This window comes from Saccostrea echinata, unplaced genomic scaffold (assembly GCF_033153115.1).
Source record: "Saccostrea echinata isolate AGI-Se365-2 ecotype Australia unplaced genomic scaffold, CSIRO_AGI_Sech_v1 ptg000030l, whole genome shotgun sequence".
NCBI lineage: Eukaryota > Metazoa > Mollusca > Bivalvia > Ostreida > Ostreidae > Saccostrea > Saccostrea echinata.
Window position 1 is genome coordinate 8218145 of NW_026889779.1, and position 72089 is coordinate 8290233.

Below are 72089 nucleotides of genomic sequence, written 5' to 3' on the forward strand. Positions count from 1 at the left end.
ATAGTCAAATCTCATTATCTTGAACTCGATGGGACTGAGAAATAACCTCAAGATATCAAAGGATTCCAGATATCAAGGGTAAAATACTTAAAGAATAAGTGGTTGGGACTTCCAAATCACTTTGACTTATCCATGGTATTTGAGATATCAGTGTTCAAGATACCGAAGTTCAACTGTATACAGCCACTTTCATTTCAAATTTAACAAATTACTCCAATGAGCTCATTTTATATTATGATGCAATAGAAAAACATGTAAAGTGAGACAATATATCCTATCATCTGAATAAACAATTGAAAAAATTGTATTTTAAAATGAATCAGACATGAACATTTATAAATGCTCAATATGTAAAACTGTGGAAGATATATGTAACAGAACAGTAATGAAATGAAAAAAATAAATTATACAATGCGTAAAAATCCTTATTAGAAACTACATGTAGATTGAATTTATCATTCATGAAAAATTGGACAGTTGAAAGTCCAGAATTTCTTTGCTGCATTTTCTTCATTTATACATCTATATCTGACCTAAATTTGGACAGAAAAAATTTATTACACATTTTCACTGAAAAAGTACAAATCAGTTTTTGAATGACCTTGGTCATTCATCAAATTCATTGAGCTGTGATGGAATTAACAGGTCATTTTATTTCACTTTTTAAAATACCTTATTGCACATTAGATGACTTTACCTGTCCCTAATGACCACTCTTGCTGAGCTGCCAACAGGTATGTTCTCATTGTAATCCCCGGGATCTCTATGTCCAGATTCCACATATTCTCTATCTCCTGATATGTCCTCCACTAAAACAGAAACAGGTCAACATCAGACTTATGCATTACTTAAGAAATGTAACAGGAAAAAACTAAAATTTGAACATCAAATGATTTCCAATGAGCATTTAAAAAAAAACTTGAACCCATGTCCAGGATCTCCAGTAAACTGGGCACTTGAACAAAATTTAACCTTAACCTAGGACCTCCAGTAAATTGAGCACCATAACAAAAACTTGAAACGATCTCCAGTAAACTGAAACACATAACAAAACCATGAACTTAGAATCTCGAGAAAACTGAACACTGAAACACATTGAACCCAGGATCTCCAATAAAATGGGACATAATAAAATCTCCAGTATACTGACAAATATAAAAAAAAACCTTGAACCCAAGATCTCAAGAAAACTGAGCCCATAAACACAACCTTGAACCCAGGATCTCCAGTAAACTGAGCAACTTACTACAACCTTGAAACTAAACATCAAAACCTTGAACCCAGGATCTCTAGTAAATTATACAGGTGCTCTTAGGTGAGCTATTCAAGCTAACGGAATCCCTGTAAATCAAGCTGAAGCTCCATTTTTTTTCGCTGGTAAAAAAGTAAACTCTTTCCATGAATTTCAGTGTCACTGACTGGTGTGTAATAAATCAATTACCTGAATTTCTCCTGGTTCTCTTCTTCTTTCTTTTCTTCAATTTCTTCACAGGGGTGGTCACAATATATTCCCTTGATCTGAATAAAATATAAAATGAATATAAACAAGAACTGTTTGAAGTCTTAAGAATCAGACAATTTAAACTTTGCAGATTTAAATACTCACTCATAATCCCTGTCATATGCCCTGTTGTCAGAGCCTCCATCCTGGTATTCATAATACGTGACCTCCCGTGGTCTCTCTATGATGATGTCTGTAGCTGTAGTAGCAGAGGGGGGAGACCTGATACACAAGTAAATAAATTATAATGAAGCATGTTGTAAAGAATATCCTTCTTGTGCTTAAATGAAAGCAAAGCAGTTATATAAAACCTGATAATGCCACAGACAGCCAAAAAATAATGTGTATGTGAAATACGGTGCTCTTAGACTCAAAGCAGACCAAGGGAAAATGCCTTATGTGCGGCTGGGTACTAATATATGTCTATATAGCTACATGCCCAAACAAGATTACAAATCACAGACTCTCATATGAATTAAAAAAAAAACTAACATGTTTATATGCAGTAAAACTTGGTTATAAAGAATTTGCTTATAAGGAAATCTCAGTTATAAGGAATCCCACAGAAGACTTTTCATTACTGGTATATTATTTATACAGATATAAAGTATCTCTGTTATGAAGAAAGCAAGGTTTAAGGTCCTAGTGAATTCCTTGTAAACCAGTTTAACTGCATCTATCTTGATATTGAATTGATCCAGACATGTCTGTGTGATCTAGACTGAACTGTAAGTGACACCTGTATGATCTATACTGACCTGTACATGACACCTGTATTATCTAGACTGACCTGTGACATGTCTGTGTGATCTAGACTGACCTGTAAGTGACACATCAGTGTGATCTAGACTGACCTGTAAGTGACATGTCTGTATGATCTAGATTAAATTGTAAGTTACACATCTGTATGATCTAGTCTGACCTGAAAGTGACATCTGTGTGATCTAGACTGACCTGTAGGTGACATATCTGTGTGATCTAGACTGAACTGTAAGTAGTACCTCTGTGTGATCTAGACTGACCTGTAGGTGACATATCTGTGTGATCTAGACTGACCTGTAAGTAGTACCTCTGTGTGATCTAGACTGACCTGTAAGTAGTACCTCTGTGTGATCTAGACTGACCTGTAAGTAGTACCTCTGTGTGATCTAGACTGACCTGTAAGTTACACATCTATGTAATCTAGACTAAACTGTAAGTTACACATCTGTATGATCTAGTCTGACCTGTAAGTGACACCTGTGTGATCTAGTAAGTGACATGTCTGGGTGATCTAGATTGACCTGTAAGTGACACATCAGTGTGATCTAGACTGGCCTGTAAGTGACACGTCTGTGTGATCTAGACTTACCTATAAGTGACACGTCTGTGTGGTTCTTGTTTTGGTACATCTCCCCAGTCCTGATCTGCATACACAACATCTCTATGATTTTCTTCCTCTAGTGATCTATCATGTTATAAGGTCAAAATACACATAAAAGTATACAGAAATCAGTCATGTATTTACTACCATGAATCATCCTCGCAAGCCAGGGGTCCTGCGTCAACACACTGCCGTTAGACCCCTGGCATATTTCATTCAATAATCGTGGGCTTGCTTCTCTCATTGAGAAGCACCAATCAAATTAAAGCTTTCATAAATAGTTAGATAAGGATTCAGTTGACACCTCAAATGCACGTGTTACAAGTTGTTTATCATAGAATGGCTTAATGTGATTGGTTGAGAGATAAGAAAAACAATCAAGATTTGTAATTTTTCCAAAAGACGTCGCTACAGTCACCCCACAAACATTGAATGAAATATGCCAACGTGTTGACTCAGGACCCCTGGCTTGCGAGGATGACCATGAATATACAGTTAATATTTTTTATCTGACTTACCTTTGCAAATTGTCAAGAGCCTCTTCCATTTTATACCTTTTCTGCAAAACATGAAGCAAAATGTAAAGAAGCAAGCATTTGCATACTGTGAGAAACAATACAAGAAAAAAAATACCTGGAAATATCTCTTCAAAATCTCTAGGATTTGAGCATAGGGTATTATCTTACAGTATTTGGGTTAATACTGGAATTTTTTTAATCTGTTTAGGGGTCAATACACTGACAGCATTTGCATGTACTCCTATGCAAGAAAAAAATATTCTATGTACCACAAAACCCATTTTAATCAAATTCAATTTTTTAAAATGTTTCCATATAACTATGCCCTAATGCCTCATAAGTATGAAAGTATAACCACATTTGCAACATTTTTTTCATAGATGAACCTACTGAAGAGCAAAAATGTTCATTTCTGTATAAACTTTCTAATAGAAGAGGTCATGACATGATGTAGGTCACAGCTTGACTCAGTGTACAGATTACAGTTCAACTTTATATTTCAATTTTTGCCTCAAATGTAAAAATAAGTAATCAATAACGATGTTAAAAAGTTCACTGGCAAATGGACTTAGATGGCAATCGAATCTACCGAGAAGCCCTTTGAGATTCACAGGACTTGAACAAATATTCCTAAACAAGTTCATTTCCCTGTGAACTTTTTAACATTGTTATTCATTTCTGAAATGTATTACATTCTTGAAAAGAAGTTTCAATATGCTTCAAAAAAAATGTGCGGCAATACAGGTACATGGAATTCAACTCCAGCAAAATCATTACAAAGTGATTCAGCAACACATTTATTAACTTCTGTAATGTGAGTATGTGTGATAGAAATATCACTGTACATGTGTGATTAATGACATTTGTTTATGTGCATGCAGGTTTCTCTGGAAAAGTTGTGGGTTCCAGAACTTTCCAAAAGTATGTATCCAAAAATAAATTATATATACATGTATCGGTGCAAAGTAATGGTGATAGTTGTCTGGGAAATGTAGCTCATTACTCGTGCATAACTTGGTTCTAGAAAAGATTAAGTATAAGCTGTGAATGATACCTTACATTAGAAACAATTTATTGGAATCTTTGGCCCAGGTGAGCTAATGAAAGTGAAGGGAAAGACACAGACTGACATCTCTTGTCATGGCATAAAATGAAATGTTTAAGCTTAGAAAGTTAGACATTACATGTCACATGCGTAAATCTTTTCATAAACTGCAGTGAAGGTGGAATTTTGTAAAATATGAACTGCATAATTGAACATGCATCATCAATTTGTTTCATATAACATCAACTTTTTGCCATAGTTACCATTTTCATTTTCCCAAGAAAGCATTAAAGCAGGCAAAATGGCAATATTATAGCTCTACTGTTTAGTAGAAATATTTCTACTAAGATTTATATGCTTAATTATGATTTTCAAATATCAAATGGAATAGCACATTTAGAAGAGCTCAGTATTTTAGCAAATGCATGACTAAAACTGAAAAACTTAACATTTAAAAGAATCTCACTAGATAACATCTGATATAATGAATATCATATCAAAAAGCACATTGAGAGAAATTAAATCCCCTTTCTTCCATTAAAGCTTTCATCAGCAAGCCTTGTGTTTTAATTAACAGTTAGATTGAGAAACCTGAGTCTGAGAAAATGGAACTTGTACATATATCATTACTGGTGATCACTTTGTATATTCATTCAATGCACACAATATATCATTTGTAATTAATTATTATATTCACTTATTCTACTGAACAGAGGAATAAAAAAAAAATTCAAAAAAAAAAAAAATATCAAATAAAAAAAATAAGAATTCAATGTATACAGGGAACATTAATTCAGGAAATGAATTAAAGCTCCTGTACTTCCTGATGAATGAAAACTCATAATTATAACAATTAGTAATCATGCAAGGATACATCTCTATTCAATTTTTTTTTTAATTTAATTTTCTATACTAATATTAAATAAGAATTAGACATGGAAAAAAAAAATAAAAAGAATAAAAAAAAAAAAGAATAAAAAATTGAGAGAGAATGGAAACAGTATTCTCCAGAAATATTTTCCTGCAATAATGTGTGTGTTGGCAATGTAACTTTGACAGGCTTAGAGAGAGATGCATTTTACCTTAAAAACCAATGTAAAATATTTAAAGTTTATAACATCAATACACAAATAAATGATTCCACGTGTCAGGTTTTAAATCTATTGAAAATTATTGGTTTCCTGATAAATCATCTTGTAAGCACTTTAAATAAATTTACACATTGTTAGACGTGATGATTTTTAGGTGAAACAATGAAATACATGTACAGTATATCAAAATTACGATAGCCGACAGCGGCCACCACTTTCCGATTAACAGATTAAGGATATTGTCATTTTGTATAGCGCTTTGTCAATTTTCATTGACAGATTACAACTAAACCGCTAATGCTATATGTACATGTACAATTTTTACACTGACAATTTCCACCGGAGAAAATCATTAAAATTCCTTCAAGTGATATGAAATGTAGATACAATGTACATAAAACGGGTTACTCGAAAGTGGTAAGCTTAAGGTTCTAGCAGAATTGCAAAATCGGGATAATTCTAGATTAGTATTGTCTTCCAGATATGCTTTCTTGTCAGATTGTATTAATTAATTTTGGTGTACGTGCTGGTCACATCATAGGTTAGATCCAGGATGAAATTTTTTGGGTGTATTAGAAATTCGATTTTTGTATATAATCAGACGTGTCTTTGATGTATGAAGTTTGATTTTTAACAATGCGCACAAGATAAGTCATCATAGTAGTAACCTACATTTTCCTTTGTCGTGCCACATTGAAAAATAATTGGCCGACCAGGTGGAAATCTTGGGGCAGCGTTGGCCTTTCAAACGTGTTTCAAGTACTGATTATTAATTTTATATACATTGTATTTAGGGGAGCAAATATAGTCCCCATTAAGGCTGTCATTTTATTCTTGCTTAAAAAGTGTATATTTCCGTGTCTTGAGTTCGATCTGTTTTTTGATACATTCCAAAAACTTTAGAAAGGATGCTGTCATGTAGAGCTACTTATGATTTTGTTTTTCTACTTCTCGAGCAGTCTCAAGCACTCTTAGATAGTATATTGATGTTTATCCATTACAACAAACATGTACTTTTATCCGCCTTTTTAATTACAATCCCAAGAATATTTTTTTAATGATACAACAAGAAAGAAAGTTTCAAAATGACAATTTTAGTCTAGCATCTAGGGTTAACAGGGTTACGATATCTCATACAGGCAAATTAAGAGTGAAAATCATCAAAATGCCTCTTATCTCTTTCAAGTCACCTGTTTTATGTATCTCAATTTCATATCACACGGAAGAATTTTAATGTTTTTCGCTGGTGGAAATTGTCGGTGTAAAAATTGTACATGTACATATAGCATTAGCGGCTTAGTTGTAATTTGGCAACGAAAATTGACAAAGCGCTGTACAAAATGACAATATCCTTAATCGGAAAGTGGCGGCCGCTGTCAGCCATCGTACAAAATTTCTCCTTGGTCAAAATTAAGAAAAAGATCTTGAGGGTGCCATATGTGTTTTGTAGACTGCACAGAATTGAGCAGGGAAAATGGAATTTGAGTAAAAGTTTTTAAAAAGTATTACATTTATATACCCAATTATTTTCAACTTAAATATCAACACATGCATGTACATGTATTGCATGTATAATCTTATATATGCAGAAGTTTTATTGAAAAAAAAAAATCCCCCCATGCATGACATGCATTTTGTAGCACCAGTACACTATAGGCTGGTGATGATATTAGTCTGCAAATCTATGCTTGCATGTTTATCTCTCAGGCTGCCAAAATTACCATAAAATTGTATTATGTGCAAACACACAAAAAATAAATTTTTGCTTTGGCTAGGCACAATAATTTTCATGGAAACCCACAGTCATAAAGGCCAGGAATATGTCTGGTCGTGGTTTTACAATAAAGATTTAACACCAGGCTGTGCTGATTAGAAGAGCTGACATTAGTCACATGACCACAAGGATATATTCAAGACATACAGAAAATTTGTGGAGGAGTAAAGCAAGATATGAATTTGAAATAAAATAATATTAACATCTCTACTCTGTAGGTGCATTTTCTGAAATATAAATGAGAAACAGCTTTCAGGCACCTTTTCATATGAATGAAATATAATTTTTTTTTTAACTTGCCAACATATTTTTTTTTCAAAATAAGAAAATATGTGACATAATATGTGGGTTACCAGAAGAAAGCCTTTAAGCATCAAAATGCAGAGAGGTTTTATTTCTTACTTCAAATTGATAAGTTTAGCTGCCAGAGTTGAACAGCTGGAGGTCATTACCTTTCTCTTCTTTAATTCGATGTCTGCTGGAGTATCAGGTACAATATACGCAAATACAAACATGATAACCAAAGCGATGTGCTGGAAAAAAATTGTTACCCGGCCATTATATATCACATACAAGATCATTTAATTGTGAAGAAGACCTAAAAGAAAGGTTTTTTCCCCTTTTTTAACATCATATATTTCAATTTTGATGGTCAATGAAATGCTTCATTACTATTTCTTTTTCCATTTCCATCAAAAAGTTAACATATACAAGAGAAAATTATTGACTTTTTTAATATTGGGGAGTATAGACAAATCAAACTTTTTTCCTTTAAAAATGCCACAAATTTATTTTGCATGTGTTTCTTTTTCCTTCTTTACCTCAAACCCAATAACAATCCAGAGTTGTCCTGTCGTGGAGAAGGAATTCCCCCAAGTAGAAGTGAATGCCACAAGGAAACCATTAGAGACCACACCACAAAAGTTCATAAAACTCAGGATTGTGTACCAAGTACCTGCAACGTAAAAAATGTACCAGTAATGTGAGAGTGATGACATTTGAGTTGTCCTATGCTCTACTGATGTAACTTTGTTCATACTGACCATACTATTAAGACTTAAAACAAGCAAATTTGCAAATACATGAAAATTATATACATCCTTGCCTAACCATTGAGTTCAACAACATTTTTTATTTGGTTTTAATTCGATTTGAGCAATAAATTTTCAATGAATGTAGAATTTTTCCATTAGTTAAATAGCTAGTCATAAAATAAGTCAAAAAGCAAAACCTTCAATAGTAAGTGGCAAGGTCAAGATCAGATATGAGCAACTGGCACCATGATTGAAAGAGATTGCCCTTAATTCTCATGATGTACCTAGCTATGTCTACTTACTGAGGGCAAAATAGACATAATACAAACTAGAGATATGTCCATTTTAAATTTTATTCATAAACAGAACTGAATGAATTGCTCTTACAAATATGTATCCCAGTACATGTATATGAAGTTTGATTAACAATATTCAAAAGTGAAATTCAAGTTCATGGGAAGGTCAAAGTCATGAGTAAGGTCAAGGTCTAAACTGTGCTAAATGCAAAACAATTAATAGAAGGTCAAGGACATATGGAAAGTCAAGGCCAGAAAACTTTGATACAGTTGATTAGCTCTTATTAATTTGTATCTTTGTATTTAAGTTTGATGAAAATATCTTGAACATTTCTTTGATACTAAGATAAATGCAAACCAGGAAACGTTGGGTCAAGGTCATGGGAAGTGACAAGGTCAGAAAATTATAACATAGTTAAATAGCTCTTATAAATTTGTGTCTTTGTAAACACCCTCCTCAGTTTCTTTGGAACTAATATTATGCAAAATGAGGAATAATGGGATCAAGTTCATAAAGAAGTTAAGGGTCAGAAAATTATGACACATTTAATAGTTCCCACCAATATGTATCAGTGTGAGTTTTGATGAAAAGCATTATGAACAATTTCTTCTAAACTGTGCTAAATGCAGAATAATTAATAGTGAGATCAAAGTCAATGGGCAAGTTAAGGTAAAAAAATCTGACACAGCTGAATAGCTCTCATCAATTTCTATCGTTGCACGAACTGAGAAAAATATAATGAACTACTTCTTTGAAACCAAGTTAAATGCAAAATGAGGAAAAGTGGGGTCAAGGTCACTGAAAAGGTCAGGGTCAAAAAATTATGACACAGTTAAAAATAACCAAAAGAATGGGACTCTATACACAAACACTATACACCTACCCATATTCATGGCATCATAAAAAAAATAACCAAAAGAACGGAACTCTATACACAAACACTATACGCCTGCCCATATTCATGGCATCATAAAAAAATAATAAAAAAGGGACTCTGTACACAAGTTTTGTAATACCTAGCAACATTTTTTGTTTGCTTTCTCATGCCTCAGAAAGAAAAACCAAAATTCAGCAAGAAGAAAATAACATTTTCCATACCTATGTCTTGAGCCATGTAGGCTATGGGTCGTTTATAAATCCACAGTAATCTCCATGCATCTATCCTGATGTCTAAAGCTCCGGTAATGAGGGCCATCAAAGGAGCCAATGGGAAAGAGGCAGCAAATAACTGAAATTGTCAACCTAATGTTTTCAATATATCTAGGAGCATGCTATGTCACATGTAACTGAAGAAAAATTAAACTATGTTATCATAAAATAAGACATGTTTGTGAACTAACCATAGCCTTTGACATTTTGGTAAAAGATTGAATATGATTCTCTTATACTGACATTCATTAGGCAAACTATGAAGACTTCATTTCGGAGAGTTTGAAATTGATAGCCATGGTTTAAGTTTAGGGAAAATTGACAAACTGATTAAAATATTCCATCCTCCATGCTCAGGGTGTACAAATATACAAGCATTGTCACTTATTCACTTGTTTTCTGTAAATCTTAATGGGACACAAAATCAGTGTTTCATAATTTTTTTATCTAAATTTACCATAAGGAAGCCAAATATGATGATTTTTTCTGTGTATTCCCCCAGCGTAAAGTCCCCCAGATTCTCCTTTTTAACATGTTTCTCTAGGAATGTCTCCTCTCGCTTGCTTTTCTGTGGCTCCTCCCCACCAAAGCATCGGCAGCACCAGGAGGGTCTCTTTCTCCACCACTTCTTTAGAGCACTGATAAAAGACGGGATTCACATAAAAAAAAAAAAACATTTCTGGTAAGCCATATCTACGCTAATTTAGAGCTGACATTCATCAGTGTACAAGCACATGTAAAAGATGAGTTCTGATCACATGGACAACTGAATTATTAGAAAGAATGCCATTTGCACACAACTTAGGGAGCAATTTTGTTATAATATTTTGATAAAGGCGTATGATTCATATGCATCTGTACATAACTTAAGACTGGTGATCATTAATTGAAGTCTTAAGGTCTAATGGCATCTGTACATATATAAGCATACAAATTGTTTTTTTTGGATCATATATATTGAAGAATGAAGACTTACGGTAGAATGGCATCTGTGCATAACTTGGGCAGTGGTTTTGTAACCATTAATGTAAGGACTTGGAAGGATAACTGAGACATACAGGTCCCCTCACACTGGTCCTGGAACTGTGGTCCAAGTCCCACAAGTCCATCAGCATCAAAGCGCTGCAGAATATTATAGATACTCAGCAAATGTATGGAAATTCAAAACTTGTAAGAAAGTCATTAGGATGCATCATTGTTACTAAAAATACTGATTAGGGCATGAAAAAATGCTTCTGCAATGAATTAATTTAAACTTACCCCTCTGAAGAAAGCAATGTAAAAGCAGGAGGAATAGTTATTTACAAATTGGAAGGCAAACAGTTTCATGATTAAGGAATCATCATATTTTGTCTGTGTTCTGTGGTTTTCTGAAGAAAAAAAATTGATAAAATATTTGCATAATATACAGTTTAAATACATTAGGTCAATTAATGTTCAAAGACTTGTGGGAGAAACTTGTTTTCAAACAAAAACATTAAACTGTACTCTCCTCTAGCCTTAGTAAAGCAACAATTATAATATCATTTTATCATGTTATTTAACATTAATAAAATCTAATAGTAGATTTATGAAGCCTCCCAGAGCAGTTTAAATTTTCATGCAAATTCATTCCAAAACTTTATCAGAATTCTGATCAAATTTTTAGTGTTATTATTTCCTCTCTCCATATAAACTTTGTTTGATTTTTTAGTTTCTTTGTTTATTTTTGCAAGGAATTAGTAATCGATCTGAAAACTATGCACTTAGAAGAATTCATACAAGATATCTTCATGACATCCTAAAATATTTGCCATTACCTCTCATCCTCAAATACAATTATGTAAATGAATTATATTGCCTTACCCCAGTCTGTTAACTTCACAGCCAAAAAGTCATAAAACTAAAAAAAATAAAAAAATTAGTAGCTAGTAAGTATTCTTCAAAGGATAAATCTTTCTACTTGGCATATTGGAAGACAACATTTTGGATACTGGTACTTGGAAGCATCTATTACCTGCTTAATTAAAATTCTAAACTTATACTAACCTTTCCAAGTACAAAAATAGAAAGTGCATTGAGTAAGGAGGAGACAACTGTGGTACTCAATAGACATTCCTCAGCACTGACACCCGGACAATAGTCCACAGTAACAAGTACACGATAAATGATGACACCCATCACACTTGCCATGACAACCAACACCATAAACAACAATGTGACACCTGAGGTAATGTACTTCATAAACTGGTATTTCACTGGATATTTTAGGATCTTAAAACCATCCACAGGGTTCTAAAAAAATGTCAAATTATGAAGTAAACAATTACTGGTAGACTTCAAACACAGAATAAAATTCTATGAAATTAAATTTCTAAACTGCTGAAAGAATTTTCTCTAAGGAATTTTTCCTACTGTCTCTGTTGTGGTTCCATAAAATTCAGGTCGATCAGGCTCATTAACTTCATATTCTGTAACATCCCACAAAAATGCCAATCTCTTCTCCTTTCGCTTCCAAAATTCCAAAAATATAGTGCCTAAAAATAATATATCATTTTTTACCAGGACATATATAATATAGTAATAATGATTGATTGATTGATTGATATTGTTTAACGCTGAGTCGGCAATATTTCAGCCATATATCGGAGGTTAATATAGTAATAAAAGTAAAGTATAAAGTTAATGAGTGAGTAAAATTTAAAAGCTTTGAAACAGTTTTATTCATGGAACCTAGCTGTAGCTTACCCCAAATACAGATGACCATGGCAAAATATGGAGTGACCTCATTATCAAATGACTGCTTGATGGTATCCAGTAATCTGAGACAGAAGTAAGGTAAACATTGATCGACAAAATCTTGCAAGTAAAACAAAGAATCACAACAATCACACGGACAGATGACGAAGACCAACTGACCCCAAAAACATGTCCTCTTACCCAGTAACATTGCCATTGGGATTGGTGTTTTCATATTGCAGTCTTCTGTTGATGCTGAAACATATCAAGAGAATCTTTTTGCCCTTGTTTACCAATAGATATTTCCATTTTTTTTTCTTGGTATGAAATATTTTAAGCTTCCTGATTGAAACACAATATATCTGCAATATTTAGGTATGCATAAACAATATACATTCACCTATTATAATAAAAATAGATTTTATACTAAGTATATATTTCAGTATGTTTTTTTTTCCACCTTTTGACTAGTCCATAGATAAAAATGGCAAGTCCAAACAACATTGGGAGCCAAAGGGAGGTAATCAAGTGTCCACACCATGCAAAGTACAAGGCAATCTTCTCCCCAAAATAGTTCCTAATCCTCCATAAAGGTTGAAACTGAAAAGTAGTGCTGACATTAACTCAAGGAAAAGCATACAGTATTGCTGACTCAAAAAAAAGTTTGTTTATTAATATCAACCTCTTAGAGAACAAAATATTTCCAAATCAAAATTAAATCATCTGCATTATTTAAAAAATATGAAAACTTTCTGACTATTTGTAACTTCAATTCCTTTGAACATCATGCATGTAGCCTACAGGGATGTGTAAACAGGACATGACAGACCTACCTTGAACAGTTTTGTCCAGGACCTATTAAGCAGAGCGCGAGGATCATCTGCTAATTTCTCCGCTTCTTGGGGGTCTGGATCCCCCTCATCAGCTGAATCCTCATCGTTATTTTTCCCGACTTCTGATGCTTCATGAAGCACTACTGACTCCTTGTAAACTTTCTTCATTATCAAAAATGGAAGATCTATAAAAAGACAATCACAAAATATGAAAAACATATATCATATCTACATCTCTTATTCAGGATCAAAATCAGTCTGCTATTCAAATATAGAGGAATTTTGTCTAGGTTTTTTTAATTTGTTCAGATGGTAACTTATGGTACACTTGATTCTTACTGATTTTCTGAAGTTCCTGATCAGTGTTATCAGCATCACTTAACTCCCTCAGGGTTTTAGCTCTACCACAAGAACAGCAATTGTCTGAAAACGGAGTCAAGTACTACATAATACATGGACGATCTAAACAATTTCCTTGTTCATAAAATCAGCATGCTTGATTATACTCAATATTTTACAGAGTCAAAGAAGGTCCCTTGTGAGTGACATGCTCAGTAATATATTTTCAAAGACCAAAAAAAGAAATGTGTTCAGTATATCTTCAATTTTTGCTTTCCTTTAATTTTTTCCCCTTTATTTTTTATCAAATACCAGAGGAAAGACTTCTTAATTTTTGTAATTTTGGAACATTCCTCACCTTGACTGTCTTCCAGGGAATCGAAAACATGGTAGTCTTTCAAGTCCTTTGAAATGTCCAAATTAATAAGAATTTTGTGGACCTGTAAAAAGTGATTTAAAAAAAAAAAATTGGTATAATTATAATTACTCTAGCACAAAAATGCAGATCTTAAAGTTTCATGACTGATACATTCACAAAAAGAATTCTTACGAGGAATGAGCGTGTGGCAGGACGGAAGAATTTGGTTGGGTTGTTATAATTTTTATACATAGTGATTCTGTCCATGTCAAAAAGGCCTGTGTAGTCATCCTCTGGAAAAAGAAGAAGAAGAATATTCAAAGAAAATATAGAAACTTAAGGCAATATTAGTGATACCATAATGTCAGATGAAGAGTCCTCGTTAATGCTCCGTATGCCAAAGGTGTTACAGGCATTCAGAGATGGAAGTTAATTATAGAAACATTTGGAACAGGTTGAGTTAAAATTTTTAAAAAGTAAACCGGTTATCAGAAGCAATATTTATCACAGAAAAACAACAATTATTATTAGGCTATAGAAATAAACTGGAAAAGGATTAAAGAGTAGTTAAAACGGGTGTATATAACAAACCTGTTTCATCATCAAAGAAGTACTCGTTGATAAAATTTTCCAACCACGTACAACAGCCTTTGACTTCAGGGTTCTCATCTGGAGGCTAGAAATATACAAATTTATATTCTAGTTGTGTTTAAATTTTAAAATATTATTCACAATGTGAAAAAACCCTGATTTTTCAAACTACTGGTTTTTGCCTGCTACCCATACAACAATACTTAAGAAGAAATAAGAGAGATGAATATTTAAATTTTTACATATTAAACAAATGTCCAACATGTAATAAGGATTGTCATTTTGTACATTATTTATTTGAGAGCAAAGCACAAAAAACATCACATGTGACAGTGTCATTGGGAAAAGGAGGTTTAGATATATACCTTTTTTTCTTTTCTTAGCAAAATATCTAATGAATTTAGAAACTCTCACATAAAAAGATAAAATAATGTTTGCTAAAATTTTACTCCTTGCTTTCTAAGAATATGTCAGCTATATTTTAATAAACAATTATCTAGATAAGTCCTTGGTATCCTTTGAAATAAAATAAATTCATTTGATGATCTAATGAGTCAATCATTAATGTGTCGACTCATTTTAATGACACGCATATATACATGAACTAGATATACAAGCATTTGCAGACTATCAGAGGTCATGAATGATAGCCATGTTAGAATTTTGATTGCTATAAATTTTTATTAGCCATTTGTGCCCAAGTTGGTGACATGACATGCAGCCATTCTGGTGAAAACCTAAAAGTGTCAGGCAGACAGCAAACCAAGACACAAAAAATTGACCAGTACGTGATTTTCACATAAATTTTCAAAGCTATACTCAGTACCTTTGGGTTTATCATTTGGGACAACTTATACTGTAATTAAACGGTTAAGTATTTGATTCAGGTGAGCTACATACAAAAATTCATTTCTTGCATCCATTGCAGAAATTTGTTTCTCTACGTATACATGTATGCATGAAACCCTGCTAGAAAATGATCTACATAAATCATAGACTTCCATTGATATTACTGTACTTTGTTAATATTCCCAACAGAAAAAAAATTTTAAAGGCCTTTTAATAACACCAATAAATTTCTCCAACTAAGTACACAGACTAAGTAATGGTAAATATTTAATTTATTTGTCATTTAAATTATACCACGGATGTATACATGATGATGTACGTCGCTTGGTAATTTAAATTTCAAGGGTAAATTGAGATACAGAAAAGTCCCAATTCAATTTCAAAAATTTAGAAATTGACCTTTCAGAGACCAGTTTTCTTGTTCATGTGTATTTCTAGTAATTTTAATAAACTTCAATCATGGGTAACGCTCTCTGTATGTACGAATCTGAGATAATATCCCCATGAATGTATTAGTTCACTATCCTAAATGTTTTTTAATATGTATATGACGTATCTTTTATAAATTTGATTTAGCTTTTTAAAATCTACTCCAAGGAATTCTGTAAAATTTGGATTTTTTTTTAAAATGAAATCAACTGAAATTTGACTAGATAGATGAACAATCAATTTGTCTCGTTTTATTGACTTTTTTCAATGATCGTCTTTTATATTCATTTTTAAATACTATTTACTAAAACCCTTTAAAGCATGAAAAATTGTCTTCCATTCATATTTTCCGACTCTCCAAAATAAGTAACTTATACATAATTAAAAGTGTGGGAAGAAACAAAACAGACAGACATTTAATTCCTCGAAGACCATCACGGAAAAGCAAATCAACATCAAAACATAACAAAATGAAACAGTTTGTGACCAATAATTAGATCTTAATTATCTCAAGCACTGTGAAGACTTACCACAAATTAAATGCTATAATTTTTGCAAGACCTAAAATATAATATCTGAAAAATGTTTTGTTAAATGCTGAAATTTTACAATAAAATTTGATTTGAAAATGTACCCTTTGTAAAGTGTCAACATATACTGTACACAGGGAAATTTTCGCCCCCATTTTATTTTCACCTCTTTCGCCCTTCTCACAGGTGGGCAAATTTAAAACGGGGTGAATTCAAAGAAGATAGTATAATTTCTTAAACAGAACTGCAATTGGGCGAATTTAAAATGGGGCAAAATTGTTTTCAAGTGTGAAAGGGCGAAAATAAGATGGGGCAAAAATAACCCTGTATACAGTACTTGTATGGTGAACAGTAAACTAGGATTGGATGATACATGTTTTACATATATCAACCACTTACTTTTGATACTTCACAGCAAACTGAGCTATTTTAATATATTTACATGTACATGTAATATGATGTAAAATTTTATATTTTAATAAAGATATCATGTATTTACCTCATTCAGTGGCATTTCTAGATTAACAAACTGAGCAATTTCGCAGAGACTCTTGAATGGACAATGCAAAAGTTTGTAATCCAGTTTCCCAATGGTTTCTTTTTTGATAACAAACCGATATCTCCTTCGGAGTTTGTCCTCAAAACACTTGCGAATCTGTCTGGAAGCCTCATCACTAATATCATCTCTGTCATGGATCAGGACCATGTCTATTCGCTGTTTTTCTGGCTGATAATCTGGCCTCATTTGTGCCTCCTTCATGGCTTGATCAAATAATCGAAAATCTGGCTCAACATCATAATCCTGTTTTTCTTTCATGCTTTTCTTAGTCTTTTTGCTGAATGGCTTTTTGACAGATTTTAAAATTTTGCTCTTCTTTATCTTTTCCATGTTTTTTCTTCAGAATATTATGTTGAACAGATGACTCTGCAGACTTCAACTGCTAAAACATAAAAAATTATTATCAATTTGAATTTTTATAAAATAATGAAGAAGACAACACTGGAACTGTTTAGCTTAATTATTATATACAAACTAATAAATCAAACCACTGGTTTTTTTTTGTAAGTTTTTTTTTAAAATGTAATTGTTTTAGTCTTTTTTTTTTTTAAATTACCAGGTAAGTAGAAGAGTGTAATACCCTGGTAGGTAGGAAGAATGCAACAAATCAGATTACAGTATTAAAGTAATCAATAAAATGCCTTTGTAATGGCAGATTGACCCCCCCCCCCCTTTACTCCTGTAAGAAATGTGAGGTAGTTTGACCTTGTTAGATTCCAAGTAGAGCCATTTAAAAGAATAGAAAGGAAAGCAGCTTTGGTCCATTTTCCCCTCCTGCAACACCACTACCACCATGACATGGGTTTTGTTTATTTCTTCATTTATTTGTTTGTATGCCTGTTTTTGGCTTGTCAAAAAAATTCTGAGTAAAATTCTTTTTCTTTTAATTTTATTTATTGAGTGGGTGTGCCCTCCACCCACCCCACCCCCACACCTATAGGATCTAGAGAGAAAAATTCCTTGATCCGCCCTTGAAAGTACTTTTGCTGGAAGAACATGAAAATCCTCTAAAGCAGTTATGATACTATGATGTCTAGATATTGTCAACACTGCAAAAAAAATATATTATGACTATGAAGGATTTAAATGATTTCTCAGCAGGCACCTGAATTTCAGGTTTCTCTAACAATCAATAATTTTAAATGCTACAAGGCCAAAGCAAACAAAACTGCATTTTATTTGATCAAAATGATACCTGCCTTAACGACTGCAAGGAGCTCTCAATATTTTCACGCGCTCATTCCTTTGCAAAGGCTTTCAAAAAAAGCCGACAAGGCCGCTTTGTAAAACTTTGTTTATCAGTTGCCACGATGAAGGGGGCATAACTCTCCAAAGCGGAAATTGTGCTCTAAAAGGTAAACAGTTTCGGTGACTGGTGTTGAATATAAATCATGGAATGAATAAACGAAAAAAATAAATAAAATTAGTGAAACGAGAATATATCTTTTCAAATAAATTTCTCAAGATAATTTCGAAAATTGCATTTATTTTAGAAGGCTATTTGTGCCGGAAATATGTTTTCTGTTTAAAAAGTGTTTCTACGAGCGCCACCTATCCTAAATATTATTCAAAATGGTGGAGAAAATTCTGACGAAGACGACGAATGGGTTATAAATATATTTTCGTTTAGATAATCACTACACCAAAATGTAAAATTCATACAGACAAGTATTCTACCTTACAATCAGTATTAAGTATGCCTGCTCCTAAGGTGATTGTTGACGAGACTGACGTCGTCAAATTGGTATCAGAATTTCTCCTCAATAGAGATCTGAATATCTCCATGCTTTCTCTAGAGCGAGAGACAGGCATTATCAATGGCGAATTTTCTGATGACATGCTGTTTCTGAGACAGCTTATTTTGGATGGCCAGTGGGACGATGTCATTGATTTTATTCAACCTCTTAGTTCCATAGAAACCTTTAATTACACCAGATTTCAGTATATCATAATGAAACACAAGTACCTTGAACTTTTATGCATCAAGTCAGAGCCTAGTGTGATGCAGAATTATGATTTTACAGTTGAAGAAGTTGTTAAATGCTTAAACAGCTTGGAAAGTCTTTGTGTTTCTAAGGAAGATTACAACAATTTGTGTTTGCTCTTAACGATTCCAAAAATATCAGATCATCCAGAATATCAAAACTGGAATCCCAGTAATGCTCGAGTCAAGTGCTTCAGAGATGTGTCACCCCTGGTGGAGAAGTACCTGACTCCTATGGATAAATCAAAACACAACAATGAGACCGCTGAAGAAGATCGCCTACTTCAGCTGGTTCTGAAAGGAATGCTTTATGAATCCTGTGTCGAGTATTGCCAGCAACGAGCAACAAGTTCTGAGCCTTGTGATGAAATGACATTTCCCTCTCTCCTCACAAATTCTGGCTTTAGTGATGCTGACCTCAGTCTTATTTCTTGGTTACAGAACATACCCAATGAGACATTCTCGTGCCCCTTTGAGCAGAAATCTCTGAACTTTGACATTAAACAACTGATAAAGCCATCTCTGGAAGCATCATGGTCAGAGCAGATCCTGGTGACACCCATCAAACCTAAGCTGTTCCCACATTCAGCTGTTCCAAATCTTAGACCCAGGTCTGCTGATGTCATGACAAGATCTTTGAACCCACAATTTGATGGATTGAGCAGAGGGCTGTGGCAAGGAAGGAAGGATATGTCAGCCTCGATCAGTGGACCAAGTCTTTCACAATCAATATCTGTTGTGTCAGGTGTTGGTTTGAACGCTGCTAAAAAAGATCCAATGCAGATGTCAATGGATAAGCTATTTTCAGAGGGAGAGATGGTGAACACTCAAAGTTCAGTCGTATTTGAGGAAACTTCCCCAAGGCAGAAAGTTCAACAAGGAACACCCCAGAAGAATAAAAATCAAGAAGAGGAAGCTAAACCAAGCCCACCTGTAGCAACAATAGCTCCACAGGATAAAAATAAACCAAACCCAAAGGCTGAGGATGAAGTGAATGTGAACAGCTCAAACTCTGAGCTGTTGAAGGAGTTTCAGAGACAGAAACAGGTCTGTAGGGAACAGATTGAGATGTATGAACAACAGAGAGAGAAAATGATGAAAGAGTTAATGACGATCGAGAGCAAGAGTAGCATGATTGACAACAGGGAGGGGCCTGCTACAGAGGAACAAACAGGTATTTACTTTGAAATATATATTATTTAAATGAAAAAATTCAGTGTCAAAATGCCTTCCCAATGTTATTTTTTTTATGTTGATTATTAGGTAGATTTGTTGTTTGTTTACTGTAGACCAACTTCTCTTTTCAGCTACTTTGTTCACTGATTTATTATTTTAACTTACTTGCATCTACCTGCAACAATTTTCTTCCACAATTTTTCCATCTTATTTTAATAAGTTATTTTTACTTTCAAGATATAGAAAATGATGTTCTAGCTCTTTTATAGTTGAAAGTTGCTCTTGAAAAGAAAGTTGATTTACAATGATTGTTGTTTTATATTCTGATATATACCACATTATGATCTTACAAATGGTTAACTCTTCATCATATTTAGCAGAAGTCTAGTACATTCTTAGATTTGTATGCTAGATTGAAAGAACAGTGTATTATATATCAGCACAAGCACAGAAGGTGGAAGGGAATTCAACATATTATGAACCTGCTGAGACAGACTTCTTAATCAAATGAGAAGTTGTGAATTTGATCCATGTGAAGACCAGTGAAAGGACATGTTTTCAATTTTGTTGAAATTACTTTTTGTCATTTTATTTTGCAGTGTCCATTTACCCACAAAATACAGACTCTCATCACAAACAAAGAAATAATACACCATATGTAAATCCGACAAACAACCATAACTGTGCACCTGTCCAAAAAATATCAAATAATCCAGCAAATGTTATCAGTCAAAAGCCCCAAAATGTCACACCACCTCCTAATGAGACCCCTGTCACTAACCAAAACACAGACCCGGTAACCCCTATTTATCAGGCTGATAGCCTCGCTAACACCCCTACCTGTGACTTTACTGTTGGTGGTTATGAGCTGGGGTCAGAGAGGAGCATTCTGACACCATTAGGTATAGAGGAGGTTCCCACAGGGTTACAAAATCCTTCAGCAAGCTCAGTTCCTAGAGAGGCAGGTCCAGTTATAGATTCCTCAAAACAAACTGCAGGTAATTTTGTGCTATTTTTTTTTTAAATTATATACCATAACATCACTTGGTACTTATATAGTGTACTTTCACACTAACATTTTGATACGGTCTTCAGCTGTAGTGACTGGCCGTACCCCTAAAAACTCGGTCAAATCACTCAAAGCAAAAGAAACGCCCACTAATCCAGGTCGTTCTAAGACATCAGCTGTCAGAAAAAGCAGCAACTCCAGCTCAGTGGGTAGAGGAAAACAGCCAGAATCAAGGCCCATGGCTGTGCCAGGTCCAAAATCTGTGGGACGGGGCACTGCCACAAGGCCCACTACTCTTAACCCAGGAGGGTCCAGTAAATTAAAGAAGTCCCCTGTTTGCAGTAAAGGTGATTGCCTGATGCATGAGTAATGACATCTGATGCATATGAAGAATTGCTGATTGAATGTGATTTTAACATCAATGTCATCCTAAAAATTATTGCACAAATTGAGAGTTTTGAGAGCTCAACAACAAACTTGTATGTCATTTGCAATGCAGTTAACGAAATACTGGTACATGTATAGCAAGGTATTAACTGGACTATTGAAAGCAATGGACAATATCTTGCTTCAAAGTTTCCTAATACATTAAGGCTGTAACCCCATAAATTATAGATCTATACTCCAGATGTTTGTAATTACTTCTGCTAGCTTCTACAACAATGTACAGTAACATTGAGTATTTTGATTTGATAGGAATTTTAATTCCTCCCAGCCATTTACTTAATTACTAAGCATGAATATTTTACACCCATCAGAAGTGAATGCAACATTTCTCTTAACATGCTTTCAAATTAAAATTAAGGATATCTTTATTATATAAGTATTCTAGAATAGATTTTCAAAATGTAAGTAAATGAACTCCTGCTACATTTTAGAGCTTTTTAGTTCCAGCAAGTATTTTTTTTCCTTTTGTTTGAAATTTTCTGTTGTGACCTGTCTGTATGTTTACGTGTTTATAAATCAATGCATCCTTGCATGTGCTCTATGTTCTATGTTGACATGTATTTCCTTATATTTGTTGTTTGACAATATCAGTATCAGGACATAAGTAAAACCTTGGGGGGGGGGGGGGGGGGTAACTTGTTTGTGGTATAGGGGTCTGTTTGCATCTATAAAGAACACTAAAATGTTAAATTTTCTGAAAAAGGAGTAAAATATGGAAAAAAGATAGATTTTATATAAGTTTGATTTTTCTATCTCTGCCACTCTTCAACAACAGAGCCAGTAATTTACAATAGTCAATATCAGTATATTATTCTCTGGAGGAATATATAACTAAGATATAATAAGATTACTTGCATCAAGAAATAAAATCCTTTTTCTGTAAAGTATGACTTGTTTTGATTACAATATCATTTTGCTAGACAATAAACCAGCTGTCAGTGGAGGCATAGAAACTAAACCAGTGGGACCTGTCATATCACAGAGTCCCAAAAAGACACCTCGACCAGTCAGTCAGGCGGGTATTGTAAGTACAGTCATATAGCTTCATAAAGTCTAGGGAATTCTGCACAAAACTTAAGTCAGTTTTGGTACATTTATATGAATGATTTAAAATTCATGTATTAACTTATATGTAATTGTCTACAACATAAATAAGATCTAGTAAGTTAGCATATTTCTTTTAGAGTTGAAATATAGAAAAAATTAGAAAGTTGTTGTCAGTTTACAATATAAAGGGGAATCTTTTGTGGTATTTGTATGTAAAGTTTGCAATAACTGTATTAGATTGGAGATCAGAAGATGTCTAGTCCCAAGTTTGTCCCTATCTGTACCCTAGAGGACATTCAGGCCATTAGAACAGTTGCCTACCACCCATCTGGAACCATGTTTGCTGTGGGCTCTAACTCCAAAACTCTGAGAGTGTGTGCCTTCCCAGACGTCTCTAATCTGAGGTATGATAAAACCACAAAGTAAGAATGAGTAGCGTGATACTTCAATGTTATCTGTCCTATTAGACTCTTTGGGTCCTCTTTCTTAAGAAAGTTATTTTTCTTTAAGTGAGAATCACCAGACCTTTGAAACACAGACAATGTACCTCAAAAACAAACACCATAAGGGCTCAATCTACTGTGTAGCATGGAGTCCAATGGGGGACCTTCTAGCCACAGGCTCCAATGATAAAACCATCAAAATGTTCCAGTACAACATGGATATGAACTCACAAGGTACTCCAAACCACAGGAATGACTGTTGCTTTACTCCTTGTAAAATATTCATGTTAAAAAATAAAGTTAAATAAAAGTTTTCCCATTGATTAATACATGAATTTTAAAAAGGCACCTTCTTGTTTTCTTACCAATAGTTTTATTTTCAGTGCTATCTGTTTGTATTGTACATGTAGGTCCTGAGATGGAGTTGTCCTTCCATGATGGTACAGTGAGGGACATTGTCTTTATGCAGGACACAATAAATAGGTCATCCCTCCTGATCAGTGGAGGGGCTGGGGATTGTAAGATTTATGTGACAGACTGTGAGACAGGAATGCCAGTCAGAGCCATGGCAGGCCATTCGGGTATAAAATACTAAATAATCAGGGGAAACATTACTTGTTCCCTTTCATTCATTTTCTTTCTTTCATTAATAATTACAAAAAGCATAATTAAAACGTGTAATATGAATATATGTCAAGGTTAGCTGTAAGTCCAAGCAACTTTTACTTTATGTATTTTCACCTCAATATCAAATATCTTTGAATTATCTCAAGTTCTTTTGAGTTCCAGATTATGTTTGACTGTACTTAAACAATTTTTATATTGATGAAAATACACATAGTAGAAGTAAATACAACTGTATATATACTCCTACCTGTGTTTTGAATAGTGATGATTGAAAAACATCTTTCCTGCTGTAGGACATGTGTACTCCTTGCATACCTGGGGTGGTTGTATGTTTGTCAGTGGGTCAGCAGACAAGACTGCCAGATTCTGGGACCTCAGGGCCTCTACTGCTATCACTGTGGTCCCCAGCTCAACAGGTAATGTAGACAATAGTCCTTTGTACAACATGACAGAGCTTCAGTACCTCCATCCATTTTTCAAGGCTTTGCCTGTGGTTTTTTTTACCTGAGAAAAGATTCTAAGTTGGATATAGAGTGCCGTTTCTTATTAACATGTAGATTTAAATTTTATGTTCTACAGGAAGTGCTTTTGCATCAGTGTGTGTAGACCCCTCAGGTCGTCTCCTGGCCTCTGGTCACGAGGATGGGAGTGTGATGCTGTATGATATCAGAGGGTCACGGGGAATTCAGAGCTTCCGCCCTCACACAGGGGAATGTCGTACAGTTCGATTCTCCATGAATGCCTTTTACCTGCTGAGTGGATCATATGATAAGAAGATCATCATGACAGACATGCATGGTAGGAAAAAATTAGCTAAAAATAACAATATTTTATTGTAAAGTATAACTCTGTTAAATGAAGTACTCGTATGTTTTAGTTAATCATTTGATACTTAAAATTTCATTTTTATGAAATAGAAGTAATCTATTAATTAAAGTGTAAGATTTTTGTGTTATAAAAGGTGAGAATTTATCCTACACTGTACTGAATCTATAAACCCTGGCAAATATTAATATTCTTAAAGATACATGTATTATGAACTGTAGGTGGATATTTATACATTTTTATGTTCTCCATCTACCAGGTGACCTTCTCAGGCCATTACCTAGTGTGGTGGTTGCAGAACATGAAGACAAGGTCATTCAATGTCGCTGGCACCCATCACAACTAGCCTTCACTAGCACCAGTGCTGATAGACATGTCACATGTTGGGGACTTCCTGTAGTGTAAACAACCACATGATCAAGTCACATGACAGGCACACCACCTGATGATAAATTGCTGTTGTGCGATTTGAATCTGTGAAAGCCAGAGTAGAAATTTAAAGGAATATGACGGTCAATGGTCCAAAATATGTTATGTGTTGCTATTTGATATATGGTACATGTACAAATGAATTACAGTATCATACAGGTTGGGGGGAAACGTAAATTCCGCTACAATAGTGGTATACCACTATTATCGTGAGATTCCGCTATATTTTCAGCCGTAGTTGTCCTCGATTTCATCAAATAACATACTTGCTGTTTAAAGCGCAAGTTATGATGGGAATAAAAATGAACAATAATTGGCATCCTTACACATTATGAATTTTATTTTATTTTCTGCCGATGCGTTTGATAATGCGAACACACTTTTTAAAGCGGAAGTTACATTTTTAACATAGCAACCAGTGATTGCGGTAATATTGAACAAAGACTGACTCTTAATATCTCTCACACATGTGCACAACTTAGTGCTTGTAATAACTTTCAACTCATTTTGGAATAGTTTTGTCAAATTTATAGAAGAAAAGGTGATTTTTGCCTGCATGGTAACGGGTATGGAGGCCCGTTATGACAAATGAAAAAAAAGCTCAGCACATGTACATTTTAATGGAACCGATTTGTGTCGTCTAAATTGTAATCAATATATATAATATGTCACTTTTCGAAGTAATCTTAAGTTTGTGTGTAATGTTTCCTTTCTTGACGATGAATCCATAAATTTAAATGATTATTCTTAGCAAGAAAAGAAGAATTACACTTGTGCATGGAATTACCTGTAGACGTGACGTAAAATAAATTCTGCACGATTTATTGATTCTCTAACTTGCATGAAATTTTATATTTAACTACGGTATGCACTGGAAAAGAAACAATGAAATCCTATTTACCAGAAGTAGATTATTCTGTTGTAAATAAACGAAATACAAGGAGAAACAGAAATATGAAGATAACGAAAAAAGGCCATTTGAGCAATAATTTTTTTGCAGAGCAAATAGGTAGAATAAGGTGCTATGGAGGATTAGCATCCCCTGTCGAACATGGACTTTGCAAAATTCATTTATTAATAGTTATCATGAATTAGTGCATCGTTGTCTTGCCACAGCCGCTAAAATATTAAGCCCGCTTTTTTAACTACAAAGAAGCCATTATATGCACATTGAATTGTTTTCGCGTACGGTTATTTTTTCGTTTTTTTTCCTATCACGACAAGGAACACACTTGTCGGCTGGGAATGCTCACTCCTCCATGACACCTGATCCCACCTCTGATGTTTTTAGGGGTGCGTGTTTGCTCTGTTTAATTTTTTATTGTTTCAATGGACTTTTGAGATCGATTACTGTTTGTTATCTTCATATTTCATACAGTATTTCAAGCAAATTGAAAAAGAAATTAAACCCATTTAATTTATTTTCTGTCTTAAAGTGCAAAAAATTTGAGTGAATTACATTATATTTTTCTTACATCTATTTATTTATTTTCTGTCAGAAAATGTACAAAATTAAGTGAAATCAATCATTGCATTTTCATCGATTTATTTATTGTGTTTTTTCTGTCTTAAGGTGTATTAAATTCTACAAAAAACAGGTATATCTAAGTTGGGATGTAATTAACATAATTGTTATAAACACAAATGAACCTTCAACTCATTTTGTTACTTGCAAGCGGGAATAGGTGGATTTGTGATTTTAAAAAAAGGGTTGGGGAATAGGCGGAAGACCCTCTTAAAACCGAGACCCCTTGTTGTTCGTAATGTGTATCGAATCAATTAATAATTTAAGACATTAATCCCACATGCAGGTAATATGGTATATTGCTACATAACAAGGGAAGTTGACGATAGAAAAAGTAGTTATCACAGGTACCATGTAAGTTTAGTTATTAGTTTGTCATCAATCTGTTTCTCTAGTAAAATATTTAAGGAAAGAAGCAGATTTGTTATACTCCCTGGTGTCTTTTATTAGTAATTTTCAACATACTTCTATTTTTGGAAACTGCAGCTATATCATAACTAAATGAACATTTAATTATTGTCTCGCCATTACGTGGTTTAATCATAATACATGTATTAAGCACCAATGTTTCTTCTGAGAAATTACGCCAAATATTCCCAACAAAAATCGCTCACACATATAATATTTGAAATAGTTTTTAAAAAGATTTTTCTTTTTTTAATTTAACTTTACTTGTCATAATACAAAAATTAATATTTCAAAAAATTTTGTTTAACATTCTGGAAACTAATGTCATATAATGTATATGTAATTACCTGCAGAAATGACATCTTATATCATTGTTAACGATTTATTGCAAAAACTATACAAATCGGTTTCATCAGAATAAAGTAAACATGTAATGAGCTTTTTTTCGTTTGTCATAACGGGCCTCCGTACACGTCACCATGCAGGCAAAAATCATCTTTTCGTCTGTAAAATTGACAAACCTATTCCAAAATTGGTTGAAAGTTATTACAAGCACTAATTTGTGCACATGTGAGAGAGATATTAAGAGTCAGTCTTTGTTCAATATTACCGCAATCACTGGTTGCTATGTTAAAAATGTAACTTCCGCTTTAAAAAGTGTGTTCGCATTATCAAACGCATCGGCAGAAAATTAAATAAAATTCATAATGTGTAAGGATGCCAATTATTGTTCATTTTTATTCCCATCATAACTTGCGCTTTAAACAGCAAGTATGTTATTTGATGAAATCGAGGACAACTATGGCTGAAAATATAGCGGAATCTCACGATAATAGTGGTATACCACTATTATAGCGGAATTTACGTTTCCCCCCAACCTGTCATAAGTTCAAATACTTACCTAAGCATATAAGTCAAAAACATGTACAGTGGATATGTTGAAGTGAATCTGTGGTTCTGACTTTATTATTCAACTTTGATATCTCAAACCCTTAAATATCTTGATGATGTTATCACTCCCAAGGAGTTCAGGGCTTGAATGTGTTGTACAGATTTTTATTTTTGGTGGTAATTATGAATTAGCACACCAACTTCTAAGCCATAATATAAGAGTCCCACTAAAATACAGATGATACTAGGGTATACAACCTGGTAATTTTGTATTAAAATTTGATATTTTCTCGGTACATACATGTATTATCAAGACCAGTTGAAATTTTTGGCATTGATAAATAAATCTTTCTTTACATTCAGTACATACTTGTATATTCTAAGAATTATTGTTAAAGGGCTTCCCAAATGCTTCTTTTTACCCATAGAACCATTAATAGCAGATAAGCTGAAGCTATACAAATGTAAGATATTTTGGACTAGAAACACTGTTAAAAGGGATTTGTGGAACTGTTTAATAAAACTATTATTAGATTTGTGCACATTGTAATCTGCTTTTATATTTATATATATATATATAAGTGAAATGCAACCAGTGTGCACTGCCCAAGAAATATAAATCACTATTATAATGATGTTAGTATTTTTACACATTTAGAGGTACTTTATTACTGTGGTCTTCTTGCAGGACTTGATTGGGATTAAAGATTACCAGATTTCAACTTCACATTTTTTCAAATGCTTTGCTAATAATGATGTGCTAATTATATTCGATTTTGATGGTGCATAAAGTGTGCGTTTTTTAATTACCCATTATTGATCTTGAAGTCGTACAGATCGTGAACCACATTTAGGTCTGAGAATTTCAACTTGTACAAATCAATGCCATTATTATCTAGTCAGTTATTTTTTGTGTGTGGTATATTTTATTGTTTTTTTTTAATCTTGCAGCAACATGCAAATGGGGATATTTTTATTAAGTCTCTTATTTCGAACTCATTCAGGTGGATTGTTTCCATTTGCTTTTTTTCAACTTTTTTTGTTGTTTATGCAGAATGATGAACATTATGTAACCATCTTTACAGAAATGGTTTGTCCCATGGTATTTGCTTTTAGTCTGTGATGTTTTCCTCCAAGGTTGGGTTATTAATTTGCTTTATTGTTCGTATTCCCTCCATTTTTTGTGATGGTATATTTCATTCCGCCCAATTTGCTTTTTTTCCCTCCCAAAGCATTCAATATATAGCACTACATTGTGTAATTATTATTGGTATTTTGTTTATTTCTTTCTCAGTTTTCTATAGAATATATGTATTGTCAAACTCAATATATGTATATACGTATTTGCAAATATACTGAACATTAGCTTACATAAAATGTTGTAAGAATTCAGATAGTTATCTTGTACGTTATACACATTTATAGAAGTAGTTAATATTTCTTGTAATTCATATAAATCTGTAGGTCTGAGATTTTTCATTAAAGTACTGTCTACCCTATATTACATTCAGTAGTTCTTTTTAACACATGTATATTACTATTTTCTTCAAGTCTTAAGAAAAGAGTTTTAGTAATTTTCCACTTTCAATTAAAAAAAAAATTTAAATATAAATATAACCTGCTACAATAAAAAAATAATTCAGAAAACTGAATTTTACAAGTATGTAGATCAGCAACATTCATATCTTTATTACAAAACAAAATAAGTTTGGCAAAAACAACTACATTTTGAACTTCTTTATAAATTTCAGATTTCTTCACAACAACCATTTTTATTAATATTGATGATTTTTACCCCCTGATATTAATTAATGCACTTTACATTATGTGTATGTACAGTATATATAAATTAACTGAATATACTTCTGACTGTTCAATGTACATGTATATTTGACTTTGCTATGCTTTACATTTTTTGTTTGAGATTTCAATGCGTCTTTGCAAATTTCTTTTATTATCTGCTTTTTTGTTATTTTTCTGATTTCTCAAACAGGAGGTAGAATAAAACTCAATCATCAGTTAACACAGACTTCTTATTCCTTTGAGATCTCAGCACATTTCTGTTCATCAAGGAGTACATGTAATGTATGGGGTGATCAGAAAATGTCATCAGCATCGTAACTGACCACTTCTCTCTTGTCTTTGTATGAGCTCTTCTGGGAGTTACTGGCAGCTGAAAAATAAACAATCACACAATGTTGTGTTATTCTCTCAACCATGTCAATACTCTGATGAAATCATCAACAAAGGAAAATTTGATTCACTTAATTAATCAAATTAAAATAAAACACAGGTATTCAAAGATTACAAAGTTTATCTTGAGGAATGTTAACTAAATGTGACAGCAAAGTCACACATCAAATGAATATTCTGGTAGAGTGCATATCAAGATGCAACATCCATACAAGTTTTATCTGTGTAGGATAGGATTCACAATTCTTTGGAATGAACTTGCTCCAAAAACTGTTTCAATCACCTGAAAAACATAGGTCAGATAATCCAGGTAGGTCAGATGAAAGATGCTGCGTCCAAATCATGTCTGTAGAGTGAGCATCCCTAGAATAAGATGTCATTCAAGCAAGTTTGGTCCAAGTAGGCCTCATTTGGAATGATCCTGCTCCAAAATCTTCTAACTTGGTCACTCATCTAGAAATGTAGGTCAGAGGAAGCCTGGTAGTTAGCATCCCTAGATGCATCAACTATGCAAGTTCAGTCACCAAAGGTTTAAAGTAACTTAAGAAAGGACCTACTCCCAAAACTTTAACCTGGTCACTGATCTGGAAAATGTATGTTTAGATGCAGCATTGAAGCAAGTCTGGTAGTGTGCATCCTTAGATGCATTATCCATGTTATTAGTTTAGTCACTATAGGGGCCTAAAGTTTCTTGGTAATGGATCTGCTTAAAAAACTTGAACCTGTTCATTCATCTGGAAAATGTAGGTCAAATGTCAGATTCAGCATGGGAAGTATGTCTGGTAGTATGCATCCTTCGATGAATCATCCATACAAGTCTGGTCACCATATAACTTATAGTTTCTTAGGAATGAACCTACTTCAAAAAATTTTACCTGATCACTCATCTGGAAAATATAAGTCAGATCCAGCATCTGAAGCAAGTCTGGTATTGTGTGTCCCTAGATGCATACAGCATCATCCATGCAAGTTTTGTCCAGGTAGAGCTTATAGTTACTTGGGAATGGACTTCCTCCTAAATCTTTATCTAGACACCTATGCTGATGTGGACGCAAAGGGTATAGCATAAGCTTATGCTGACTTCATCCAGATGAGCTAAAAAGCAACCACACAGTTCTTTTTTAAATGGTTGACTAGCCTCTCATTGCTATGGCTATAGTGTTCAGTCTTCTCTAGACCACTTTCTTACTGTAACTATTTAATACCTATTGAGGACCATGACTTTGTGGACTGGTCATTGTTCTGATCAAAGGAAGGTTGCCTTCTGGCCATTGTCACCTTCAGCTGGATTCCCTCCACCATGGCACCATTCACCTACAAAACAAGCAACAACGCCAATGTGGTGTTACATCTAAAGAAAAGACATCCAGATTTACAATGATTTATTCTACCAGTAAGATAAGAAATACCTCAGCAATAGCTGTGTCTGCAGATTCCATTCTTTCAAACGTTACAAACCCAACACTGAAACAAACAGTATATCATCACCAAAAAATATAGAAAATTATATTTTCTAAATGTTCAAGATAAATGTACATTTATAAAGGAGTAATAGTTGGCTCATTACTATCAAAAAGATTGTGAATGATACAGACTTGTGAAAGCCTTCTGTAATATATCCATTCAGGTAAAAGATATATATACAATCTCTCATGACTTGTGGTTGGATATGATTTTTATCCAACATGTGTATTTTATTCCCGAGCCTTGGCGAGGGGATAAAAACATACAAGTTGGATAGAAATCATATCTAACTATAAATCATGGGAGATTCTTTTTATCACATGTTTTATACATCACTAATAATGTTTTACACTGTTTTTATATATAAATCCACATCATTTTATTCATCATCATGCAAAACCCATTATGACGTCACAGCAGTGGGATATGAAAAAAAAAATCTAATGAGTGATATCCACTGGATAAAGGGGTAAACATGTGATAAATACATGTAAGTAATAAATAAGATGGGACTTAACTGTTTATCTCTCTCCATATTGATGTTGAGTATAGTTCCAATGTTAGAGAAGGCTTTCCTGAGAATTTCCTCAGTAATACCCAGTCCATTGACGTAGATGGTGTTGCCTTTTTTGGGTAAGTCGTAGTCTCGATCTCGTCTTTCTTGTTGATTTCTTTCCTCCCTTCTTTCTTCTCTGTCACGGTCATAACCTTTAAACAAATGCTGACAGATAATGGTTGTTCATGCATGCAGAGAATTTTGAAAAATGGCAAACTTTTGAAGATGCAAAACAAAAGGATTTTTTAAACAAAAATATTTTTGAAAGGCACACCTGTCTTAAACTGCAATTTCCTGAACCTTAAATTAATGAACAAGAACTTGCAGAACATATAAACTAGTGTAAACTTAGCATTTTGGGTTTTTTTTTAAATCAATTATGCAAGCTATTTAAGATACATAATAGTGTATGTTCTCCCTACATGGGGATAATTCTGCAATGTCAGCATCTTTCAATAGGATGCACTCTAGTGCAAGGATATTTATGCAGAAAATTCTTTCTTCTGTGGTAAGCTTAAATTACCCCCAGCATGAATTTCCATGTTTTCAGTAACAAACAAGAACTGTAGTATCAAAAGAGATAAATAAAGCTTGTACAATACCTCCAATTTTAGCATATACTAAAAAGAGTACAACAAAAGAGACAAAAGCACACCTCCATGTCCCCCCCCCCCCAAATAATTTTGCCAATATATAGACTACTATAGAAAATATAGCTACTATATGCTCGTGCCCCCTTAATAAAAACGTCTGACGACTTTTTTTTTTACTTGTCAAGGAATTTTTGGTAGTTGATAGTGCCCCCCCCAACTGAAAATGTATGGCTGTGTCCCATCCCAAAACCCCAAACTGAAATTGCTTCCTATGGGCCTGTCCTTAACTGTGAAATAAAAGAAACAGACAATACAAAAGCTAAGACAGGTAGAAGATTACCCCCACTGACAAAGCTGTCATACAGGCCTCTCATCCTTGGTCTCTGGGAGGACTTCTGAAAACAAAGAAGAATCCTCTTTAATGTTAGATCTATCTGATGCAAGGGAAAGTCAAACTTCCAAAATTATCATTGTTTTTAAGTTTCCTTACATTTCCATCTTTATCATCTTCATCTGGATGTGCAGCTGCAAATGGCTGAAATCCAACAGCTGTTGGGGTCTTTTCAGGATCCTAAGACAAACACACACACAAATGTAAAAATACAATGTACTATGAATCCACATCAGACAATTTGCTCTTTTCAAAAAAATAGGGAACTAAACTAGTAATAAATTTGCATTTCCTTTCCATGGTATTGAGAAAAATCCTAAATTTTCTAGAAATATTTTTACCTTTAATTTTCTCTCTTGGTTTTTAGACCGTTTAAAGCTTTGTTTTTCATTATCCACTTTTATTTTGATGGACTGAAAAATAAGAATTCAACATGAAGAAGCTTAAGAAATTAAGATTTTTGATTATGTCATTTATACATGTATATGTGCAAGTACCTGATTCTAACTTGATTTATTATCTATATTTCTATGCATGCATGACTTTCCTAAATTTCACTGCACATTAAAAGATACTAAGAAAAGTATTATTATTAATATTATCAGGAAAAAGTGTTGACTTGATTGGGCCTCAAATCTGGAACCTCTTTCTAAATATACATGTGTTCTACCCACTGAGGTACCAAATCCTTTTGACCCCCCCCCCCCAAGTTTTTGAGGTTATCTACCTGAAACCTACCAGCACAAACTATAACAGATGGGGAGAAATTGTCAGACAGACTGGGACTAGAACCATTGCTTATCTTGCCAACCACAGCTAACATGCCAACATACTATATCTCCATTACATAAAATGTTACTATATGATATTGCTTCATTACCCCTGACTTGAGGAGTTTCTTGGCTTGTTCTTTGGCATCTTCTGCTGACTCTGCTGCAGCTATAACACATAATTAATAAAATAAAGTTAGTTAATATATTGCATTTTGATTTTTAGGTCTCTTGCTTTCTGTTTTCCTCTTTAGTAAGCATGTTACTATAACCAAACAAGAAAATAACATAAATTGTACTGAAAATTAGGGTTTTTTTCTTTTTTATATTGATGCATTACTTTCATATTGTTCAGCAATTTTAATTTTGTATTCAGAACATCATTTTAAAAATATTATCAATCTGTTTTTGCAAATTAAAAAAATACTTTCTAAATTACTCTATAGCTTTACACAAACAAATTCAACAGGAATGCAGGTGTTTGTAAAACATCAGATGAATAGTTGTACAATAATTTCATCTTGGTACAAAAATCTGCAAGGTTTCTGCTGTATTGTTTGTCTACTTAATTTTATTTGTTACAAAATTTACTAACGTCTTTTAGCAGGTGCTGCCTGTGGTTGTTCTCTCTCTGGTTTAGCTGTTCTTATTGCCTGTAGTGCCTTTTTCTGTAAAATTATTTAAAATAGTGTTTAATTCCTTAAAAGTTAACCATGTAACAAAGCTTAAGGGGTGAGTTGGGTTGAGGGGTTGATAATGAGATAATGAGAACAATATGTCTAGTTGCCAAGAATACCTTGGATAGTGAGGTTAGGATTTTCTTTTTATTTGGGATAGAGATTAAGAATGTACATAAAGTTGAAGAACATTGGTATCCTTTAATTCCATGCTAATTTCATTGAGTATTATTGTTTTAAAAGAAGCTACAGACATCAAGGTAAAGTACAAGTAATGTTAAAACAAGAAAAATATTACCTTCTTTTTCAAAATTGCATATTTTTGTTTCAATATAAGCTCCTCTTCTGTTAAATTTTGAGGAAAATTTACATGATTGACCATTTTCAATATTTACAGTTACTCTTTTGAAGAGGAGATTAAATTGGTGTAAAGAAGATGATGTCACTAGTTAACGACAGAAAGAATGAAAAAATATATTTATTTAATATATTTTTAAATTATCATTTATTTATTTAATTTTTTATTAATACATTTTTAAACATCTGGAACATTCATAATTTCAAAATACAATTATGCAAGTGGTATCTATGAAATTTCGAATCTTTACATCTCCCTTGGTTTTGCTTTTGTCTCAATTAGCTTAACCTAGCTAGCTAACCTACTTTCATTTTGTCAATATGCGTGACAGAACAGAGCTTGTGCAGTCTCTACAATAATATATTCTAAGAACAGTGTATTTATTTTAACGTGATGCAGTTTTCTTTGCGAAGCGTAAAGCAATGTGGATGTCGCGTGGGAACACTGTCATTTCAAAGAACAGCTAAAGATGAGAATAATGGGGAAGTTGAGACCCCCATGTGCATGCTGTACACTAAGAAGGGTCAGTTACCTGAATATGCTATAGCCAAGATAAATAATATATTTCATAAGATTATATATCGTGACTCATTCTGGTGTCCTCGGTAGACTTGTCATAAATAAAATTCACAGATTCTTTATCTATGGTGTCCGGATAGGGCCATTTGCAAAAGCTCAACAGCACGTTCAGAAAAACACGCCGTCGCGCTGACACACAACATGCTGTCACGCTAACACAAGTTCACACAACACGCCGTCGCGCTAACACACAACACGCTGTCACGCTATCACACAACATGCCGTCGCGCTAACGCACTTTACACAACACGCTGTCACACAACTCGCTAACACAACTTTGTGATAGCGAGAATGCGAGTTGTGTGTCAGCGCGACGGCGTGTTGCTTGAAAGCGTGTTAGCACAACGGCGTGTTGTGCGAACTTGTGTTAGCGTGACAGCGCGTTGTGTGTTAGCGCGACGGCGTGTTGTGCGAACTTGTGTTAGCGTGACAGCGTGTTGTGTGTTAGCGCGACATCGTGTTTTTTTGAACGCACTGTTGAGCTTTTGCAAATGGCCCTATCCGGACACCATATCTATCACTGTTTGATATTTTGAAAATAGCTTAATCTGACAGCCTCAGAAATGAGATTTATGTATGGTATGTAAAATTAAAGAAACATTTAACTAGTAACAGTAATATTGAGGTAATTATTCATGTTTTATAGGAAGTGCTCCATGGTTGTCAATTGATATGCTAAAGAGAATAGAAAAGTTGCCTCCCATAGCACACATGCATTTATCCTCTCTGTAAGTACTCAATTTTTTTTTTGGTTACTTCTTTTTAAATAGCTGTCACCCCCAGTTTTGAATTAAAAATAAAAATATTTTTCCCTTTCTCCCTGAGGTGTGATATAATTTGATAGTACATTGTACATGTATTTGCTATTACAAGTGTAATATTTTATATGTCTATTAAATGTGCATTTCACATCAGCTCAGACCATTGTGAAGCAGTAGAGAAGTTTCAACAAGGCATTTCCATGTTTACAGCAATGAAGGTATTGCTCTTACATTTAATTTTCTTCTCAAAATATACAAAAAATCTAAATCAAGTGTTCTTTTTGTTATTTAAACTGCCATTGAAAGTTATCATTCTTGAATTCACATATGACTTATTTATTCAATCTGTTAAATTTTGATTAAACTAAGCAGTTTATTTTTTATGACATATTTTATGTTTACTGTCACACATTTGTTTACATAATTTTGTTGTGTGATAGCCACTCTTTTTTATTTTGCAGGATTTCTTATCATATATCTCTGTACATGATACTGGAGTTGAGATTCCCTCTGGATACAACACAAAGGCTGGCACTGCTGTCTGGAACAAGGCTGGAAAGAAACTGGTAGGTTTATAAAGGAATCTTATATTCTAAATATTTATCAAATTCTTATATATATTTAATATACAACTGTCTACATGTATGTTGTTTACAATCGTCAGAAATCAAATATGCCACCTACTTGTTATAACTTTCTTGTTTTTAATCAACTTTTTCATCAAAATCTGAATTATATTTGTAGATAGACCCACAGCAATTTATTAAATGTCAGGAGGCTTTTCATCCAGCATTCTACCAGGCACTGTCTGACAGTGATACTGACAAGAAATCGGGGAACAAGCGAGCTAAAAAAGCTGTGGACAGGACACTCAACTTTCTGGACACAATATTGGAGCTTCATAAAAAATCAGAGGTGCATTCTTCAAATATTTAATCTGAGAACTGATAGAGATGAATAGGATTTCATTTTACTTCTGAAAACACACTTAGGCACAGTCAAAGTTGAAATATGTGCACCAGTATATTCATAAGTGAAATCATTAATGAAAACAAGTAAAAATCATATTGTTTGATAAATGCATAAAGTTATAAATACATGTATATTAGTTGTGTTTTTGAATAAGCATAATATGGTTACAGAGAAAAATGAAATGAACAATTAAAACTTGACTTTGTTGAAACATGAATTCAAAACTTATAATGCCATGGTTCATGTTTTAGAGACTTAGAGAAGTTGGTATATTTGGCTGTATTGAGGGTGGATTCTGTGAGGGGGAGAGGAAAAGATCTGCCAGGGAGACTGCCTCCAGGGATGTAGATGGTTAGATTACTTTTGTATCTCTTGGAGTTATCTTTCTTGGAATATCTCCTCAAAGTGCTCTGAAGTAAATTTTTCTGTGTTGCAGGATTTGTCATAGAGGGCTTTTATGCACAGAGTGAGAAAAATGACAACTTTAATGTGGAAGAAATTAAAGATATATGTAAACTCGTTTTTGTAAGTACATAAAATTCTTAAGTTTCCAACCCATGGCTAAATGGATGAGCATAAGTCTATCCAGTTTGATATGTGTAAATCTCAAGGAAGGAAAATACCCTTTAGAGAAAATAGTTAGAGATAATTAATTGTTTGTTGAGGAATATATTCTTCTGACTATATTTATTTCTTAAATCTGGGAAAACTTATTTCTTAAATCTAGGAAAACTTACCAGAGGAAAAACCCAGATTAATGCATGCTGTTTGGTCACCTGATCAGGTTGTTATGGCGATGGAGCTTGGCATTGATATATTTGACAGCTGGTATCCTTACAAAAAACAGTTGTGGATACCATCCACTCACATACTTCATCAATATTTACTCTGGAAAGTCACATTGTGGCTGGTAATATTTTCATCATCATTCAGATGGTGATTTGAATAGCAAACTTTAGGGCAGCACAATGAAATAAGTTCTAAAAATGCCAGTTATTTTGAATAGGTAATGTACTTGAAAACCAGAAAACATTTGGTTTCCTGCTCTGACTATAAGGACAAATAATAATTTAGGACTGAAAATTCTTCATGTGGAAACTCTGTTCTCTGCTACATCAGCAGTTGAAAGTAGTTGAAAACTGCTGCAATTCCATTGATGCACAAGTAAAAATAGGAATATCTGTAAACTTATAACACGGTGACAATACACCTTAACTGTCTATGCTACCCTTGGTCAGTAACGGACAGGGGTGAAGCCCTCATCTTCTCTTTTAATTATCAAAAGAATCCTGAAAATGAGAAAGAGGCTGGGTCGTCAGAAGGGTATAAAATCTCACTCAAAGATAAAAGGTAAGCAACAGGTGGTTATAAAGAGGCTGAGAAGTGGTAGGGAATTCCAGCCTGTTGGCTCAATGATCTGAGGATTGTACAAGTTCAGTTTATATATGTATACAAATTCCTAAACCTCTGATTATATAAATCATTCTGAAGAAAAAGGGCTGCTACACTGATTTACCTTTTTCATTACACATTTCTACATCATTTTTTCTCAAGGAATATTTGGTATATATAGGATCCCCAATTGTTTGTAGTTGGATATGAATTTTTATCCAAGTTGTGTGATTTCTATCCCTGTGCCTTGGTGAGGGGATAGAAAACACACATCAAGTTAGATAAGAAAAAAATTACATCTTTTTAACGTTATTGTTATGCCATAATTGTATATTGTTTTTCTTGAACCCTGAATTCTTCACAGCTTTTTGATCATGCTTAAGCACTTGTGATCATTTATGAAATTAAAGGTCAAGGTCAATGGGTAACAAGGACAGGAAATTGTGTTCTTGACTGGAATGAAATGAAGTTTTTGCATGTTGTTATCCACGACCTTAAGGAAGCTGTGTTTTGATCTGGATTGAAGATCCATATTTTGAAGGGTCAAAGTCATTTAGGAATGTCAAGTTAAAATGTGTCTGTATGGAGGCTATAATTTTGGGCCTTTTTGAAAAAATTCAATTATATATATTTTTTTAAGTCAGTAACTGAATGTTGATAAGAATGAGATCAGCCCCCTGATTTTGTTGATATACATGTTCTGTTGATAAATGACATGATCATAAAGCACTTAAAAGCAGGTCATGTTACTGAGGTCATGTGTAGTTGGTTAGGAGTATAATTGCTGTAGAAGAGAAAAGGCTCCATTTGTTTGTTTGTTTATTTTCTTTTGAAAAAAAACAGTATGAAACTCTGAGAAGTCAGGTTTCAAATTCTGCATAATAAAGAAAAGGTATAAACATCAGATGCTTTATTTTTTATCAGCATGTTTGAGGATTTCCAGGCCCCACTTCCAGGTTGTTCATGTTACACCTGTCAGAATTTTTCTCGATCTTACATCCATCATCTCCTCAACACCTCCGAACTTCTAGCACCAGTTCTGCTCATGATGTAAGTCAAACTTTAAATTAACTCATATAGCAGAGATTTGTAACTTTACATAATGCTTCACACTGTAATCTATTTCCTCTTAGTGATTGTAAACTTGTTAGGTGGGTGAAATGTCATGTGCTTCTGAATTTTTAGCAGCTCTGATACACTAGTATTCAGAATTTAACTGACACTTAATAAATAGATATACAGGCTGACATACCAGGTAGACTTTTTCTTCAGAGATGTAGAAGCTTTAAGAAATTGATAGGACACGTTAAAGTTAAATACAGACGGTTTCTGCATTATTTTCTGTAATTTTTTCAAAATTTTTGAAGATCCCAATATGTATAATTTTTCCCAAATATTAAGCCAAATCATAGTTTACAATTTTTTTTTCAATGAAAATCACTGTAAGGTAAGATATATTTTAAGAGAGGGGAGGGGAGGGGTGAGGAATGAACAAATTTGAAAGAAAGTTACAGATTTCTTTTCTGCAAATTTTATTAGATATTCATATTAAAATGGGAGGCCAAGAGGACATTTTGTTGTTAAATGTTGTTAGGATGAAAAATATATACATGTAGTACATATATATTTATGTACAATACATGCATACTCTAAAGTAAAATTCATTTATAAACTGTTTGTTTTAAAAGATTTTAAATTCATTGTTAACCCTCCAAATAACCATGTTTAATTCTTAATAATTTATCATCTGCTTACATAATATTTTACATGGATTTAAATTTGGTATATATGTTTGCACTGTAAATCAACATATTTGGGTCACTGTGCACATATCTAAACACTGTATTCATAAGGGATAACATTTCAAGGTCATTAAACTAAAGAAAGGCAAAAAAAGTTCTTTATGTGCTTGCACTGTTGATGTCAGTAAATTTGATACCATTAATATGTATGTTATTTTTTGGAAAAGAAAGGAAACTCAGGTATTTTAAATATTGAAGTTATATCCATGTCTATATTTATCTACAGTTTTATGCTAAAGGGAATTGAAAGGATCTTTCATGTCAAAATTATTTAAACACAATGTAAAATTATAAAGTGAAATTTGAAGACAGAGCTTTGAGTGGTTTTGTAATGTATATAAAGATCAAGATAAGATTGCTGGAGATAATCTTCAATAGAAATGGATGTAAAATAGATTCTTCATAGGCGTTAAAGCCAGTCTGAGATGGCACGTACCTAAAAAATGTCAGGTAGATGTCTTATGTGGATCGACTGATGGTTATCAATATAGTATCAGGTGCTACTTTCACACCAAGTGTGCACAGAGAAACTGAATTAACCCAAATGTAGGGGAAAGAAAAATATTTGTAAAATAATATGTTTCCCTTTTTGAAATATTTTTTATAATACATGATTAGTAGCAGAAAATTTGGTTTAAGGGATTTAAATGTTTACATTATGATTAAATTTTTAAACATTATTTTTGTCATTATTTTCATTTCTAATCTTTTTTTTTTTAAATTTAAACAGTATTCTATTATATTAAAGGATTAGATTAAATGGCATAGTACTGCCTATATTAGCCCTCTCAGCAAAAAAGGAACATAAGAGAAATTTTGTTTTTAATTTCTACTGGTCAAATTTTCAAGACACTAAAATCAGAAATCCTTCTGCAGTTTTGATCTGATTTTGATTAAACTTATTATTTAAGTATGTTACACAAATATAAACAATCCATTATAATGGTTTTTGGTTCTGACAAACGGTACTGCCATATTGTTACAATAAACAGAAATTTCTGTGTACTGTTACATGTATTCCTTCTAAATGCTACCTTTCTGCCAGTTTTGGTCTGGTTTCAATACCTGGTAAATTTTATGACTTAAATAGACTATATCAAGATACATTTCTTGATATTTAAATTTAATTTGACAAATAGTGTGGTCAAAGGTAAAAATAAAATAAGTACAATTCTCTGAAAAAAATTTCAAAGAGCTACACCTTTCGCAGTTTTAGTTTGATTTCAATGCAGCTTGATACATTAAGTTTAAAAAAAAATATGATACACACTTCTTTAAATGTTAAACTTGAAAAAAATTCCAGTCCTGATACAACTTTTCTTTTCCTACATCATAAGTACATATTACTTCTGGTTTCAAGATAAAATATGTAATATATTTTGCTGTCTTTCTTTTTTTCAGACACAATTTTCATCATTATTTTGAGTTTTTCCATGCCCTTCGAACATCACTACAGAGAGATCAATTCCAGGAGTTAAAGACACTGATTCTTGAACAAAGACCACATTAAAAGTTAAAATTGGTAGGGGATTATGATGTTGGTAATAAATTATCTGAAAGCCTATGTAGCAAATTTCATCTCTATTTTAAATGAAACTGAACGCATCTACATGAAAAAAGTCTTCAGTGACATAATTATCAGATTGAGGTCACAAACGGCTGAGATCTGCTTGATTAGAGGGCAGACGTGTAAAAAGCACACCATTTAGTTTAACTTTTCACAAATTGCTGTTTTTATTTCAAAATAAACAGTGAGATGGAATGTGTAATGGGTCTTCAGATGAAAAATTTACACACAGTGCTACTTGCTTGACTCTTTATACATCGCGTAAGTATTTTTGAGGTGCAAAATGCTTGAAGAAATACATAGTATCTTTTTACACTGTTAAATTCCAGATGTTAAGTTCGTTGTAGCTTTAGTAGTGTTGACACATGCTCTTCCTAAGCCCGGCATGCGTGTCTGTAGCCCACCATCACTGGGTCTGGGGAATTTCTCTACATCATGATGGCTTTGACGGTGTCCATGCCACAAAACAACAAATTAGAAGAGCATGAAATGAAACCTGAAGATAATTATGTAATCTTGTTTAGCAGAAAGACAATTTTTTGTGTAATACTAGGAAACTTGACACATCTTCACCAAACCCCGACATCCCCGAGAATGATTAAATTGAAAACGATCATGTATTTTTGATGTCCTACACTTAATTAATCTGTTCATGATACAATACAAACAGTATTTTTTGACATTTTTTATGTTTCCTTAGTTTTATCTAACTGTTACATCGAACCTATAGCCACATGATCATTTAGGCGCACGTGTTTCTTCCATGGTGGCAAAGCATTCAAATCACGACATCGACAAACGAAAGTAAATATTTTCACCGCGGTGTCAAGTAACATTGTACAAGTCTTGGCCCTGTTTGAAGACACGTTTTATACCTTTCGTGAATTATGAAGATAAACAAAGTAGAACAAATGTTGCTACAACATTTGGAAAAAAAGGACGTCTTGTACCAGCTACATTGCACGTTGACAATATAATGCCCTGCTTGCTGACGAGCAATTACTGCAATGTCGTGATAATAGGCGAAATTCTTTATGATTAACAATAAACGTACAGAAAATTTTAAAAATTATCAAAAGTTGTTAAAGGTCTAAACTTTGCCAAATCTGTTTAAAAGGGTCCAATAATTATGAACTGTCATGGATCTTTGGGGATTAGATTGACACCGTGAGCGAGTGAGAAACGAGCACGATAACGCGACAAAACGGAGTAAGAAAAGAGAGTAAGAAAGGACAGACAAAAAGGGAGTAAAAAACGACTTAAGAGCGACAAAACGGAGTAAGAAATGGCAAAGGAGAACAAATCGGAGCAAGAAATGACAAAAAGAGCAACAAACCGAAGAATGAAACGATAAAAGAGAAACAAAACTGAGTAAAAAACGACAAAACAAAGAAACTAAAATGAAAAATGAAACGTCAAAATAGCGACAAAACGGAATAAGAAACGAGGAAGAACGACAGATGGACTAAGAAACGATAAAGAGCGACGAAACGGAGTATTAAACTACAAAAAAGCGAGAAAACGAAGTATGAAACGAATAAAAGCGATAAAACGGAGTAAGAAACGACAAAAGAGCGACAATACGGAGTAAGAAACGACAAAAGATCGACAAAACGGAGTAGGAAACTTCAAAAGATTGATAAAATGGAACAAGAAAGCGAAGGAGTTAGCACAAAAAAGCGAAAAAAGCAAACAAGTTAGCACCCTTCCAATGTCGCTATCGGTCCCGCGGCCTTTCAATTTCGCCCTCGCAATTTCGCTCTGTCGACTTCATTTCTTGCTTTCTCGGTCTATGAGAGAGCGGGAGGCCTATCGACAAGATAAATATACCTTTTATTTTTAAGCTCTCGATAGTTACTTCTTTTCAAGATTACAGACAAAAGTATGTGGAAACATAAAGATTCTTTCAGAACATAATTTTATTCTTTGAAGTAGTTCATTTCAAAGGCGATTAGACTGGTGCACACCTTCCGACAGAATTGCTGACAGTACATATTTATAATTAGGCTTTTAAATTTAAACAGGATACATTTTGGCGTGGTGGAGTATGACAATAGGTTAGGAAGGGGGAAGAGTGAGATATGCGTAAATAATAAGAGGCCCCACATATTTATGCAGAGTGAATGAATGCGTAATGAAGTAAGGTAACAAAGGTGATACCCTGTAGATCTCTGACGATCAAACGAATAAAACTGGGTCGGTTGCCTGCTCTAAATGTCAACGGACGGGTAGAACACCATCGTTTGGATGCTTCGAACAATTACGGCGTTAGATCATTGTAGATAGAAAATCCAGTGTTTGAACTCACCTTTTATATTGAAACTGTGTCAATTTATTTCATTTGCTTCATTGGATCAAAAAATTACATTTTTTAGTCACTTGAGTTACCCAGGCTTTTAATATATCCATCGTCGTTCATACCTCGTCGTCCGTCGTGCTTCGTTCGAAACAGCTTCTTCTATGAAACCAATTGCAAAAAAAAAAAAAATCTGTGGTAAAGGAACACAAAAAAATGTGAATTTCATTGTGTCTTCCTCAATAGGGTCTAATGGGTGCGACAAAAACATTCTCTACGCATAGACATATTACAGACGTGATTACCAAAATCATGAGTGGAATTTATTACCCCTCGCCTTTGATTCAGGTCCCACTGTAGGGCGAAGCCAAGTTGGTTATATATAGGAAGTACATTACACCTTTGAAAATCTTATTTACTCACTGACATCTGGCAGACAGACTCTTTTGCATTATTATAATTAACACTAGGTCCTATACCAAAATTGTAAAATTTATCCCCCTGCCCATAATTCAAGACTCAGGGTGAGGCAAAGTTGCTAATATTTTGAAAGTTAATGCATCTTTGAAAATCTTCATTACATGTAGCTGTCAAATTGTTTATATGATTATAACGAGAAGCTAGTCCTTTACAAATACATGTAATTTAAAATTTACGTCTTCCGGGACTAGAGATCATCCCCTAAGTCAACGCTAAATTTGTCAAATATTGGAATTTATTATACAGTAAAGCTTACCTAATTATACCAGACAGACCGCATGAATATTATGATCATTTTATACATTGTTTGTCATGTAAGTCCAGGTCATTTCCATTTGGGTCAATTGGACATAGCCTGAAAAACTCATAATTCTCAGGTGACCGTCAAGGCCAATGGGCCTCTTATTGTTGAATTGAAAAGTTGTTGCATCGAAAAAGATGACATTTTGGTTGAATTATGTTTCTTTTAGATTAGCTTTTATATAAATTGGATAGCCTGACGGACAGAGGGCTGTCCTCTAGATTAGTTAAGGCTATTTCATGTTGTAAATTGAATTTACGTGTTGACAGTAAATACAATCTGGTTGTCATGTTGTAAATTGAATTTACGTTTTACAGTAAATACAATTTAGTTGTCAAGTTGTAAGTTGAATTTACGTTTGACAGTAAATACAGTCTAGTTTTCATGTTGTAAATTAATTGATTAATTTTACTTGTGACAGTAAAAACAATTTAGTTGTCATTTTGTAAATTGAATTTACCTGATGACAGTAAAAACAATTTAGTCGTCATGTTGTAAATTGAATTTACTTGTTGTAAATTTTGTATTTACTGATAACTGGTAAATTCAAATTTTACAACTTGACAACTATAAGATAAATAAATCCAAGTATCAAGATGAATAGAATGCCAGAGGCTTATACATGTATAATGAAGTTAGGTAATTTTTCAAGACGGAATTATTGACTTGAGTAGTGAAATGTTTTCTCAGTATGGAAGTTTAAAGTTGATATAAATTATATCCTCCCTCTCTACGTTCGTCCGAATATAAATTAATTACATGTATACTCTTTAAACTGTATTATAAAAAAAAATACGAAAAGATAACATGAATACAATATATATGGGATGCTGCTCCTCAGAACATTTATTGTAACACATTTTAATTTCAACATCAGAACACATTACTTATGTCTTTCATTTATCATTTAATAATATGTCTGAGGAGACGGGTGAACAAGGCGTGCAGAATGCCTATAGCTTCAGGTTTATAAAAATCATATTCAATTTGTGAATTTAGTACTTAAAGTAAAGTTCTTATTATTGAAATTTATGAAATTATGATAAACGAAACTTTTCTGAGGAAAATTTTCTCAACAAAAAATATTCTGTTATTTAAAAAAATTTGGTATTTATGGGGTTCGAACCCTAAGCAATAAAAATCCCTAGTATCATTTTCCTTTGAGACTAACAGGCTAACCGCAACTCCTAAAGGATAGTGACATTTAAATCATGTTTGTGATATGATCCTTGAATAAATGGACTTCAAGTTTTTCTCGGAAAGATGCAAATGTTATGTCATAAAAGTATTTTTAAGGTATAGTGGGTCTTTGTTCTATGTTTTGTTAACCAAAAAATGTATATTTTTAAGCAAATTTTTGAGGATAAACTTTCCAAAAATGGAGCGAAGACCCACTCATATCGAAAAATCGTGTTATATAGTATGAGAAATTGACCCTTTTTGTCCTCTTCAGTGTGTGTATGCTATTTCATAGGCAAATAATTTCAATCTTTGTGAGATTTTTGCAAATTGTGGTGATTTTACATAAAGTATTCTTTAATTTTAGATGCAATATCAAAGAAAAATTTGTTATAATTGAGATTGATTTTTCACCTTCATGTTTGCTGCACTATAGGCATTTTGCTCGTCTTGTTCGCCCATCTTCTTTACTGGGTTTCATTCCTAAATTCATCCTACGTTCTATACGAGCGGTAGAGTGACTTTTTCAAGCACGCTCTTGCTATTTACATGACCATGTCACGTGACATAAAAACCACACAGATCCACTACTCTATCCACACAGGAATTACCCATAAATCAAATTAATTTCTCTAGTTTGTTATAACAGTGGCGAATTCTTGGCGCTAATATTGGATTATGATTAGGATCTGAAACTACAAGACCACGTACGATTCCGCTTTAAGTTTTTCTCCAGTACCTAGCCAAAGAAATGAAACTACTAGTTCTACTACTTTGCATCCCCTTCTTTAATTGAATTTGACCTTTGGATTTCATTTTGAAGAACTAGGATGCCAAAAACTTAGGGTTTTTCAGCTATCGCGATTAATTTAGCTTTTCGCGTAACATTGTGGTTACAACAAACATCAAGAGACAACTATTTTGAAACTGGGTAAGCGTGTTCTCTCTGAGTTCAGTGTCAGAGTAACTCAAACTTCCTGTCAATGTTGATTAGGACCGTGCTAAAATCAATGTCTGTCTCCAAGAATAAAGTGAAAAAATTAGGTTCCCATCGCCCTGGATGCCGTTTTGTGTAAACAATTGTTAGGCTAAGCAGTGAAGATTGGATCTTATCGGTCCATCAGTAGCTACAGCACTTGTAGGGCGTCGCTGATAAGGCGGGAGACGTGGAGCTGCATCCAGTGGCCCCCTCTCTGACATATGAACCTCAGTGGTTGTTGTGTGGCGTTTATTTACCTTTGTAATAGATTGGCCAGAGTGATGGTGCTCTCAACAGGTTCCTGTTGATGCTGGCTTCTGATACTGCATTGCTGTTTCAGTGATTTATGATTATTACATCGCCCCTCTCTCTCTCGTTCTCTCTCTCTCTTTCTGAAGGTTTTACGATTTTTGAAGCAAGATCTTTGTAATTAATCAGACACAACCCATGATAATGCTCCGACATCTTCGCCTGTATAGAATTTATTAATGAATTCGAGTTTCCTCTGCGATTTACTTTGATCCTCTCATCTGTTATCAGCAAACTGATGAGCTGCGATGATGATGACTTGAAAACTTCAGCAAACACAGATAAGAAGGGTTTCAGTCGAACTCTACAAATCCTAGCAACCATAACAGCTGTCAAATTTAACTTTATGACTTTTCAAACATCTTTTGATATGATCGCTTGATTCCACATGGCGAAGTTTGTTATGGATATTGGAATTGGCAAAGATTCATTCACTCAATGTTTTTTAGAAGCCAATAGAGCTGTTATAAATTAGTCCTCTATATGGTAGGTGATGTGGTTGATATAATAAGCGAAAGATAATTTTTTTGAAATTTTTAACTTGACTTTTCACTTTTAGTCTACTTTGAGTTTTCTAAAATATAATTTACCATCTACATGTAAATACAAAATATTTATTGTCTTTTTAAGGTTCATGGGTCATATCATTATATGATAAATATTATGGCTTGTAGGATTAATATAAGTTACTATATGTCTGTTTTTATGTTGAATGTTTGGTCTCTGATGCCAGGAGGAATCTCATTCATGCCGATAGTGTTGATGTTTTCTCTGTACCTGTTTTCGCCATTCATACGGCATATCATCGACTGATGTTAACATGCAATCTCGGAGCTGCAGTAATTTCTCACGCAACATTATCTGTTTTCACTGAGAAAGTGCTTATCGTTTTACAAGCCAGCATTTCCGGACAGTTGTTCAACGCTTCCGACTCTCACACTTAGAATTCCCGCCCTTTATCCACTTGGAAAAACAAAAATTTCAAAACGATAGATGTTCACTTGAAAAACAACATAATTTGTACATTAGCAAGCAGAAGTTATTGGTTGTATACATCGAAGTGAATTATAGATGAAAAAGAATTTTCAGTCAACGCAAAATGGTAACACTTAACGAAAAGGTTACTGACATATGCCACATGGTTTTTATTTTTATTTCTTATAAGTTTTAAATGTCTTATATTTTGATTTATAGGAAAATCTCTAGTGTAAAGATTCTGTAAAGCTAACATCATAACACTGAGAAATGAATTCAAATCCACTTACCACAGAACACTGCCTGGGAATTATAAAAATTCTGAAATTAATGCTTAATTCCGTAAGGTGTTTAAAACCATTATTTCTATTTTAATGCGTGACTTTTGATGCTTAACCGAGCACACAAATTGACTGAAATCGAAGTCAAGCAAACGCTAAGTTTAGTTTGCTCAGAACAAATTGATTTAAAGTTAATCTTACTCGACCAGGGAATGTACTTCAAAAGCGTTAATTGGAAAATGAGTTCGCATTTGATTTTATTATTGTTTTTCCCAGATTTTGTGTCAAGTTTTTATTTCTTTTACGTTAATCTATTACAGTTTTAGTAGGATCATGCTGCAAATCGAACAGACAATTGGATTTTTGTGCAATTTATTTTTCTCGAGGAACAGATATGCTAAGATTTGTGACCGTGGGAATAAAGTGTCTAACGTTTTCTATGGGAAATATTTATGAAATATCATCTAATTCGAGTTGTGCCACTGCCAATTTTCATTATCGACAAGTAACTACACGTTTGTTTCCTTTTACAGTAATTTTCAATCAATCTAAACAGAGTTAAAAGTTTGAGCCGAAACTCTCGTGGAGATGATAGCTGAGATCGGGATATAAAACTGGAACGGCACGCGCGACAAAAGGTCCAAAAATAATTTAAGTCATTATGGATGACAGATCGCTCGTGTAGATAGAAATCTAGTCACCTGTCCCCATCATAAATGTCAAAAGGGCCACGATCCGGGTGCTCCATACTCGTCTATATATGGCTGGAAACAAAAGCGCTAATGTGGGGAAATGTCTGCGAATTCGATACAATTCAGTTCCGGTTATAGAAGTGTCATTGAAATGGCCATATGCACTCTTTCGCCGGAATCATCCATTAGGGCCTTCAACCTTGGGCGCACTTAAATCAATCTAATGGAATTAATGGAAATGGAAAAATTCAAGATTCCTCTCAAAAACAGTACAAATAAAATTACTCTCGAAACATTTAACTTTTTAAATTCGTTACTCAGATGGTAGATAAGGTCTTTGAAACATAAAGATACAGCAAAGTTCTCGCACATGGTATTTGGTAATAATATTTTGTAAAAATTAGAAAATAAAATAAAAGGCGAAAAATAGTTATCTCTATTAATTTCATTAAAAATACAATATCAATTTTTTTTTTTAAATCATAAGCTGAATACTAGTACGTGACAGTTTAACAAAATGATCATTACATAAGATTCTTGTTTGGTTACAGGAACTTTTGGATCGTGAATTTTTATTTATTTATATATTACTTCGTTTAGTTTAGTTTAAACTATATTTTATTTGAAAATATCAAGAAGAAAATACAGACTAGTAATACTAAAAAAAAAAATAAAAAAAAAAATAAAAAAAACAAACAAACAAACAAACAAACCAAACAAACAAACAAACAAACCAAAAAAGGAAAGAAATGATTTGGAAACAAGTTTAATATTTAATTTATTATTATTGAGGGTAGGGGTGTATCACAAAAGTAATTTTCTTAAACTCTATAATTGCACGGCATAGTAAATATGGAAATCCTTGATGCAAGAAAGTTTCTGCGAATTTCCTTTGACAGAATCTTCTAAGGATCTTCTCTTTTTGTGTGTATGTTATCTAATTTTTGTGGTTGTTTTGTTAGTTTGCTTTAAAACATTTTTTTTTATTCTGACCGAACGCTTTCAAATAAATAAAAATTGTATATACATTTTATTCTTTTATGTAAGGAGCATCTTTTTGTCTATTAATTTGTTTTTTTTTTTTTTTCCTAATTAAAAAAAGAAAGAAAAAAACTTATTTGAAAAGAATTTTATTCCTAATTTTCTACTATGTAAATAATTCTATTCATTTCGGCAGAAATAGTTCGAATGCACCAAATTCCCGTTATAAGCAGAGCAAGTTGACACTAATTAATAACGTTAAAATAATCTAAAATCTCAGAAGGTGTCGGCAAAGTGCCATTGCAAGTAACACTGTACTTGTCACTGGTCATCGCTCATCAACACTCGGCACCCCATTATCGCCAGTTTACTGGTCATGCTAATCACCCAAACTAATCAACCTCGACACTTTCTCACGCTGCTGAAACTTGGTTGCGACGAATATATTGTATGGAAGTGTAATACTAATATATAGCTAGCAAATAAAGAAGAACTCATTAAAGAATTGTTAAATTTAAAAGAAAAAAAAATTACCTTGACGCTTACGGCCACGTAATTGTTTAAAAGAATATATCTTACTATCCCATTAAACATATGTTTAAAGTCTATTAGATATATATTTTAACAGTTAAATCTGAGGAGTGCCTATGGTAATTAAATGGTTATAGAAACTGGCAGTAACTTGCAATCATTTTCAGGCAGTAAGTTTATTTTGTATTAGGATGGGTACGGTCAACTGAATGGGCCCACGCAGAAATTAACTGGTGTTAGAAATGTCACCCAGAGTCATAAATGTGTAACAATATTGCTGAGAACATTCGGCGAGAAAAATTAACACGAGAGAGCAACAAGCAGGTGTGTGTACATAAAACATGATTTTATTTTGACACCTAATCTGTTTGATTGCCCCTATGAGTATACAAACAGCGATAGAAGCAGTAGTCTATAGAACAGACGTTGATAGATTAAAAGGGATTTCGGTGAGCATAAGTTTTAAGGTAATACAAAGTAATGTTCAAGGTGTTTGTGAAGGAGGGAGACAAAATGCTTAGACTTATAATTTATCAGTTTACTTTAGTGAGGAACCATATATATATAATATCATAAGCATTTGACTGTGAATTTTTTTCATAAAAATATTTTTTTTATCAGAGTGACAAAGTTGTAATTGTCTTTGCGATGTCGTACAAGATACATAGAGAATATTATACAGTTATTGACTGGGTATGAGGGCAACATATGATTTGTTGGACCTGAAGGTAAAAATGTTGCCCGAGGCCGCAGGCCAAGGGCAACATTTTCACCTTCAGGTCCAACAAATCATATGTTGCCCGAATCCCAGTCTATAACTGTTTTGTTATACCCTTCACTTCAGATAGAACAATTAAATTAAAATATTTGAACAGACTTAATCAATATATAATTAATTAATTTCTTTGGAAAATTTTGGCTTAATCAATAAAACAATAGGAGAGAATGAAAAAATAAAGAATAAAATTATTATATCATAAAAATTATTTATCACAAAACATACTCTTTCATATAGCAAACAACAACTCTTTCAGCTCTAAACTTCGGCTATTTCCGTGTCGCCGATATTGAACGATGATTAATTACTTGTGACGTTGCGGTCTAACAATTCTTATGTTGGACTGGCTGGCCGGTCAACAATGTTAGACCGATGCAATTAACATTTCTTTTGTTGGACTTTTTATTAGTAATAAATATATAGAAAGATATTTATAAGGGTATAACAATACATACTAAAATCCATATCATATGTCCTATCAGCCCGAGTGGCCCCATATTAGCTCGAGGACCGAAGGCCCCAGGGCTGATATGGGGCCACTCGGGCTGATAGACCATATGATATGGTAATATGTAGTATTCTATTTATCATATATTTAAAATGTTTTATATGTGAGTCTACATATAGTCTTTTCGTGCCTTTTGATTTTTTTTTTCTAAAATCTAATTGATTCGGGGTTTTTTTTTTTTTGGGGGGGGGGTCATTTTAAAAATCAAGCAAACAAATTTCGAGTATACGAGTTATATTAAATGTATATTTCAATGAAATAGAGGTAAATTAACTTTAAAAAGTTATGAAAACGTTACTTCCGGTTTGATGTCGATTTTTGTATGCCGGTCTGGGGTTTTTGGACCGATCCTTGATACGATATTGTGACGTCATCCGTATCGCACACTGCGGAATCGGTGTATATGATAAATATGAAGATGTTATGACGAAGTGTGTAATTTTTCCCCACAGTCCTTCACTCAATCAGCTCGCAATGAACTATAATATATATACAAATGAAAAGAGTGATACTTCTCTTAAAAAATATCCCCAACTTTTACGACTGGCTTGGTTTTTCAATACGGCTTTTTAAAAAATTTTATTAGTATTAACACCTACGTGGTAATTTTAATTTAAAATCATGACACTTATACTTGGCAGATTTAACACTGGCAAGATAATGAATAGATCTGAATGTTGCCACCAGTATTACTTTAATTTCCTAAATTGATATTAGGCATAAATGCTGAGGATTAAAGGAAAAATATTAAATTGTAATAAAGTAATTTTAAAATCTGATGGCATAAAATGACAGCCGATTTGCAGAGTTCACACGGAATGTAGGACGCCTGCATGCAGTTGTGAAATCGACCGTCGGGTCTAATTTTTAAAAATAATATTTCCTGATTTCTAGAATAGTTAGAGAGAGAGAGAATTAACATAGTGTTTCTTAGCTGTATAATGTATTCTTTAGATATTGGAGTGACATACTACATGTACTTTCGCTAATTTCATCCATATTGTAGGGAACATATTTGAGCGCTAAAAGTCAGTATAGAGAGAGAGAGAGAGAGAGCACAAAGTGTGTCACAGCAATCCTGAAGGGTTTGCAAGATTCTTAAATGATTGGGGGAAATCAAACCAGTGCATTTGGACTAAAAATCGAACGTGTAAGCATCTTTTATTAATATTGAAAGAAAATAATTATATATAGAATACGTAGAAAAATACACGTAAGTGCGCAAAATATTTAAAACTGAAGGTATGTTGCGACTTTTTGGTCTAGATCTAATAAATCATACTTGAAAAATAATGACTGCAGATTAAGATACAATTTTACAGACAACACAATATTTAATGTTCCATATTTGAAAAAAAAAAAATCATGTGGCATTTATAAAAGTATATGCACTTAAGTACACTCTTAATCATGTTCTTTTTTTTTAATGGAGAAGCCATGATCAATCAACTTTCAGATCTAGAGTATCGCTTACATATCATGCACTGTTGGTATATATTTTCTGAGGTTACAAAGTTCTTAATTATTAATGCTCAACAAAATTTAAAATTAATAAAAGTACATGTATATTATCAACTAATATTTGCAAAAAAAGAAAAAAAAGCATTTCAAAATTTCACGCAAAAGAATACTGAAAAATAAAAGGTGAGTATTAAGACAAATTTACACTTGTAGTCCTATATAATAGATTGCAATGACAGACATTTCAAATATGCAATGAATTCCAAATCAAAGTTTACAAAAAATGTAATCTGGATGACTTTCATCACTGTACATGTGTCATTCATCGACAGATTAACTGAGAAAATTGTCCCTAATGTCATCTATATGTCAGATAATCTCTAAGAACGGAAAAGTTTCCCATACCATCGCTCAGGGGTCATGTTGAATTATCTACATTTTATTTAACTCCTCGCCTAAATATGTCTTTGTATGGAGGCACAACGAATGAGAACAATATTCCCATTTAAATTCATTGGCGAACAAGCCGCACTGTAGCTGGGAAGGCAAAGGATAGCATTTAAATGAATCTATTGGTGGCTTGGGAAATGAAATTCCGTGGGAATCCGCAAAACTGACAGAGTATTTAATGATTTCTAAATAAACAAAACACCAGGTAAAGATAGACTTTTTATCCCCATTATATCGCCCTGACAATCTCGAGGATTTATTACAAGCTAAGGATACACAAGGTTACCCACCTCTCTATGTATTAAACAATGATGACTTCATTGAGAGAGGGGGAATCTTGGTGAATTAAGGATCATAATTACACCGAATGCGACAGTCATCTCTGAGACAATGCTTGCCCAATGAGTGGCGGTTCAGGTCATACACTTAGTGTTGCGCCTCTTTTTTCTGCTCGACCGCCTGCGATGTATGGAAGGTCTCGGGGTTATCGCCAGGTATCGGGGGTATATCGTACCGTTGTTGCAATTTTCTGTTTGTTCGATTCTTTTCATTCATAAACAAGTTTTTTTTTCCTGTGTGAAAAATTCTTCCCACTACTGACGATGAGAAGAGATAATTGAAGCAGTGACCAGCCGTTTACAAATGTTTAATAGATAACCATGCGAAAAGCCTACGGATTGGAGACCAAAAAGCCGCAATGCCACTTCAGGGGTCAAATTTTACTTTAGCGATTCATCGCTTGACAATTTTATAATAACCCCACCATAAAAAAGAATGTCGCTTAGCATATTTGAGAGAAGTTTTTGTGTAGAATTTACAAAAGTTTTTTTTCTTAAATATTCAGAAAAAGTATTATAACCAGTTTGAATTTCCGGCATTTCGAGTTTAAATATGAATGTTTTCCATCTGAAAAATAAATCTGAAACGCAAGCCCGAGTCGTTTAACTAGATTTTATCAAATTGAAGTGGGGAGAGCGCGGATGCTGGGTTTGAGGAGGCTAGGGTTCCGCCTTGTCGTGATTTTTGTTTCAGGGTCCCAGAAACCCTGCAGATGAAAGCCTTATCTTCCGAGCCATCTACTGAGGGACTCTGACGAACAACAACTGCCATGCTGCAATATGCTGTTCCATGTCTTTTGATAAATGTGTCAACAGGTTAAGAACAAAGGCTACACTTCAATTTTTTTTTTTTTTTTTAATTTCGGTGCAGGAAAATTGAAGTAATTTGAACGCAGACACTTTTCCAAGATACGTTTTAAAATGGCAGGCACATTGAATCACACACCCATTTCAAAATCAAGAAATAATGACTTAATTTATTTCTTATCATTGCACTATTTTTCATTTACTTGGGTGTATATATCATGTACAAAGCACAGATCACGATCATTTCTGAGATTTCCAACAGCTTTTTTGTTTGTTTGGTGAGGCCAAAGTTATGGCGAATTCCCCGTTTCTCGTGGGTCTGGCTTTCCTTCCAAATTCCCAGTATAGCCAAGTGCAGCGACCGTGTTCTCTTCAAAGATAAGAAATAGTGGAACATTTTCAAAACTTTTTTTTAAAATATCTGATTTCAATCTGTAAATTATCAGCAATTTGTTTGGCGTTAAGCACGGTGGTTAACAGGTGCCCGTTTGGGAGGCGACATCCCACATATGTCACTTTCTGGACGGCTACTGATGGAACCACTGTACAACACATGTCTCACTGTGACAGCTTGGCCAAGACCCCGCCAATGCATTCCCATCAAAAAAAGTCAAAATTACGACACAAATCATAAAATTCGGAGATATCGGAAATCTCAACGTTTAAATATTTTTTTTTAAAAAATATCGCCGTGATAGCGTCTGAAAAAAAATATGGCAATTAGATGATACTTAAATTCTGACACATCTTTAAAAATGTTTAACATTATCAGAAAATCATTTTGTAACCTTGAGTAAACAATAAAATTTAGAAAGCTTTCCATAAATGATGAAATAAAATAAAATGTCACGAATGCAGGAATGTGTCATAATTTTAAAGAGAATTAGGCATGACTGTTTTCTCAAGTGGAGTATATTTTTAAGCCAGATTTTCTTTTTGCATTTATTTCATTCATTTCTGATTTTGATTCTATCCCCTTTTAAAATGTTATCATTAAAATTTGTGAATTTGTAAATCTACGAGTAATTAAAATTCAGTCGTCAAAGAACAGAAAATAACAAGGCGTATTTACCATCATCAAATCAAACAAAGAAGAGAACCTAGATTTTCAAGCATATTTCTTTTAAAATAAAATAAAGGGAAAGATATCCATAGAAAAGTGTCGAAGTCCTAAACCCACACCGGGACGATAATTTTCTCTTAAGCTTATAATTTCCCTTACTGAGAAAAATGAACACGGGTCACACTGGACTATAAAGACCTAAGAAAACTTTCTATTACTGTAAATTTTATCTACAGAACATTTCAATTGTCAAAAACTAGTGTCTTAAGCCATTAAAATAATCTGATATTCCTTAATTAAGTTTTCCATGATTATCTTATCCTAATGGTAAAGGAGCCGATTCCAAATGAGAAAATGTATGAAGTCCCCAATCTGAATATTTCATAAATCTGTGTCGGGATTAAATTTTGTATCAAGGGTGTCGACTGGAGATATAAACCATGTACATGCTAATCTCTGTAATATATAGATAAGGCCTGAATAATCTCACGGGGGTCCGTGAACAAGCTATAGTTCTGTAACAGAAAGCCAAGCATCCGTAATAGGAACCGTGTAGAAATTACACTGAAACACACCGCCTAAATGCCTCAAATTGCTGCTGAAATTCTCATGTCCTCGCGTTTCTATTCAACAGCTTAATTCCCGCGCTGGTAATACAAAAACTACGCTCCGAAATCAGATTTTTAGTAATCTAACCGAAAATATATGTGGTCTTATTTCTTATTGTGTAGAGGGAAAAAACTCACCTAAATTCCTGTATAGCTATTTAAAAACGTAAACGCAATTCAAAACGATTGTTACATTCACTTTATCTAATATCTGTATTCTCAATAGCGAAAATAAATATTTCCTCTTGCCAAGTGGCTAAGGTACTAGACAATCCTAAACTCGAATCAGATTATAGTGCAGACAATAGAGTTCACAATTAAGAAAGTCTCTCTAAATTATGCTTTATTGCGTTTTATTACCAATGGCATTACACTAACTATTATATCGTATTATAATGTTTTATGATATACACCTTTGTTATCATTACATTATTTTAAACATTTATAAATACAATAACAACGAACAAAATTGTCAAATTGCTGGATCATCTATTGTATACAATTTATAATACTGAAATCTCCAAATTCTTCTCTAAACTTTCATTTTGGGTTAAAGAAGATATGTTTGTGAAACAGATGCCGCCGTAAACCAGCTACCAGTCACTGCCAATGTGAAAGTTTTTCAAAAGTGGGTCAAACCCCAAGTTCCAGGCTGTGAGGTCAAAAATAATTATTTCCAAACATAGGTCTTGTCACAAGGAATACTCATGTGAAACAAGAAAGCTCCTGCATCAATGCTCAGAAGTTATGGCCAGGGTTTAAGTTTTTCAAAAGTAGGTCTGAGTCCATGGTCAAGTCATGACGACAAAAATAATGGCACCCAAAGGAAGGTCTTGTCACAAGGAATACGCAGGTGAAATATGAAAGCCCTTAAACCAATCGTTCAGAAGTTATAGCCAAGGTTTAAGTTGTTTTTTTTTCAAAAGTAGGTTCAATCTCTAGGGTAAAGGTCATGAGGTCAAACATGTTGATACTCAAAGAAAGGTTCATGTCACATGGAATATAGGCATATGAAATATGAAAGCCCTAGCACCAATCGTTCAGAAATTATGGCCAAGGTTAAAATTGGTTAAAGTTTTCCATAAAAATTAGCTCAAACTCGTAGATCAAGGTCAAGAGGTCATAAACGTCGGTACCCAAACAAGGCATACACGTGAAATATGAAAGCCCTATCACCAACCGTTAAAAAATTATGGACAAGGTTAAAGTTTTTGCGGACAAACAGACGAAAGATTAACAAACTTTATATTCAATTTATTGACAACACCATGTTGGTATACATGCAGTCAATAACAAATCAAATGACAGACAACAGAAAAAAGAAAAGAAAAAAAATATTATAACCAGGGACCTATAAACTAGGTCCCTGCTATAAACTAGGTCCCTGTTATAACATATTTATAATGGCCACAGCATGCAAGATAATTTTACACGATTCTTTATAGTCCAAACAGATATTGAAAGACCAAAATAAATGCCCCCGAATCTTCGATGACTGGGGCAAAAAATGCAAGAGATTTCAGCATTATACATTTATTGACTGGGTTCGAGGGCAACGTGCGTTTTGTCGGACCCAAGGACCAAACAGTTTGGTGTGAGGGGTCGACAAAACGCATTTTGCCCGAGAACACAGTCAATAAATGTTTTGTTATACCTTTTATTTATTTATTTATTGTTATATACATTATCTGTTGCTGGCTTCCATACCATCGATTGCAAATAAGATTTTGGTGATCCCGCCCACAGTTCAATATCTCGTCCACAGGTCCATTATCTCACTCTGCGGTCAAACATCGATTTTTTTTATGACCGCTCAGTAAAACATTAAAAATGTTAGATTTTTTTAAAGTATAGATTTATAAAGGAACTAATTTTTAATTTTTAAAGGTATAACAATAAATAGTTATAATAAGAATAGTGAATATAAATCTGGTTTAACGACATCTATAAGTTTACATTTATATATAAAGAAATCTGAAAATATGGTTTTTTTTACCTCTCACATGCCATTTCATTAAATCATTAAATATCTGTTTAAAATGCCTACGAAGTCAAAGTACAAGTTAAGTATAAACAATTCATTTTAATTAACAAAAATGTGATTTGAAGGTTTCATCTTTCTGTAAGTAACATTTTATATATAGTATAAGAAATGGACGTAATGTTAAAAGACATAGAGGGTACAGGTTAGTTTCAGATAATGTATAAAGACTTCATTACTTAAAGTAATTGATGCACAGTGAACAAATTTTGATTTCTCAAATTAAAAAAAAATTAATGTAACATAAATAACAGATTTTCTCAAATTACACAAAACAGAAATAATTATAAGTATTGGTCACTTCGAGGCTTATGGTGATGATGTTTGAGGTCTAACTGAATGAACTCGGGAAACAGTTGCTATAGATTCTGCTCTTATCCGTTCATTAATTCTTCCAAATTGATCACTGTACTGATCAATATATTTTGGAATATCCACGAGAAGGTGAGATATTATCTTCATAAAAGAGTAAAATATTAATACTAAAGTAAATAATATTTATTAACAGTTCAGCAAAGCTTTTCCTCATGGAGGTCAAGTAGTGTCTCGAAATAAGCTGTCCATTCTCAAAAGCCCCGCCTCTCTGTCAAAAACCTACTTAAAATAATTATTTAGCATATCGTAAGTGAAGAAATCTACACACTGTAAGATTTAGAATTGCTCAAAGGGTGCTTGTGTTAAATAAATTACTAAAAAGAAACGCTTCATGGGATAACTAGTATACAAGTATTTGGTCTATTACATTCAAGATGGAGTTTTTCATGTAAATTTTGAATTTATCGAGTGGCAGTAAATACAAAATTTACATGACAGGTTTACGTAAACAAAAATACACAGTTATTTATTTCGTGCATACAGTTCATAATTACCTATTTGAATCCAGCACCATTTTGAATGTCTTTGCTATGAAATTTTATTCACTAAAATAAAGTGTTCTGGGTCAACTTGGTGTTTCTATTGCCTTATGTTAATGAATTTTGGTTGTATTTATATGCTGCTTTATCGCCTATTATGACGTAAACATTTGGAAATTTAAACATTTCCTATTTCTTCTGGATTTCTGTAAACAAGAGGCTTACTTTGTCCAAGATTTTTTCTGGTATTTGTACAAATTTAGAACAATTTTAATTAAAGTTAGAACTGCAGATCATCGCCTCCCAGTTAAGACTAAGAGATGGTGTGTAATCCCCCAAAATGATAGACTTTGTAATATCTGTAATAAGGGACAAATTGCAGATGAGTATCATAATATTCTAGAATGTATTTTTTTTTCAGAATGCCGGAAAAAGCTTAAGCATCTACCAATATATATATATATATATATATATATATATATATATATATATATATATATATATATATATATATATATATATATATATATATATCTCCTGTAATAGACCAAATTTTTAGATTTAATTTGTCAACTGCTGACTCCAGTGTATTAATTAAATTGTGTAATATTGCATATCTAAAGTATATGATCAAGTCTGTGCTCCATAATTATTTCTGTTTATCTAACTTGTTTGTATTCTCGATATTTCAGGTATATCTTTTATATTGTCTTTGTATATATTGTAGATAGAACCTCGTGTACCACTGTAAAAGTGGTTTGAGTGAATAAATTGAATTAAAGTTGTTCGAATAACATCTTCAAATTTTACTATTAAAATGGCATAAATTAATGCAAGCAGCACAAAGGACACTGACTAGTGTGATATATTGAACTGTGAATAACCATACAGATAGTGTACCGTGTTCCCATAGGTATTTTAACACAGACCCATGTACTGTAATTCCTGTATCTTAAAATGGGATCGAGGTTATCAGCTGATCGCTACAAATTACAGCATGTATATTTCTGATAAGATTTTTATACATGTCAACAATGAAATATACACAGGGGTCATTAATTTATGTGTAGAAGAACTATGCTTACGATACATAATTGCTGCAGGCTAAGTTTTGACGATAACAATAAGCTGGTGATAAAGAAAATTGTTACAATGTCGTTATGTTGTTGGAGGGCTGGATCGTCACATGGGAAAATGTTTCACACCGAGATTCTGTTAAAGTGTGACTTTGAGAACAGTCTACCCGAGTCAAGGAAAAAACCCAAGCAAATCTGTGTGTAGTAATATTTTTAAAAGCCCATGCATGCTTCAAATAACCATTTAGAGCGGAGAAATTGGGTTTCTCATTTTCCTTTACTACAAACATTTAATAAGATTTTTTTGTACAAATTTATAATTAATTTATGTAAATTCAAGGGCAATACTTTTCTTTGGTGTCTAAAGCTGATGATAAATTATATAATTGACTTCACTTTCATTTCAGGTTTTTATGTTTGTTCCAATGCATAACTCTATAGCAGTGAGTAAATAAAAACGTCATATAAATAACAGAATACTTTCATCTACTACATTGGATTGAATTTTAATGATATGCCTCTCAACAGTTGAATTCTTTCAAGCAATTCAAAGGTATTTCTGACTTTTCTCTAGCGTCTATAAACAATATCAAAGAGGCGGTAAAAAATTATCTCTAAGTTTATCTGTTTGAAAAGGCGCTTAGTGCATTACATCTCAAAAACTAAACACAATTATCTTTTATAAAACTTCAAATTGTCGAATGATAACAGACAATAGCTACATATTTGACCCATGTTTGCGCGATATAATCCTATTGTTTAATAGATCATCCCCCGTCGTGTCAGAAGAATTACTTCGCAAGTCTCTAGTAAGTTAATCCGGTCCCACGGGTAAGGAAAATCTATCAGCAATTGATCCAGCCATACCTGGTATAGTAAAGGCCATGGAAGGGGCGGATCCCTGGAATATGTACATCTATATAGGACAGCGATCAGAGCCCGTTCCCACGCTAGACTTGTGAATAAACTTCTTCAATAAAGTGCTCCTTTGTATCCACCAATCAAAACATATTTTACATCTGACATCGGAACGGTGTACCTTCACACAGTATCTGAACAAATCAAATAGGGGCTTTTACGCGAAGGTCTGGAATGTGTGTCAATTTTTTCTCACACTGTAACTCGCCGTCAAAATCACACATTGTGCTCAGCGTTGCCGACATGAACGGGACGGGTATCAAAAGCAACCCTTTTCAAAAATATTTTCTGGATGTAGTTCGGAATGGCGATTGTGATGAGTTACAGAAGATTCTTGAAACACGGGATGAGAAGATAAATATAAACTTGTATGACAATGAAGGGCAGACAGCTCTACACCAGTCTTGTCTTATTGGGAGTCTTAAAAAAGTCAAAATCTTGGTCAAATTCGGTGCAGACATTAAACTGGCCAATAGAGATGGATGGAATGCGCTACATATCGCTTCCTTCGGAGGACACCAAGATATTGCCCTATACTTAATTTCTACAAAAAGTCGAACTATGACAGTGTCGTCGAACTCGGACACCTGAAACGATTTTCATTCTATGAGTGAATGTGTTTGTATGTATGTATGGAAATTCTGGACATGAATGGATTATATCTGTGATTTTTTCACCTTCATCACATTATTCGAGGACAGAGAAGTGAAGTTGGTAATAATAGTGTGGCATTTTTCATTCGCTACCTCATCTCCCACATAATTGGGCGTGTCCCCGTCTGCGGTACTACCCCTGTATTTCATGTAAACGCTTTAGTCCTAGGCCAGTAAAAAGTGCAGATAAAAATGGCATCCCCACCGAGAACTGCTGACGGTCGCATTGGTTACTTCATGCTTGTGATACCTTGTTGTTGCTGACTTTTCAAGTCAACATTTTTTATTATTTACAAATTTTTGTTGTTATTATCTAAATCAATTGTTACAAAATATTATTTTATTATAGTGTAAGTAACATCACACTTATTAAATATTTTCCAAAAATTGATCAGGATCCTGTTATGTGCATTATGAGTGAGGGAGAATTACACCAGAGTTCTGTGTATTTAACGGAGCAGGCCTTAATAGCTACGATATCAATCATTTCCTAGATTAAGTAGTTGTATTTCAAACCTTGTACTTAATTTAATTTTAATGAACGTAAAGTTGAGTTACAGAGCATCTATGAGATAATTTTTACAGTAGCGGAAACTAACGGAGTCTGTTGTAACATCCTCATTAGTTTATTGTCCTAGTGCCTTAATTCCTAGTTTTTAGATTAATCATCTTTTCCCCTGTTTTTTTTTATTTAATTCCGTAACAAAATAGTATTGCCGTATTAAATATTTTTTAAATTTATCAACAAATTGATCAGAACTCGACTTACAAAATCACAACCATAACAAGGTTAAAGAACTCATTGCTATGAAAAGAAGTTCTGGTTTATAATATTTTAATAGAAATCACTGTAATACATTTGCACAGCTCTGTGATTTTGCTTGAACGTGTGTTTAGCTGGCACACTGTATGAGAATAATATAGACCTTATTCTCCAGCTTTCCTTTATACGAATACGCATACGAAATGAACTAATCTGAATGCTGTGGCGGAAAACCATTGAAGGTTTTTTTTCTTCAACAACAATGTTATAATCTTCAATGGAAAGAAGACTAAACTGAAAAAAAAACGGAGTCCAGAAACTCGAGAAGCTGACGTATTTTTCAAGCGTCAAAAGTTACACTGGATTCTAGCATTTTCCTGGGGGTAAATCTCCTCTGTCGGCAAAGCGCGCATTCAAGCGCTGTGTAATTCAACTTTGGGGAGGAAGATATTTTTTTTTATGAGAACGTATTGTAGAGATCTGGTATTTGATTTTCACATACGATTGAGAGACTAGAATATATCACAGGGTCATGCGGTGTGGAACTTAAGAACCTTTAAAAACAAGATTTAAAAAACGCCCTTCTAGTCTCTTATTTATTTCATTTTTCATACAAAATTTGTACTAATGATTTATAGGGGTAGATTCAAAGAATTGTAGAGTGTGTTTAAATTTTTCATTTCTAACTGACAAGAATAGGTTGTGTTGGTCTATTCATCCCGGGCGAGCTTCAATCACTTGTATTTACTTTCTCTTTGTACGTCAATATTTGGTAATACTATATATTTTCTTCAAGCTTTCCTTGCCAATATCGGAGATCTACTTTTCAACGTTTTAAAACGTGCAAAATAAACACAAGAGATTTTACAACAAGGCTAACGCATTGCTTTATTGCAGCAGACTGATAAAAAAAATCTGTCAGTGCACATTATTGGTGTCACGGCTACAATCATGATGTTTTGTAGGGGTGTCTTGTGAAATTTGCTCTGACTTTGTTGTTCTGTTTTTATGCTTTCCATTTGCAATAATGTACATAGTAAGATGAAAATAGCTGAAAAATAATGAAATATGTATAAACAATTCAGTTTTCTGCAGGTGTAAATGAAACTAAGGGAAAATTTATACAGTACAAATTTACAAATATATTTCACAGAACTCGATTCCTTTAATGTTATAACAGTTATATTTCTTTTTTGATACATTAAAATATAAAAGGATTTAAGCTTAACAGTGACCTCTTGGTTCTTGTTAGTATACTCAGTGCCGGGATTTCAAAGAGTGGGACAGAATGTCCAGCGGCCCTAAAAATTCCTTAAAGATCCTTTATTTATTTTTATTTATTTTTTTACTTTTGCTAAAATTCCTGTAAAAAACTTTGAAATAACAGGGAAATGCTATATAAAAAGTTCCTATTTTACATTTCAATTTGCAGTTGTTATTCAATTTGTGCAGTGAAAGAGGTTGACCAGTGGATCCATGTAACAAGACACCCTTACTGTACTTAAAGTATTTTTGTTAGTTAATTTTATCGTCAAATTTTCGATGGTAAGTCCATTTAAATGTCGAGATTTGCCCTAATCTAGTTAACCCTAACTTAGCTCTAAAATTTCTTTAATTTTATCCCTTAGTTCGTCCTTATTTTTGTCCAAAAGTTTTGGACGGCCTGGTGGGGGTATACACACACAATACCCCCCGCCCCCTTGTTATTAGATTATAAATACAAGTACATGTAATATTTAGTGTAATTATATCTGCAGTTGAATATTTAGTTAGATTAATTTAAATAAAAACAAACATTTATGGACAAGTATGAATCAGTGATAAATATTTGATTATTTGCAAATGGGTAATAATTTCACTGAAAGCTGTGCCATAGAAAGGAAGTGTCAGTGGGGAATAATTGAATATTTGTTCTGTCTGTCAGATGATGTTTTTAGATGGTACTCAGAATACACAAGTTTCCTTCTATAACTAAAAAAAAACATTAACATTTATAAAAACCAGTGAGTATGATATATATAGAAAGATACTTAAAAACACACATACACACACATTACAATATCTATCTACCAACATACTGAAAATTGTTTATTTAAACAATCCTTGACACAAAGCCTTGATGTAACGCTCAGCAAGTACCATTACACAGCAAAACAGAAATTTCCCTCTTTGTTAATAGAGGAAGCGTGAAGACAGTGTACAGACAAGGCATGGAACGAACAGCTGATAAGTTTGTCAGAAATGAAGTCAATCTCTGTTTAGGATTTAACATACCGATAGAAACACGACACCCTGCAGGAAACACCCAAGCTTTACTTCTCTTCAAACCCGGGCATCACAACCAAACATCTTGGGTCCCACCCAAACATTCTCACCGTGTACTTAGCTTATATGACAAAAGTATGGCTGAACTTTGCAACAGATAAAATTTATGAGAGGATTTCAAAAATTCTTGCATGACTTTTTTTTTTTTTAATTTTGTTTACCAATAGATTTTTCTCAACTTCTGTAAATGTCAAGCTCAAGGGTGTAGTTTTTGTTACGTAGTTTTTAAAGAATTAAATCATAAATAAATTATTAAAAAATTTAAAAAAATATATATGACGAAAACTTTTATCGATAGGTGAATTCAAATATATATGTGTAACTTTTTTTTTCTCACGGGGAAATTGGTCCAACGTGTGAACGAGGTCGAGCCTCTCTCGAAGGTTACGCAAGATGTCAGCGTTGTGACACTAAAAATGACATTTTCAGAAGCTAGAATAAATCTGACACAAAAAGGGTCGCCCACCATTAAAAGTAATTGAGCGATACTGATCAGATAAGCGAACATCATGTAGGTAAAATATCGTTGTATCTCAGATTAGGAAGTCATTTTTTAAGCTAGATCATTAAGAGTCTAGATAATTTTTCTTTTTCTACAATGCAGTATATAGCATAAAAATAATGCAACTCTTTTCAAACATGTTATCCTTTTTAAGGTATAAAGTAATATTTAGACTATTTAGTTTTCTAACCACTATTCACATTGAAATACAGCAGGTTTAAGTGTCAGTTCGGTTTTATATACACCGCCTCCGTATGTCTTTTGCCTACCTTTTAATGCCTTTTTGTAAGCACCACAAATCAGGGACTGGATACTTCTTCCTTACTGTACTAAAGAGTTCGGAAAAAGAGGAAAAAAAATTGTTACTTTAGTCTAGAACCTGAGTAATTATAAGTAGAGTATCCATCTTTGTATTTATTTTAAAAAAGGTATAATAGAGTGAACGAAAGCAATGTCTGTTTGTTCTAAAATACTATATACAGTGTACATCAGTTTTGTACATATCATATAAATATTGCATGAAATTGGGTGTAACATTGAAAATTTTCACCCCTCGAAAACCATTGTCAACCAAGGCGCAGCAGAGATTGACAATGGTTTTTGAGGGGTGAAAATTTTCAGTGTTACCAGGCGCAGATCCAGGAATTGAAGTTGGGGGGGGGGAGGGGGCGCAAAAAGTAGGTAGAGGGTTGGGGGCTTCCTTGAGGCCCCCAGTGAGTCCAGGGCAAAGCCCTGTTGGGGGCCCAGGGGGCGAAGCCCCCGGAAACTCCTCGAGAAACATTTGTTAGAAACACTATTACTATTGTTAGAAACATTTGAAAACATTTCTTAAAAACACTATTACCCGCTGAATGATGAAGCCACGCCCGCCAGCGTAGCAACAGTCAACATTGTTTAAGGACGGGTGATATTCCAAAAAGTGACTGCGCAGAATTTATGCGCGCAAGGTTCACGGTATATGTATTTGTATAAAACATTCAGCATAATATAATAAATATTGTATGCAGTGGAGTGTAACATTGAAAATCTTCACCCCTCGAAAACCATTGTCAAACTCGGCTGCGTCTTTCAATGTTACACTCAACTGCATGCAAAATTAATATATTGTCTTGTATACCCGAGGCCTGCACCACGATAATTACAGGTAATAAACCTAAAACAGACTATACACTGGTGACCACCCCGGTGTGAAAATCTCAATTTTGGCTAGATGGGAATAAGAAATTGAAAATTTCGGCGAGGTGGGAATAAACTTGCACCAGTGCTTTGTACTTGAAATGAAAACACTACCGGTAGTCCCGGTGAAATACAACATCAACCAAAATCCTGATCTTGTTCTCTATCTTTTTAAAATTTATTTATTGTTGACCAAAAAAAAGGATTCAGATCCTGTTTCCTTTACCTTAATTTTACACCTGATCATTACTTTATGACCTTGGAGACACGTCCTTGGATTAATATATATATATTATATATTAATAATTATATTATATAATAATATTTTATATATATATATATATATATATATATATATATATATATATATATATATATATATATATATATATATATATATATATATATATATATATATATTATTTAACGGTTAACAGAATAGAAGGACTTATTATATTAAAGATAAATACAAACGTTTTCGAAATTACCCTCATGTATAACTTTGACCTTTGAGATCTGACCTTGAGTTAAGCTCATGATACGGTCGCAGGTTATTAGCAACACCATATTTATGTTAAAATTCCTTCCATTCAAGGGTTCTCGAATTATGGCTTGCACCCGGTAACAATATCCCATCGCAGAGTGACCTTGATCCTTGTACCAGAATCATAATACAGCGTTAGCCATAAGGAAGAACACAGTGAAGTTTAAATCAATTCCAGTGAAGGATTTCATGGTTATGACCCCCCCCCCCCCTCTGCGCAAAACATTCAGTTATATCTTATTTTAAGTGACATTGAGCTTTTAGATGTTAAATGGACGGCAAAATATTTTTATACTTAGTTGTAGAAATCATCCCAATCAAAAATTCCAGGATAGCTTGTACATACTTTTGTATAAGAAAGGTAAAAATATGGTGCACTAAGCAAAAATATTATATAGCACTTGAATACTTTAAAGGTCGGTGAATTTCATTGCGGGGTTCGAATTGCCAACATATTCTTATATTTTTGAGACAAAAGCCATTTGTTAGTCTTCATGTAAAGTAGAGACGGTACAAATACTGCTACATTGTACTTCTTTGACCAAGCTTATCTTTTAAAAAGAAAGAGGGAGCAAGCGCTGTAGTCATCATAAAACACAGAAGAAAATATCTGAACCATTGGTTTAATTTGCTGAATCGATTTATTATTAATAGGAAGACACATTGGTGCACTGGGGTGGTTTGGGGGGACGGGGGATCTCAATTCAGAATGGAGTGGACCTCACGTCGGCCAGTATCAAAACTCATTAACTGTGCTTTAAGCATTATTTAGTTTACTGTAATTTCAATTTGAGGTGAAAAATACATTTATATAAGAGATCAGTAGAATCAATGAGCACCGAGTTTATAATGTTCCAATGTGGTACAGTTATGTAGCAATTTCCTCTCGGGCCGCGGCCTTTCCGGCACACTCGGAAACCATATCCGAGGTTTCTTTACCGAGTTTGCTTTAAATATCCGGGAATTAAGGTCAGACGATACGTTCCTCAAATATCTGTTTTGTATATCTTGGTATTGTGTGGAAAATATTCAAAATTTAATTGCCTTCTGATTTCTAAACTGGTTTCAAATTGTCTTTAAAAAATTGAAACGCTAAAAAATGTGTTATTGGCTAATCAAGTTTTTTCCAAAAGGATTTTATAGGTAAAACATCCTCTTGTATCTTGCACAAATGCCTGGTAAGGTACCTTAATTTTTTGCGAGTAAACATGTTAAAGTAGCAATACTTCAATGACAAAATCTTAGAAAAAATTATATATTATTGAGGAACGTATCGTCTGTCCTTAAGGTATTTAAGAAAAGCAAGATTTTTATTATTATTATTCTAGAAATGTCGGATCTTTACAGTCTTGGCATTATAAGACCTAAGTTACTGTTACTTTTTTATATTTATTTACAGGTTACACAACAAAACTTCAGATCATATGCTTTTCAGATGAAAAAACGAAATTGACATGGTACAGTTTATCTCCAGTAGTATTCCCAGAATGCCCTACCGCGAAGTCGAGCATGTGTACTCTTTTAAAAAAAGCTAACGTATAGCGCTGAGAGCGCAAGCAATAAAACATACAAACCAGTTTTGCTTGAGATTGAGACTACATGTTCATTTTAATCTGTAGGCTATATTAATTTTCAATATATATTTTGTCAAAATTACTTAATTTTTATGGTACTTTACAGAAAGGAAACTGAAATCGAAAATATCAGACTCCTGTACCCGGATCTAAACGATTACCGTGAAGAATTTGAATGATTTTATGGTTGGCACGTTTTTCACATACCTATATTAAATGAGAAAATGTAAATAACTGCAAAGCCAATGTATAACTTTCAAGGGAGTTAAACCCGTTTTCTGTCAGGTCCGTAGCAACGTTTTTCGAAGTGGAGGGCCAATCTCCAGACAAAGTTAACAAGCACAAAAAAAAAAAAATACAACAAAAACAAACAAAACAAATCAAAAGAAAAGTTACAAATAAATAAACGTTAACAACTATATTCAAACTCTAAAATCCTACACTGTACTAGTATTTCGTGTGTGTGAGGAGGGGGGGGGGCGCCGGGGGGGGGGGTTCTCTAACATTGCTGGAATTTGTGTAGGTTTCACCGTACACAACAAAAAGGGGAGAGGGGGGGGCAAGCAGCATCCAAATCAAAATTTACATATTAAACTACGGGTCTGTCTCTTGTGCTAAGTGGAGAGTCACGGTCTTCCCCTGGATGGTACACCAGTCAATCGCAGGTTTTGCAGCTGGAGGGACTGAGACAATGCAGATATTAAAGTGCCTTGTCTAAGGAAACAACAGACAATATCAAAGGTTTGAAGCAGCGACCTTTGGGTTACTGGGCAAACATGTATGAACAAAGTGAGGATTGAGGAAGGATGGAATTAAATGCAATACAATAGTAACAATACCTGACATATTTTCTGTTTATTTATACACATTCTCGTATACAAGCTGGTCTTAAAAATCCCGATCTGAAGAAATTCTGATACAAGTTTTGAAGTATCCAAAGAACTTGAAATGTTTTGCAGCAAAAAATGATGAAAAATAGACTAGGGAAAATACACAAAACGACTCAAAGAGAGATAATTCTATCTTACCCATTTATAACTACGTCTAATTTTTCTTACAAATATCTTTCTCATAATCCCTTTTTTTGACCCACACTCATTATATATGTATATATTTTGAATAAAAGTATCTTAAATTGCACTGCAAAGTTCCATATATTGGGTCGATCTATTTTGTTTGAGATAGCGTTTTCTTGGTCAGAGATAATGGCATCAAATCCTTTAAAGAACGGAATGTCGCTTAGGATGCATTGATTTGTTAGATTGATTACTTTGATGGAGAACCCTTAAACAGCTTCATCTTTATTGCTTTTACAAAGAAGACAATATTCCCTTCATGGGAATGTGCCTTTTTATACAAACCCGCCATTGAATCTATAAACTTTGATTGATGTTCAATGATCACTGGCTTTTCTGCTAAAGGTCAAAGGATGATTTCTCTGACTAAGTAAAGAAAGAGATCGTAATATGCTTTTAAAACCAATGTCCGTTGCAAAGTTTCATATTGGGTATAACTATTCCAACAACAAAAATATAGACAAAACTAAGAGTCTTCCCTACTTTTGTTTCTAAAACTCGATATCTAAGGTTTGATAGATTGTACGCTGAACAAACAATTATTCTATGCCTTCTATTAGAATATGCTGAACACAGCTATTTCATAACATTTCCTTCTTTGGACGATCCGTTATTGTTAGCAGAAATTTTGGCACGAAACAACAATCTCTTAAAGTGTGTTGTCTACTGTTTTCAGAGAATTTTTTACTAACACTGTTAATCATTTGCAAAAGAAAAAAAATCATCGTGATATTAGAACAGTGAAAGGCATTACATGTTGTCTAAATTATTTTATAATTAGCAGGGGATTTAAAGGGGTGGCTGATAAGGCCGGGGACTGGGGACAGCCTTGAGGTTCCAAATGGGTCCAAGGCGAAGTCCTGATGGGGCTTAGGGGTCAAAGCCTCGAAAGCTCCTGGATTCTGGAAATTTTTTTTGGACCAAAACATCAATAGAGGGCCTTGTCACGAAAAAAATAGCCTTCTTTTATAGTCACCCCTTCTATAATCAAGCTTCCATCAAGCATTTACAACAAAATTCTTTGTACGAAATGGTATATACGAGAGAAAAGAATATGGCAAAAGGTTTACTTTTCCCACTTTAATTGGTAATTCCATCTTTAAATTTGGCTTTTCAAACTCTAAAATTAACATTTCCAGCTTTAAAGTTGGTAATTCCAACTTGAAGCTAATGGCTCTTCGTACTTAAATCTTGGCTTTTCCAACTTAATTTGAGCTTTTCTTACCGTTTCCTTAATTTTTTTTCTCCTTTCTTTAATCATAATATTCTAATAGATTTTTTTCCTTTCTTTAATCATAATATTCTAATGGATTTTTTTTTCTTTTCTTTAATCATAATATTCTAACAGATTTTTTTCCTTTCTTTAATCATAATATTCTAATAGATTTTTTTTCCCTTTCTTTAATCATAATATTCTAATAGATTTTTTTCCTTTCTTTAATCATAATATTCTTAAAGTATTGTCAACTTTATTAATGCAAACTTAATACACTGAAACAAATTCGCGAGGAGTAAAACTGCACGTGCACAAGCACTTGACGTTTCTAACCTTTCTTTTCAAAAATAAAAAAAATCTCAATACTAAAATAATATTATTATAGTATGGAGAATATTTTATTTCTGAAAAGAAAGGTTAAAAACGTCAAGTGCCTGCATGTGTGCACGTGTCATTGATATTTTTCTAAAAAAAAAAAATCACGTGGCAC

At 33.4% G+C, this 72089-nt stretch overlaps 4 protein-coding genes across 5 annotated transcripts; 2 read left to right on the forward strand and 2 right to left on the reverse strand.

Annotated features, from left to right (window-relative positions):
- Positions 1-366: 366 nt before the first annotated feature.
- On the reverse strand, positions 367-17351 carry LOC133196287 (anoctamin-7-like). Its single transcript, XM_061332202.1, has 24 exons — positions 16919-17351; positions 14612-14696; positions 14213-14313; positions 14021-14102; positions 13663-13746; positions 13324-13508; positions 12951-13090; positions 12692-12745; positions 12500-12573; positions 12167-12288; positions 11801-12046; positions 11618-11654; positions 11033-11142; positions 10749-10894; positions 10230-10410; positions 9722-9851; positions 8114-8247; positions 7745-7825; positions 3383-3423; positions 2853-2948; positions 1607-1723; positions 1442-1518; positions 698-809; positions 367-533 (listed from the first exon to the last, which is right to left on the reverse strand). The coding sequence occupies exons 1-24, from the start codon at positions 17306-17308 to the stop codon at positions 515-517; spliced, it is 2844 nt and encodes a 947-aa protein (XP_061188186.1). The 5' UTR covers positions 17309-17351; the 3' UTR covers positions 367-514.
- Positions 17352-18542: 1191 nt separating this feature from the next.
- On the forward strand, positions 18543-25373 carry LOC133197208 (WD repeat-containing protein 47-like). 2 transcript variants are annotated; one of them, XM_061333121.1, is made up of 10 exons: positions 18543-20136; positions 20738-21136; positions 21234-21494; positions 22515-22618; positions 22879-23045; positions 23152-23318; positions 23495-23665; positions 24005-24127; positions 24291-24509; positions 24796-25373. In XM_061333121.1, exons 1-10 carry the CDS (start codon positions 18675-18677, stop codon positions 24939-24941), a joined length of 3219 nt encoding a protein of 1072 aa, XP_061189105.1. In that variant the 5' UTR covers positions 18543-18674; the 3' UTR covers positions 24942-25373. The 2 variants fall into 2 exon arrangements, with proteins under 2 accessions (XP_061189105.1, XP_061189106.1); XM_061333122.1 differs by lacking the exon at positions 21234-21494.
- A 4067-nt stretch (positions 25374-29440) lies between these two features.
- On the reverse strand, positions 29441-34820 carry LOC133197209 (negative elongation factor E-like). Its single transcript, XM_061333124.1, has 10 exons — positions 34732-34820; positions 34352-34424; positions 33867-33925; positions 33328-33399; positions 33086-33166; positions 32936-32990; positions 31965-32154; positions 31392-31446; positions 31188-31296; positions 29441-29962 (listed from the first exon to the last, which is right to left on the reverse strand). The coding sequence occupies exons 1-10, from the start codon at positions 34813-34815 to the stop codon at positions 29886-29888; spliced, it is 855 nt and encodes a 284-aa protein (XP_061189108.1). The 5' UTR covers positions 34816-34820; the 3' UTR covers positions 29441-29885.
- Positions 34821-35148: 328 nt separating this feature from the next.
- On the forward strand, positions 35149-42081 carry LOC133196288 (queuine tRNA-ribosyltransferase accessory subunit 2-like). The gene is made up of 11 exons (XM_061332203.1): positions 35149-35314; positions 36017-36098; positions 36286-36349; positions 36593-36697; positions 36876-37046; positions 37355-37454; positions 37540-37628; positions 37831-37929; positions 38326-38453; positions 39420-39545; positions 41699-42081. Exons 1-11 carry the CDS (start codon positions 35185-35187, stop codon positions 41805-41807), a joined length of 1203 nt encoding a protein of 400 aa, XP_061188187.1. The 5' UTR covers positions 35149-35184; the 3' UTR covers positions 41808-42081.
- The last annotated feature ends 30008 nt before the right edge of the window (positions 42082-72089 follow it).

Coding starts and splice junctions, on each gene's coding strand:
- LOC133196287 (XM_061332202.1), bottom strand. CDS start 17,308: ATGGAAAAGATAAAGAAGAGCAAAATTTTAAAATCTGTCAAAAAGCCA. Junction 13,509..13,662: donor TCAGGAACTTCAGAAAATCA/GTAAGAATCAAG, acceptor GTCTTTTTATAG/ATCTTCCATTTTTGATAATG. Junction 11,143..11,617: donor TGTGAAGTTAACAGACTGGG/GTAAGGCAATAT, acceptor TTTTTTCTTCAG/AAAACCACAGAACACAGACA.
- LOC133197208 (XM_061333121.1), top strand. CDS start 18,675: ATGCCTGCTCCTAAGGTGATTGTTGACGAGACTGACGTCGTCAAATTG. Junction 23,666..24,004: donor AGCCATGGCAGGCCATTCGG/GTATAAAATACT, acceptor TTCCTGCTGTAG/GACATGTGTACTCCTTGCAT. Junction 24,510..24,795: donor CATCATGACAGACATGCATG/GTAGGAAAAAAT, acceptor TCCATCTACCAG/GTGACCTTCTCAGGCCATTA.
- LOC133197209 (XM_061333124.1), bottom strand. CDS start 34,815: ATGGTCAATCATGTAAATTTTCCTCAAAATTTAACAGAAGAGGAGCTT. Junction 34,425..34,731: donor ATGCAATTTTGAAAAAGAAG/GTAATATTTTTC, acceptor ATAATTTTACAG/AAAAAGGCACTACAGGCAAT. Junction 29,963..31,187: donor AAAGTCATGGTCCTCAATAG/GTATTAAATAGT, acceptor TTTATTTTTCAG/CTGCCAGTAACTCCCAGAAG.
- LOC133196288 (XM_061332203.1), top strand. CDS start 35,185: ATGCAGTTTTCTTTGCGAAGCGTAAAGCAATGTGGATGTCGCGTGGGA. Junction 36,099..36,285: donor CACATGCATTTATCCTCTCT/GTAAGTACTCAA, acceptor ATTTCACATCAG/CTCAGACCATTGTGAAGCAG. Junction 36,698..36,875: donor ACAAGGCTGGAAAGAAACTG/GTAGGTTTATAA, acceptor TTATATTTGTAG/ATAGACCCACAGCAATTTAT.